The following is a 71,472-nucleotide window of genomic DNA, read 5'->3' on the forward strand; positions in this document are numbered from 1 at the left end:
AGACTAGATGTCATTTTTTTAAAAAAGATTTTATTTATTTGATAGAGAAAGAGAGACAGCGAGAGAGGGAACACAAGCAGGGGGAGGGGTAGAGGGAGAAGCAGGCTCCCCGCAGAGCAGGGAGCCCAATGCAGGGCTCGATCCCAGGACCCCGGGATCATGACCTGAGCCGAAGGCAGGCACTTAATGATTGAGCCACCCAGGCGCCCCAAGACTAGATGTTTTAAATAAACAGTCTCTTAAGTGCAGAGCAGAGAACTGATGGAAGAGATAGTTGCTTGGAGAAGTGACTTTTTCCTTAGAGTTCCCATTCCCTTGACATTTCTTCCCTTTCCTACAACGATGGCCATTTTGCTCCAATCTTAGATGCTTGATCTCTCTTAAGGGAAAAAAAATGAAGCCTTTAATCTTGATGGATTTTTTGGAATCTGTTTATTTAAGAGATGTGTCCTTTACAGAAACATGGTCAAGAATTTGAAGAGGTGCATGAGGAATTAATATTAGCTCTGCAAACAAAACAGCCTTTGCTGTGGTTCGGGTTCTATTCTGTTTTTGGTGACTAAGAACTGTAACTAATATATGGCCTCTTTCAAATGCTTCCCTTTTAAGATCCTGCTTGATGGTTATCACAGCTTTCCTCCTTCATTCATTCATTAGTTATCTCAAAGTCCTTTTAAGTTTATTCTTGAAATTTCTATCTCTTCTTGGAACTTGAAAACATTGTGCTTAAAACCAGACATTTGAGAACCATGTGGAAATTGTGTTTTGTGACTTAAGCTTTCCAGAAATCATTATGCTAAGACACTAAGATATAATTAAACTCACACAGATTGGAAAATGGTGAATTTCTCTTTCAAGAAACCCTGAAGGACTTGAATATTCTATAATTTAGGAAATTGGAAAATGAGAAGGTGGAAGGAGAACTAGAAGGTCATAAGCTGATGACAGTTCTAAAACTGTAGCCCTTAGTAAACTGCCATTTTAACACTTGGTCTGGCTTCCATAATTATATCCAGCCTTAACCTCACTGGCTACCATTCTTTCCCAAACACCAGCTCTCCCCAAGGGAGTAGTGACTCTTTGACCCTTAGCCCTCACCTTACAAATCAACATCACATTATTGGCCAGTACCATTCTTACGTTTCACAATCATGTAAATACCTTCCCACAAACTACCTGCCTGCTGTGAACACCCAATATTTCCACTTGTTGACTGTGGAATTCTTCCCTTCTCCAGGCCTGGCATATCATTTGCGGTGTTAAAGGAAAAGAGCATGTGGAGTGACCAGAATGAGTCAATCCAAGAGAAGCTGCAGGTCTGAGGAGTTAAATCACAAGTAATTATTTCCTATCTTCATTCTGTGGCATGTTTGCCCAAGTGTGGTGGAGTGAGGGTTATTCATTCTGTGGCATGTTTGCCCAAGTGTGGTGGAACATCCTTTGGGACCAGTGAGATTCTCATGATCCTGATGTAGAGTGTAGAGATTTCAGGACAGGGCCATGACTTTCGATATACTGTTCCATGTATACCACTTCCTTCCAGAAACTTCCTTCCCTGACCATACTATACTCCTCTGTGCTCAGCCCTGTTACATAACTCAACCTGCTTCAACGTCTGCCCCATGTGGTGACCTGGAGCAACATCCTAGGATGAGGTGAAGATGGAGGAAGAAGTAGAGACAGAGGCCATGAGTTGGTAGGAAAGTAATAAAGGATGGACCACAGGGTGGTAATTACTAGCAAGAGGGTTGATGTGCCAGAGGGAGGGAGGAGCAGGAAGTGGAGATAACAGGATAAGGGTAAAAAGGCCTGGCCCCCATTCTCCAATCTGGGACAACTCTGCAAGGACATCCCAGCACTAAATATCCCCATGGGGTAATCTGAGTCCTCGTTGTGACCATGTCATAGCCCAACTTCTCCTTCTGCCCAATCCTACTTTCCTCATTTCCCCACATGTCCCATGAGTACTCTCCAATAAACTTCTGGCAGGGAAATTTAGTCTTAGAGTCTTCTTCTGGGGAAACATAACCTCTGACACAACATGTTTGTGAATTTTAAAATTCTTACTTCACCACGGTTAGAATTGTGTCAGATCTTGTCTATTTTTAATTCCTCAAACCTAGGCTAACACCGTGTTCCCATATTAAGACCAGTGGGCCTAATGTAGAAATTGAATCCTGCTATTAAGACTTGAGTGCAACCCAAATAACAAGTGTTGGCAAGGATATAGAGAAAAGGGAACCTTCGTGCACTGCTGGTGGGAATGTAAGCTGGTGCAGCCACTCTGGAAAACAGCATGGAGGTTCCTCAAAAAATGAAAAATAGAATTGCCCTACAATCTGGCAATTCTACTTCTAGGTATTAATCCGAAGAAAACAAAAGCACTAATTTGAAAAGACATATGCACCCCTATATTCACTGCAATGTTATTTGCAAAAGCCAAGATATGGAAGCAGCTCAGGTGTCCATAGATAGATCAATGTATAAAGAAGATGTGGTGTATATATATATATATATATAATGGAATATTACTCAACCATTAAAAAAGAATGAAATCTTGCCATTTACCATATCATGTGTAGACCTGATGGGTATTGTATAAGTGAAATAAGTCAGGCAGAGAGAAACAAATACCATTCAATTTCATTTCTCTAAATCTGAAGGATGGAGTAGATTGGGAAGATAGACAAGATAGGTGGCAGGCGAGAATTCTACCACTGAACCACCAATGCTAGACAAGATAGGTGAAGGGGATTACAAGGTACAATCTTCCAGTTAGAAAATAAATAAGACATGGGATGTAAGGTACAGCATAGGGAATACAGTTAATAATATTGTAATAACTCTGTATGGTGACAGATGGTAAGTAGACTTATCATGGTGACCATTTGATAAGTTGGATAAATATCAAATTATTATCTTGTATGCCTGAAACTGATACAATATTGTATGTCAATTATTCTTCAATTTTAAAAAAAGACTAATGTAACTATTTGGACGATGAAACATTAATATCTGGATTTCACACTTTTCATAACCTATAGAAGTAACTTAACCCCCTTGCCCTCACTCTCACCTCCTTACCTTTACTCCTGATATAACTCAGACCTTTCATTGTCAAATCCATGCGAGCAATGACAGAATGGAAAGAAAAGAAGGACACACTGGCCTCTTGTGGAAATGATTTGAAAGAGGGGGATTCGCCTTCAAACTTACAGGAGTAGGACTTTAAAATTCATTTGTTTGTTTGATTTCTAGAGTACCTGTTCTCCAAAGGTTCCAACTGAAAAGAAGTTTTTAACTTCCTCTTTTTTCTTTTCTCTAGAAATGTGAAAGTGCTGTAATTAGGAGCGTGGGTCTGATACATCCCACTCCCTGTCTTATTTTTCTTTGCTTAGAAAACCAGATATTTTCAGAATGGTAAAATAAATAGGGCTGGTTCCAAACTCATTGTGAAATAGTTTGTCCATGATGAGCCTCTTCCCCTTTGCACTAGACTATTTTTCCTTGTGGCTACTCCTTCCCTAACTTTGAGACTTCTTTGGTTTATTTCCAGCCTCCTGTCCATCCCTCTCCACAGCAGCCCTCTTCTCCTCCATCCCGCTTTCCTGTTCTGTAGTTCTCTGTCCATGACACACAGGCAGTCTGATGGCTTCCAGGCTGTCCCATGTTGTCACTATAACTGAAATGTCCCCTTTCTACAGCTCCTCATCCAAGGCTAACTTTGCTCTTTTAGGAGGCAATTTTGTTTGGCACACTTATAATTGATTAGTAAGTATTTAAATAAATGGATGAGAATACGAATCAATAAACTGGTCCCTCATAATACACCACTTAGCACCTGCTCTGCCCCCACCCACCCAAGGTAAACGTGTATTAAGAGGGGCCTGAAAAAAACAGCATGCCTTCCTTTGTAGCAGGACCAAATTAGGTTGAGTCGGGAGAGGAGTCCCATGACAGACTGGGTGTAGAGTATTTTGTTAACCCTGTGTTTCTGGTGCCTTGACATCTGGGGCCTTGCTGATCCTGGAGAGATTGCTCTTCCTAAGGCTGGCCAATTCCAACCAAGCCAGAGCCCACATCCCAAAAACCTTCTTTAAGTTCTCACTGGGCTCTCATATTCTGAGCCACTATCCACCTGCTCTAAACGCCCCAGGGCCAGGGTCCAGACAGCTAGGGACAGCTCCTATGCCCCAGAGCCTGCTGATATTCAAAGCAGCCAATCTTAAGCCGGTTTACCTGGTTTTGCCTGTTCCTTCCCACAGAAAGCACAATAAAGCCTCTCGCTTGTATTTTCCCCTTGCTCCTTTTGCCTCTTGACCAATCCTGGTGTTTCCCTAAGGTATGACATGTTCCGTCCTCTTGGAAACTATAACAAACTATTTTTTCAATGTCAGTTGCCTCCCGGTTCTGTTGGCTGCACCATGTTTGAGTAATAATAAAACCTACATGTTAAAATAGTTATTTCAAATACTTCTCTAATCCCAAGTATGAGGCTTCCTATGCTGACTCTTTTAGTACTGAGGGAAAAGCTCTCTTTTTCTAAAAGTTCTGACAATCTGGAGAAATAACTATGACCCAGAGAAGGCAATGTAGTATTAAGTTAAAAAAATAAAACTAATGACAGGCTTTATTTCATATGTATTATCAACCTGGGATCTTAAAAAATCCTGTTAATTATTTTACTATCCTCAATGAACTGAAATTTAAAGATAGTGTTTTCCAAGGTCACAAAGCCACATACACAGAAGAGATGAGACTCAAACACAAATTTTCCTGGCATTCCTCTGAATCATGTCCTGTTTCTATTCCTTCTACCAAAGTCTTCTAAATCCTCCAATATCTTCTACACAGTTCTGTTGTAGAACATCACTGCTTCCTTCACACTTTAAAGAAAAGTATGGCAATTTCTTCATACTTTAAAAAATGAGTCCATAATGGAAAATAGCTAAGGTATTTCAACAATAACATGGCCTTGGGGAAATGAAGGTAACATCTTAGGCAGATATTACCCAAAGATAGAGAAGATCTAGAAATTAAAAAACTTTACAATCCTAAGTCTGATATTTAGTGAATGAATGAGAAACTTAGAATCTCTTCTTTCTGAAAGAGTTCCACTCTTTGGTCATGAGTCATCAGAGCTACAAAAAACAGATAGGCTGTGAAGAAGACAGGCAAAACTATCTTGCAGTTTTGGGGAACCATAAACTGAAGGAATAATTCAATTCAATACAATAAAGGTAAAAAAGCATAAAAAGGTAATATGTAATAAAATTGCTGTCAAATGTCATCAAGCAGCAAAATGCACCATAAAGATCTGGTCAGTGTTGACCGGAGCTATGGGGGGAAATACTTCAAGTAAAATATTTGACAAATTAACCCAACGTGGAACAAAATACAGCTCATGAGGATTTGTCTTTTAACATTTGCCAGATTCCTGCAGTGGTTTGGAATCCTCGATTTTAAGCAGAAAAAAAAAAAAAAAAAGAGGGAAAGTTGAGTAAGAGGGAAGAGAGAAAAATAAGAAAGCTAATCAAATGACTTGGAAATAAAACAAATTGGCTGAAGAGTTGGACTGTAGGTATGGAGCAAAGAAGACCGGATTAAGAGGTCAAGAACAACCAGCAAGCATTGGAGGTGCCACTTGGAGATGGTGGGGATTGGCAACTGTTACGAATTTCCATGGACTGCAGGTAAGAAGAAACGAGTTCTGTGGCCAGAGGACCTCAGCGGGGTATCAGGAAGAATTTCCTGACTGTGAATGTCAAGAGCTCGGCTTTATAGGATCAAAGGGAGGCTTCTGGGATGTGCCTATCCTAGGACTATTTTGTAGCCTCAGGCGAGGGGCTGGGTGGTTTCCTGCAGCCCCGAGGATGGGCTGGATGGCCTCCCCACAATCCGTCGGTCTCATGGTGCGGAGAGGTGTGCCCTACACACTGCTGCTTTCATACCCTCCTTGCTGGCCGCCGACTCCCAGCTCAGAGGCTGTGGAGTTTTCCCTGCAGAAAGAAACAACTAAGTCTTTCACTCCCTGTTCCTCGCTTGGGCCAGTCCTTAGGTGTAGGCTGTGGTTGTTTTTAGCTCTTCAGCACTTAGGCCCTTGGGAGCCAAGGGCCTCCTGGGAACAATGTAGCATCTGTGTGTTGACAGTAACAGCCTGCAGACCAGAGACTCTCCGCCAAACTCTCCCTCTGCTTCACATAGGCGGCATTGCACACCCCACCTGCAACAATCCACCCTTAGTCAGCCCCAGCCGGCCCCAGCACCAAGTGGCCCCCTCCCTACCTATTCCCCGACCTTTTACCTAATTCGATTCCTAGCTCTTTCACCACATTTACACCGATCCTCATGCAGGATGGTCTCTACCCACCTCCCATCCCACCCACAGAGTTAACAATAACACATTAGTGGTTCGTGGCCGGACGCTAAACAGTGGGCACCGAAGGGGGAGGTACCTACTGCTTAACTGGGCCGCTGGGTATTTACAAAAGGATCGGCCTGCAAAGAGATGCCAGTCTTTTCCTATAACGTTATTGCTTTTTATTTACTGTGCGCTTGTTGATTTACATGGGAGTTAGGAACACTAAACCAGCATAGGATTTTTACATGGTTTGTTTCTGCTGAGTTTAGAGACTTGGAAGCATCATTTGACTCTGGCAAAAAGACAATTCCAGAAAAGTGTTTAAGACCTTCCTTTTGTTCCTGGCCCTGAGTTAGAGAGGGACATGTGCTTATAAAGAAAGTAGAGTTTCAACCCCTTGGTAACCATAAAAGAACAGAAACTATGGTGCACGTGTAAGTCCTGTGCCGTGTACAGATTCACTAGAAAATGACAAATCAGAACAACCTCCCTCCAGGAATGTCTCCACTTCCAAGAGATATCACAGGAGTTCTCTTAAAGGCGCCATTCAGTGACATGTGTTGTGGGTGTATGGGACTACACGGTATGAACGTGTAGAAGAAGATTGGATGGGTAGTGAGAGAGTGTAGACAATTTAAAAGAAAGGATAAGGAGAGTAAATGAGATTTCAAGGAACAAAATGGAGAGGTGTGTGTGTGTGTGTGTGTGCGTGTGTGTAAGTCCTGGCGATCCTGTTATTTGGTGTCTCTGAGGTTTGAGTTGCCCTTTTTTTATTTCATGTAAATACTTAGTAGTATGCAGAAGTATCAGGGAGAGATCAGAGTTCCACCTTTGGAGTCTTTTCTTCTGATTCATGATTTTCTCTCTGAAAAACATCATGACACTGTTATTTAGATTTGAAGCCCACGCTTGGTTTTGAGCTCTGAGATTAGCAAACTGAACTATTTAATGCCTCCTGGAAGTCCTAAATCCATCCTTAATTTTTATCTCATGAACTCTTATATATAGGAATTTGGGTTTTTTCCCATTAATAATGTCAACAGAACAGTAAAGCCCCAAATTCAGCTCCTTTGAATATGCAAGATGTTTCCAAAGATGCATGTGTAGTTCTATTCTCACGACTCTACCCTAGCAAGCATCCCGATCCTCTCCACCTTTTATCTTCATGTACTTTTGCTCTTAATCAAATCCAGTAGAGCTCAAAGAATTTTTATTCAACAGGAAGTAAGAGGACACAGAGAGGAAAACTCAACTTGCTATACCTGGAATCTCCCACTTACCAGCCGTTTTCCTTTGAGGAATCCGTCACAAAAGTTTTGCACATGCTCCACAGAAACTTCTGCGATGGCCAGTGTATCCCACGCCTCATCTAGAGTCCGGTAAATTGCCAAAGCCGGCAGTTGAGACTCCTTTAGTTTGAAAAATGAGATCACCTTCCCATTGGCCTTCACACCACTGTCCACCAGAATAAAAAGAATCTGCAGTTGGAGAGGTTTGAGAGGGAAAAAAAAAATCTATCTGAAGACCACAGGAGGAAGAGACACCTCATGATTGTTGCAGTTTACACTGATTGAACTTGCGGTCTGTACCCTATAATTTAATGAATTTCTTCTTATTTTTCTCGGCTTTGGTATTTTATCCCTTTGATCAGGTTTATTTAATTTTAAGAACACAGAATTGGAAGCAGCTTTAGTGATTAGCTAAATACTTAAGTGTAGCCTAATGGTTAAAAGCAGATAATACATTTTAAATTTTGTTTCTGGTACTCTCTAGTTGTGTGCCTTTGGCACATTACTTAGCCTCTCTGAGACTCAGTATTCTCACTGGCAAAATAGGCTTTTGTTGGGGGAGATTAAATGAGACGATCCATTTAATATGTCCAGTATGGTTTTTAGCATATGGTAGGTGCTTGATAAATGTCATCTATTTGATATTATTAAATCAAACCTTCTACCCAAAGTAGAAACCTTTAGAATGTTCTTGTTAGAGGATCATTTACATTCAGAAACACTGAAAACTTCCAGTGTTAGGGAAACAGCCACCAGAAAGCCAGCTTATGTTACCACCAGACAGTTGTCAACATTGGAAAGGTATAGTTTAGGGACGCCTGGGTGGCTGGCTCAGTCGGTTAAGCGTCTGCCGTCTGCTCAGGTCATGATCCCAGAGTCCTGGGATCGAGTCCTGCATCGGGCTCCCTGCTCAGTGGGGAGCCTGCTTCTCCCTCTTCCTGTCATTCCCCCTGCTTGTGCTTTGTTCTCTCTCTCTGACAAATAAATAAATAAAATCTTTAAAAAAAAAACGAAAAGAGAAAAGGTCTAGCTTAATGCAGTAGCCTTGAAGTGGTTGAAGATTTATTATTTCAGTGATACCAAACAGAGCTGCACAAGGTAGAGAAGGAACAGAAATATTTATTAGACATCTAGTAGGCACCAGGTACGTGATAGGTGCTTTATATGAGCAATAAGTCCTGAGTCTAAAACTTTAAGAGGTTATGGCAAAGAATAAATACATTGTGACTAATAGGGGAGTTTTACTTTCAGCATCTTTGGGTCTCCATTTTTCTCTCCACTTCTCAATGCAGGAACAAAAAAATAGACTCCCCGCCAAGGGAAAATATGGTTATATAGGTCTTTAACACTATAAAATAGATCTTTAATTTTAAATCAGAGTAATGTGACTCATTATGTCCCAGTTCTCACTTTGTTATCTCTTAACCATACCCACTTTCCTTATTTATCTAATCTCTCTGGACCCATCTCCCCTTTTTTAGTGCCCTCTGTCCTGGTACTGAGTAGTCAGAAGGGTATCTCCCATTACAGACTTACCTTTCCCTGGAAGAGCTTGGCTGCCTTCCGGTATCTGTGCAGGCTTCCTTCATACTCTGGGGAGGCCTTGTTCATCATCAGTAGAAGATGAACCTGGATCACACTATTAAATAGGCCAATCGCTTTCTGGCAAATTGAAGTGTATTATAGTAGAATGAAAGAGACAAGGAAAAAAAAAAAAAAAGAAACATTAGTGGCAACCCAGTAAATAAGTAGGCTGAAATATAAATGAGAGCTGTCCATCCATAACACAAATGGTAACTAGTATCCGTAACAACTGGGATATTGCAGAAATGATGGAGCGTGACTTCCAAGGTTACCTCATCTATGACATGGTGGCTTCTACCTTGTTCTCTCTTCTCTCACTCACTCTAGGGAAAGCCAGTCCCAGTGTAGGACATCAAGCAGCCTTACGAAGAGATTTACACAGCACAATGCCGGCATTAACTTACCAGCTATGTGAAGTGGATCCTCTAGCTCCAGTCAAACCTGCAGATGACTGCCTCTCTGACCAAGGATGGCAAGAGCCTCCAGATCAGAAGCCCCTAGCCTAGCCACTCCCAAATTGTTAGCCCACAGAAACTGGGGGAGAGAATCAATTTTTACTGTTCTAAGCTGATACATTTGGGGCAATCTGTTATATACCGATGGACAATGAATACACCATGTAACATATCAGTTACTTTTTTCAGTTCCTCTTCCTGTCCCAAGAGCAGTCAGATACACTTTTGAATGCTTATCATGTACGGGGCACTGTTTCCAGGTCTTTACATATAATTAATTGAAGCCTCAAAGTTTCAGTTTTATCAATGAGGAAACTGAGGCACAAACTCTCCCAAAGTCACGTAAGGGGCAGACTGGGAGTCACACCAGGCAGTCAGGCTCCAGGGTCCAGACTCTCAACCATCACGAGGTACTGCTGGATGCATAGCTCATCGCAAAGCCCCATCTAAACGGACTCTGCCGGAAGCTGTCTACCTCAAACCTCGGCAATAAGATAAGCTCTTCAGGAGACCAGAAGCATGGGCTCTTTATTTGCTGATGAGAGAGGGTGATTTCCCATGAAGTTGTCGGTGATGGAGGGGAGTGGGACAGCCGTGAGCCAGGGTGAGGAGAGGAGAGAGCGTGAGACTATGGTACTGGTTCAATTCATTTCCTTTTCCTGAAAGAGTGCTCTAAGTGTCTCTGTTTTAAACAAATCCCATTCCTTTTCACTTCTCCCTCCTAAATACAGAAAGCGCTGCTGTAAAACTAGCATGTGTGTAGGAAGAGAAGAGTACAGAGGTTTAATGAACCATCAAGGCAGAGTCCCAGGATGGTGGGAAGGGCAGCAGCTAGGTAGACTTCTGGAAGCTACACACTTCTCTGGAGAGATTCTCCAGCTCTATCGGCCAACACATTGGCAATGAGGGTTCAATGAGTTCTTTCCCAAGACTTTCTCCCTGGAGTTTAAAGCCAGCTCTTGGATTTTAAATTTGGGAGATTGGATGTTCAACAACCATCTCTTGTTTTACTAAATCCTGCTACTTAAATGTAAAGCATGCATCCATCTTCCCATAGCAGAGATGGAGAATGATTTTTGGGAAGTCAAGAAATCAAAGCTAAGGAGTCAAAAGGTACAGCTGTCTTAGCAGAAGGGATTGGACATATCAGAAGTGATTAATTTAATCTTAATAGACACAGCCTGATTTTTCACCTTGAAGCCAAATATTAAGTGTGTGTGTTAAAACTATACAGTCGAGGGGGGGTGGTGCTTGGGTGGTGCAGTCAGTTGAGTTTTTGGCTTTTCGTTTTAACTCAGGTCATGATCTCAGGGCTGTGAGATCAAGCAAGCCCTGCATCGGGCTCCGTGCTCAGCGCAGAGTCTGCTTAAGACTCTCTCTCCCTCTCTCTTTGCTTCTGCTTCCCTGTAAAATAAATAAATAAATCTTTAAAAAAATAGTATAACCTGACCTAATATGTGGTTGTGGGTTTCTGCCTCCTCGTTGTCACTGTGCAAGCTTCTGCGTCAACAGCAGGTGAGAAATATCTACAATAGTGGGTGGGGGCCGGTCTCCAAATGCGAAAAATATCACTTTGGGGAAATGAAAAAGGCTGCAATAAAAGTTGGACTTGCTTCTCTAAAGAAATTCTTACCTAATTTCTTCTTGATGTGATTTGCCTTCACTACTAATGTGGAACTTAAAAACAGTGTCAGTATTTTGTAAGAAAAGAGACTAAGAACTCAGGAAGACCAGTCCTTGCCCCTACCTTCGTTCGCCTGCAGAACTCCAGGATCCCGGGGCCATTAACCCAGGGACCCTCAGATCATCGTTTCTGCTCCCACATGCACTCCTGACCTCTACAGACATAATCATGAGAAGGATGACAGTCTAGGAGAAAAAAATGCCTGTTTGAGTATTGCTGCCAACACCCCTGGGGTGCATGTGTTTGGAATCTTAGCAAAAGTTGAAATGGAGTCACCACTCCATGAAGACAAACGCGGTGTGAGAGGTGGACAGGAATTTAGTCAACAGGAAAAGAGGTGTTTCCTATTGAAGGCTGTGTGGGGCTATGGAAAAACCACCGGATTCAGTCAGACAGACAAGTCATAAAAAAAAAAACAAAAAACAGGGACAAGTGCAAAGGGCTGTGCCTGGAGCTCAAATTGCTAGTCCTATGGCCTTGAGGAAGTTAGTCCACTTTTCTGAACTCTCTTTTCTTCTCCTGCAAAATGGAAATAGACAATATGAACTAATGTATCAGCAGTTAAACTTCCTGCCTTCCACTATGCCTTTCCTGCTTACTATGGGATCCCGAATAAGTCACTTGGATCTTAAATGTACTCCTCTATAAAATGGGCATGATAATTTTCTCTCTCCTACCTCAAAATATCAGTGTGAAGATTAAAAGAGAAAATGGGTGTGAAGTGGCTTTGTGAATTCTAAAAATTGAGATGTGCATCTCAAGTCGTATTATTAGAGAATGGTACAGCATTTCTGAACTGAGGAAGTCCCTGGAAATTAATACTCTATCACTTTACGATCTGCATCAGCGAAAATAAAAGAAAGGGCATAGAAGGTACTTGTAGAAGCTGTAGAGTGTTAGAAGGACAGAAGATTATCAGAATAGTTGGATCATCACCTTCACCTGAAGACAAACCTAGAAAGAAAGCTGACCACCGTGAGAGTCTAGGGATGAGGAGGGGGTGCCGGACCAGGAATTGTTAGTTACTGGTCCACAAGGAGGTAGGGAGAGGTTTTAAAAGCTTGTATAGAAATTTTACATTGCTGTAACATCCAAATATGTGATCAGTGGGCCTTATTTTTTAATATTCCATTTGTCTATTATTTACTTTCATTGTATTTTGCAAAAGTATTGGTCATGAATGCTTTTGGAAAAAAATGGACCTTCAGCAGAGATTGCGATTTTGTTTGAAAAGTGTGGTCTAGAGGGTTGCTCAGATCAGTTGCCTTTAGTGAACCCTCTCAGGCAGCAAAACTCAGAAGTTTTTGATTCAGTCATCTTGACTTTGCATTCAGGCTCTCTTTCTTACTAGTCGTCTGATGGGTATTTAAGTTTTCTCTTTCTTTCTTTCTTTCTTTCTTTCTTTCTTTCTTTCTTTCTTTCTTTCTTTCTTTTTTCTTTCTTTCTTTCTTTCTTTTTCTTTCTTCTTTCTTTCTTTCTTAAAAAAGATTTATTTATTTATTTGAGAGAGAGAGAAAGCACAAGTGGGAGGGGCAGAGAGAGAGGGAGAGAGAATCCCGAGTAGACTCCATGCTGAGTGCAGAGCTGGATGTGGGGCACAATCCCATAACCCATGAGATCACAACCAAGAGCAGGATACTCAACGGACTGAGCCATCCAGGCGCCCCCTGGTGGTGTTTAAGTTTTATAACTCGGTTTCTTTGTTGAATAGGGACAAGTCTATCAAATGTAAAGGGTTGTAGTAAGGATAGCAACATAAACAACAATAATGACAGCTACTGTTATTACTGGTCAAAGGATTAGAACTTCTAGAGGAAGAAATCTCTGCTATGGAGACAAGTACCCTCTCTGACACAGGAACTTAAAAGGGTCTAGAGACAAGGGCTATTGTTTACCACAGGGTTGTACTCTGTCACCAAGTGGAGGCTGTTGATCTCAATGAAACGGCTTAATTTGGTGGCATCAATGCTTTCAGTGTCTTTGCTCTCTAAATCCAGTTTTTCGTTATCCACCTGGGTAACACAAAAAGGATAGAGTTGTCACTGTTCTGTTTTTATTTATTCATTGGTAAATGTTTCTGGACTATCTACCACATGTCAGGCGCTGACTAAAGCTCAAAAGACATAAAGGTAAATAGGAAATATTCTCTGCTTTCAAAGAACACTGTCCTGTGGGATACAAAAAAGGGAACAGAAATGTCATCACAGGGGAATCATAGGCCCATATGTCACCTAAAGGAAGAACAGAAATCTTCCAGGAAGAAGCAACACTTAAAAAGTAGCTAAAACTAGGTCCGGTGAATGAGGGTGGGGAGGGAGTTGTAAATTAAAAAACAGTATTTGCAAAAGGCAAAAAGATGTGAGATGCCATGTTCTGGAAGCTGCAGTTAGTTTGCTATGACCGTAACAGTAGAGGTTAAGTGTGAGTAGGAGAGAGACAAGGTTAGTGGCGTAGGCTGGGGCAAACTTCCAAAGGGCCTTGAAGCCGAGGTAAATAGATTAAAGTCTAACCTGAAGGCAAGAGGATCATTTGCATAATCAGATTTATGTATGTATGTACCCTTTTAACGGGAAATAATACGCACATATGGAGAAAAGCACGAAATGGAAAATGTAAAACTCAGTTTTTAAAAATTATTACAGGGCAAACAACCTGGTGGAACCACCGTTTGCGTAAAGACAGAATATTGCCAGAACCCTGGAGGCCCTCTGTCTTCCCTTCTAAGCCATAATCTGTTTTGTTTTTTTTTTTTTCTGGCCAAAGGTGACCATTTCCTGACTTTTATGGTGAACATTTTCAATCCTTCCTTTATAGCTTTGCCACTTACGGATGCATCTTTTGATCCTGTGGTTCAGTTTTCTTTCTTAAAACTTGATATAAGTGGAAACCAACAGTGTATTTTTGGTATGTGTATCTCATTTTGTTTAGGAGTCATCTGTGTTCCTGCATGCCCCTGAGGTTTTTCATCTTCTTTGCTATATAATGTTCCATTGTATAAATATGCAACATGTATTTATTCACTTACTACTGATGGATATTAGGCTGTTTCCAGTTTCTGATTATTAAAATAATACTTCAGTGAACACTCTTGTTCATGGTAACTATCTGTTGACTATATACCTTGGATTGGGATTTTTGATTAGAGAGCATTCGTGTTTTCAACTAACAAAAAATGCCAAGCTATTTTCTAAAGTAGATAATAATTTATGCTTGCACCCATATTGTTTGAAAGCCCCGTTGCTCCACATCCTTGCCAACACTTGCTATTAATCAGCCTTTCTAATTGTATTCATTTTGGTGAATATGGGGTGGTGTCTTACTGTGTGTGTTTTTAAAAGATTTTATTTATTTATTTGAGAGAGAGAGCAAGCGAGCGAGAGAAAGCGTGAGTAGGGGGAAGGGGCAGAGGCAGAGGGAGAAGCAGACTCCTGGCTGAGCAGGCAGCCCAACTCGACGCTCGATCCCAGGACCCTTGAGATCATGACCGGAGCCAAAGTAGACACTTTACTGACTGAGCCACCCAGGCGCCCCTTATTGTGGTTTACATTGCATTTCCCTGAGTAACCACTTGTATGTCCTCTTCATTTGCCTATTTTTCTATTGAGTGTCTATCTTTTTCTTGCTGGTTTGAAGATACTTTTTATATCTTCTATATACGGGTCCTTTGTTGCTTCTATATTGCCTTATCTTCCCTCACTGGGACCTTCCCTTTTATTGGTTATTGCTCATAAACAGAAGGTGATTTCAATGTAGTTGAGGTTATCAATCATTTCCCTTATAGCTGGTGTGTGTTTTTGTTTTGTTTTATTTAAAAATCTTTGACTACCCAAGGTCATGAAGATATTCTCTTATATTATCTTCTAGAAACATTACTATTCTATTTTTCACAATAGATTGGAAATCTACCTGGAACTCATTTTTCTCACTTTAAAATGGATGCTTAGATCTTGATTTTTATCCTTTTCTAAAATATACATTAAGATCTACACATTTCCCCCTTACAGGGCTATAAATGCATCCATAAATTTTATGTGTAGATTTTTTATCATTCAGTCCAAAATGTTTTCCAATTTCTGTTCTTATTTCTTCTCTAACCTATTGGCTATTTAGAAGTGTGTTTCTTAATTTAATCTTGTTATTAATTTCTAGCTTAATTTCTACATTTTATTTATATCACTTGTCAACTTCTAGATATGTTATATGTGTCCTTAAAATTATGTATATTCAGCAGTTTTCAAATACAGTATTCTGTATATACTAACAGCTCACTTGGTTAATTTCATAGTTCGAATTTTCTATATTCTTATTGATTTATTTAACCAGTTTATTCTATCAAGGGAGTAGTACTAAAATCTCCCACCGTGATTGTGAATTTAACCATTTTTTTCTTACAATTCTGTCAGTTTCTGCTTACATGTTCTCAGGCCATTTATTAGATGAATGCAAATTTAGAATTGTTACATCTTCTGGCCAAATTGAAATATGTATCATTATAAAGCATCATTCTTTATCTCTTGTTGCCTAAAAGACTACTTTGTCTGACATCAATATGCTTATATCAGCTTTCTTTTGGAAGTATTTGCATGGTATAGCTCTATCCTTTTATTTCTTTTTCTTTAGGTAGGAATTCCTTTTTTTAAAAAAATTTTATTTAAATTTTAGTTAGTTAATATACAGTGCAATATTGGTTTCAGGAGTAGAATTCAGTGATTCATCAGTTACATACAATATCCAGAGCTCATCACAAGTCCCTCCTTAATACCCATCACCCATTTAGCCCATCTCCCACCTCCCTCCCTCCATCAACCCTCAGTTTGTTCTCTATCATTAAAAGGCTCTTATGGTTTGTTTTCCTCTCTCTCTCTCTTTTTTTTCCCTTCCCCCCTTCCCATATGTTCATCCGTTTTATTTCTTAAATTCCACATGAGTGTAATCATATGGTTTGTCTTTCTCTGACTGACTTACTTCGCTTAGCATAATACACTCTAGCTCCATCCATGTCATTGCAAATGGCAAGATCTCATTCTTTTTGTTTTAACATTTTACTTATTGATTTGTCAGAGGGAGAGAGAGGGAGAGAGAGAGAGAGAACATACAAGCAGGGGGAGTGGCAGGCAGAGGGAGAAGCAGGCTTCCTGCTGAGCAAGGAGCTCGATTTGGGACTCAATCCCAGGACCCTGGGATCATGGCCTGTGCTGAAGGCAGACGCTTAACCGACTGAGCCACCCAGGCATCCTAAGATTTCATTCTTTTTGATAGCTGAGTAATATTCCATTGTATATATACACCACTTCTTCTTTATCCAGTCATCAGCCCATGGACATTGGGGCTCTCTCCATAGTTTGGCTATTGTTGACAATGCTGCTATAAACATCAGGGTGCATGTGCCCCTTCAAGTCTGTAGTTTTGCATCTTTTGGGTAAATACCTATTAGCGCAATTGCTGGATCATGGGGTTTATCCCTTTATTTTTAACCTATCTTTATATTTTACATGTGTCCCTGTGTTTTAAAATGATCAGGAAACAAACTGAGGGTTGCTGGAGTGGTGGGGGGTGGGAGGGATGGGATGACTGGGTGATAGACATTGGGGAGGGTATGTGCTATGGTGAGCACTGTGAATTGTGTAAGACTGCTGAATCACAGACCTGCACTCCTGAAACAAATAATACATTATAGTTAAAAAAAAAAAAAAGAAGACAGTAGGAAGGGAAAAATGAAGGGGGGGACTCGGAGGGGGAGATGAACCATGAGAGACTCTGGACTCTGAGAAACAAACTGAGGGTTCTAGAGGGGAGGTGGGTGGAGGGATGGGTTAGCCTGGTGATGGGTATTAAAGAGGGCACTGGGTGTTATACACAATGAATCATGGAACACTCCCTCAAAAACTAATGATGTAATGTATGGTGATTAACATAACATAATAAAATAAAATTTTAAAAAATGATATGTCTTTTGTAAAAAGCACAGAGTTGTATTTTTTAATCCAGTCCTTTCTCTTTGTCTTTTTTTTTTTTTTGCTCTCTTTGTCTTTTGATTGCATTATTTTATATAATGTAACCATGAATACATTTAATCCCATATGCATTTCCTATTGGTTCTGCCTGTTCCAAATATCCACTTTCTTTCATTTCTGGACTACTTTGAATTGATTGAGCACTTTATATTATTCCTTCTTCCCCTTGATTGGCTTAGAAGTTACATGTGCTATAGTCATTCTCTTGAGGAGTACCAGCATGCATTATACAACATGCATTCTTTAGTCATCCGAATCTAATTTTAACTGTCAATTTTGTCTCTTCTTGGACTATGCAGACATTAGAACATTCTAGTAGTTTTCCTCCTTCCGACTCCATTCCCTTACCCCACAGTGAAGACTTACAAAGGTGATTATTATTGTGTATTTTAATTCTAAATCTCACAAAGTGTTATTATTATTGTCATATAGTCAATATACATTTACACTTCCGCACATTCTCATATTTTATTTTCTTTTTGTTTCTTCCTGTACTTTTGAGCTTCCATCTGCGATGTTTTGCCTTCTGCCTAGAGAACAACTTTTAGTGTGAGTAAGATCTGTTGGGTGCCATGCTTAAAATATCGTCATTTCTGCTTTATTTTTGAAGGCTATTTTTGTTGGAGGTAGAATTCTAAGTTGACAGTTAATTTTCTTTCAGTTTTTGCAAGATATAATTCTTCATATGTGGTATTCTTTCTACTGAGAAGTCATCTGTGAAACTTAGTATTACCCCTTTGAGATTACTTTGAGGGTAATCTCTTTTCTCTGATTTAAAATTTTCCTCTTTTTCTCTGAGTTTCAGCTATTATAATATGGCATGGCTAAGGGTAGATTATATATATGATACATATATATATATAATTATGTATGTGTAGAGGTATATGTGTGTCTGCATATATGCATGGACATTATATATATAATATATAATTTATATATTCATATATGACCATCTTAATCCAGTTTCAGTGATTAAGATGATTTAAATGTGTTGCAGCTTAGGGTACTGCTTTTTAGGGTCCAAAGTGGGGCAAAGGGTGTTTTACTAAATCTACCTCCTACTTCTGTTTCTGGGCCCTGAATTTCAACATTTACTTTTCTGGCTCCTTGAGGGTCTTAAAAAAGCTAGTAAACTTCTTAGCCTCTTGACTGCTTCAAGAACTGGCAGGAAAAGCTTCCCAGACAAAGAACAGTCCCAATGCAGCATTTTCTTTCTGGGTTTTCATCTTTTCTAGATCTTAGTCTAGACATTTCTCCTTCTTCTTCTTGTTCTCCAAAGCCTCCCTGCCCCTTTTTCTGCTTGCCTGGCTTTTAAAATAAGTTGGTTTTGGTGGAAGGGTTATCTAGTTACCTAGTCCATTATACCACATTTGCATTTTAGAACTACCTTTCCACCATACTCAGATATATTAGAGCATAAGACTTCATACTGTCCATCATTGTTCCAGAGTTTTCCATTCCTCTCCCCCAATCTATTCATGCCCATAAAGGCACCAGATCATGCTTCTATCACCCATAGCAACTATGCCTACAGACAAATGTTAGCTCCTGAGGAGTTCTGTTTCCTAAAATAGTTTGAGATCCTTGGGCCACCAACCTGTGGACATCTCAACCTCTTCCCTTATATCTGCTATCTCATATAGGTCCTACCCATTGCGCTGGATCAGAACCATCATTTTGGCCCCAAGATACTTTCTCCCAGTCTACCCAGCAAAGTCAGAGGTAAGTCTCATTTTAGTTTATGCAGGAGGGAATTCAGGCAAAGATAAATTGAAGTCACTAAACTACAGGAATCCGAGATTGTTCGTTATTGTCATTCCCATGATGAGTCCCGTTGCCTATTTTTCTCCTCTTTTGTTCAAGGTGGTCTCCCATCGGGTTAGTTAAAAGCAATATGCACCTTTAAGAAGCCCAATGCACTCGATGGTTAATAATATTAATTCTGGGTATACCCAGTCATTCTCTTATAGTACCTTTGCGAATGAATTATTTGAGCGCCTGCTGTGTGTGAGGCACTGAGGTACAGCGGGGCTTGACATTCGCTCAGATAGCAAGTCAATCACTTTATGACTGTTCTTCACAACTCAAATTTATAAAACAAATAAATGCTGAGGTGCAAAAAAATGTATTTCAAAATAAGAATTTTGGGAAAAAAATCGTCAAAACCATAGGATATTTTAAAAAATGTGAACTCCCTTCGTATACTTAATTGTTTTAATATTCACAAAGTTCTGAGCAGAAGGCTTGGGGCAGAAATAGCAAAGCAAGAGAAAAAGTCTTCCTAGGGGGGAGTCCTGGCCCGGCCCCTCCTATCCTCCTGCAGGGGTCAGTAAGAGTCCCCAGAGAAAGAGAAGGAGCACACAGTCTCTTTGCGGCTGCTTTGCCAGATGGCATGTCTCCTTCACACTTAAGGCTTTGCTAATTGCAAACATCAAAATCATCATTATTATAATCACAACCGGGGCCCTTTTAATATTTCATGTGTCTAAATACTTCACGATTATTTGGCTAGGAACCGGCAGGCCTGGTGGCGTGCCTCAGCTAACAGAGCTGTGCTGTGGCCAGGAACCCCTCCCTCCCTGCTCTTTTCCAGGCAGTCCCTCACCACTTCCCAGAACAGGGAGAACAGGAAGCGCCCGTTCCTCCAGGTGTTTCTGGACTTCAGGAATGCACTATATTGGAGGCAGAGGATGTTAAGGGGTGATAACATTCTCTAAGTAGCAAAGAGTTTTAATAAAAACCGCTCTCCTGAAGTCTTTCCAGTTTGTAGTGCTGCTTCTTTTTTTTTTTTTTTTTTTTTTTTGGAGAAAATCACTTTATTCTAATTAACTCACAAATGAGAACTTCTTTTAACGCAACATGGCAGATTAGTTCCGCGGGTCTTAAACGAATAAGCTCTGGAACATTCATGTGTTCAAACAACATTTGAACGGGAAATCTCCCTTCTTTCGGGAATTATTTGCATAATGCACTGGACAGAAAATCCGACCCTGAAACCAAGAGTTGGGGAAAAATTGTTTTTATATATTTTCCAGTTTTTGGAAAGAATTTTACTTGAGATATCATATTCTTTTTCTCCCCAAGAAAAGAGGCACCAGAAGGAAAAGAGAAACAGTAAACCAGAAGGGTTGCCACCTTAAAATATAATTTTGAGCCTTCCCAAGGGTATTTGAAGTGGATTTTTTTATGTTTTAGACACTGTGCCATACCAACAGATTAGTTTTTTCCTGTTCATTAGTAATTCAGCAATATTCTTCTGAATTCTTATGTGTTTCTCTAATTAAGAACCAAGTTTTTTATGAAATGTATTAAAGTTGTCCTGGTTTACACCACAGTTATAGTATTAAATGTCTTGAATAGCACTGAGAAATCATCTGTGAAACAAAAACCCTCATGTTCCTGCGTTTGTTTTTATAAACCTCTTAGCTCGCCATATATTTGGTAAATACATACTTTAGAAAAAAATACTTAATAATTGGACAGATCTCACTTCTTGCATTTATTAGCTTATTTTTATGCACTAGTTCCTTTTGATTCTCTTTGTTTGGCAAGGTGCATTTCTTATAATAAGAATCCAGCACATAACTGTCCAAAGAATGAAAGAATGCCTTCACTGTGTTTCCATTACTATCCCGCTGGGTCAAAATTAGGCTAATTATATTTCTTAAAATAGAGGTGATTGAGGAAACCCAAAGCAGGATAAACATTCAAATAATATCTGAAATTCCATTTTAGAACAGGCTCATGGTTTATTCAACCCAGGATTACATCTCCATTAGGGCAACAGCGGGAATGTTGTCAGAGAGGGTGGAGGGTCTGCCTGCAAGTCACACTCACAAAAGACAAGCTGTCACACACACCAAACAGGTTGTCATACACAACTTATTATTGTTTCACTGACTTAAGTTCTTTCTGATCACATTTATAGAGTTGGCCTGCACTCTTTCTGGAGAGTGCTGTGTTCCATGAATATAGCACTTGCTGGCTTCGTATTGCTCTAACATTTTAAAGCATCTAGTAATGTCAACTCATTACAGTCTTACTGTTTTTCCACTTACCACTATTCCAGCTTGTCTCTAAATATGTTCTTACAATTGAAAATTCTCTATGTCTACATTCTGAGATTTCTTTGCCAAAATATGTAATGCCTAGATTAAATCTTGAGAAGTAATCCTAGGGGTTAAGTAGTTCCAGGGGGATAGAGAAATGATTTAGGAGAAGGTTTAATTTTAAGTGGGCTTGAGGATGAGGAGCCTGATAGAATCTAGGAGTAAAAACAAAGGTTTTCGTCAGGCTTAAGTACTTCAGAAAGTCACTATAGTATCATAGAAATGGCATGTTTTGGAGACAGCAATTCTGGGTATGAATCAGATGTCTGTTTATTCCACAGTTGTGAGACTATATAGAGTAGGGAGCTTTAGTGTCCTTATTGATAATGCAGGGATAATAATAATAATAATTATTTCATCAGATTCTCTTGAGAATTAGATGGTAGAACCCTGAGAAACACCTAGCGTAACATCTATCATAACACAAAACAAACAGAATGGGCTATACATTTAAGATGAAGGTAGGTACCCAAAATTTCACAACAGGTTCACTTTTCCCAATTTAAAAAAGAATAGTCTTGGTTGATGTTCTTCTAAAAAAAAAAAAAAAAGTCATCCCAAACTCCTAAATAATAATTCTATTAAAATATGGACTAAACTTTTGAAAGTAGAAACTGAGACAAATATGTTTATCTCAAAGCTGGTGCAGCATAGGTTGAACCTCTCCCAGACCTGCCCATGGAGCAGGGCAGGAACCGGTATGTTTGTTTTTGGTATGGTACATCAATAATCTCATCCGCAAGGTTCCCAGGAGTTCATTTAGAGTAGGTCTTGCCACTGTGGTAAACAAAAAACAGATGCTAAAGAAGCGTGAACAGCCCTGGCAAGTCATCAACAGGGCTTTATAAAGAATACACTGTAAGCCAGGCTCATGCACCCATTAGAGGTCAGAAAGCCTGTAGACACATTGGAAGGAACAGCTCTAGTTTTTCTTCCCCACGTGTGTATCTTGGTAGACTTATTTATTTGTTTGTTTGTTTATTTAATTTATAAAATTTTTTTAGTACTAAGACTTTTAAATCAGGCCTTTGTGAGATTTATAAACACCGAACTGGGAAAAGAAGGACTTGTGGACGTGTAGCTGATTAGCATTTTTTCTATGGAAGGGTTACTCCCAGTGGTTCAGCAGTCACGTGAAAGGCATTAGAATAACCTTCCATACCTGTCTTACCAAAGCTTTTCACAGAAGAGCTCGGTTTAATCCTATTTCACGATGGTGACAATAACAACCTGCAGCTGCTGTCCAGGTGGGCAAAGGATTAGGGACTCAGATGTACTCTGGGACGTGAGTCAATTTCTCAAGCACTTCTGAGTGTCTTAGTGACCAGAGGCATATTGTGGAGCTTTGGAATACAAACGTGCGTAAGTCGTGGTTCCTGCCCTTGAATAGCTCATGGTCTAATGTCATATTAGGTGAGACAGACACAGAGATATATGACACGCACTATAAAGTGGTAAATGTAAATAGAGATATGGAAGTACAGAGGCATAGGTAGGCCAGTTTGAAGATTCCATGGAGGCTTTGTGAAGGATACAGTGCCTCAACTGACTCACTGGGATAGGAGGAGGTCGCTGGGTGAGGCTAAGTGACAGGGGCCATTGAAGGTGGTGGCATTCTAGGCAGGGGCCTGTGTGAAGTCATGGAATTGTATTATCACACTGTGTAGCAAGAGAGTAAAGCCTACCGTGGGAATGTGCTAGAAAAGGGACTAGAGAAGCAGGTAGTGGCCAGGCCATAAAAGACTATATGTACCATTAAATACCTTGGTTTTTATCTTGTAAGAAAAGGAGAATATTGAGGTGTTTTTAAGAAGGGAACATCATGGTCAACTTTCCATTTTAAATACATCATTGTGATAACAATCTAGAATTTGGATATGAAGTAGCAAAGGGAGACTAATTAAGAAGCTATTGAAATGGTTTATGCCAAAGATGCTAAGGGCCTAAATGAGGAATGAAGTCGAAAGAGTGAAGGGGAATATAGATTCAATCAGATCTGAGGTAGAATTGGCAAAAATTAGACTAAATGAACAGAGCCATTCAATAAAAGTGTTTTAGAGGAAAGAGTATAATTTAGCAGGTGCAGATGATAAATTCAGCTTTGAACATGTGAGGACTGTAACGCTTAATGAAACTATCCCAAATAATTATATACAGCAAGCATTTGAATCATGAGAGAGGTCCAGGCTAGAGATAAAACATTTCAGATCCTCAGTGGACACATAATAGTCAAACAAAAAGAATTGTATTACCTGAGGAAAACACATTCATTCATTCATTGATTCACTCAACAAACACTTAATGACACTTTTTTAGGCTCTGTAATTGAAGGAGTGAACAAAATAGTCTCTGCTTCTATGGAACGCAAATTCTATAACCCAGATTGGGAAGAGCATTGGGGTCAGGAAACAGTGTACATGGAGGCAGAAAACATCTCAAGGAGACTAAGAAAAGAAGAAGACCAGAAGTAGGCTCTTAGGAGTTAAGGAAAGAAAGAATCCTAAAGAGACCGTCAACAAAGTCAAATATGGCAGACATGTTCACTTAAATAAGACCTAAAGTGTGTTCACTGGGTTTGGAAATGTGGAAGCCAGGCTGACCTGCAGGAAAGCAGTTTTAATGGAGTGTGGGGCATAGATTAGATAACAGGGTATTTAAGAGCTTGAAGAAAATTGGAGGCACTGAATATAAAATACATTTAAAAGAGATTTGGGTGAGAAGTGAAATATATAGGATGGAGGCTAGAGGGGGAAGGACATTTAGTGCAGAAATCTTGAAAACTTATCTTTTGTCCCGATTTTGCATTTCCAATAGATTCTATAACATCTTTATCTTGATATTCCACAAATAATACAAACTTAACAACTAACTAAAGCATCAGAAATCCCTATTTTTGTATATGCCCTCACTATTCGTTCATACCCTGGCTTTAAACTTTGCCTACTTTCCAGAAATTTTATGTTTAGTCGTCAGCAGGACCTGCCTTTTCTTCGCTTTCTTTCTTTTTTTATAATTTTTTTTAAAAAAGATTTTATTTATTTATTTGAAAGAGAAAGAGTGTGTGCATGAGCGGGGGAAGGTGGGAGGAGGAGGGAGAGGAAGAGAAGGGTGGAAGAGGGAGGAGGAGGGGGAAGAGAAGGAGGGAGGAGGAGGGAGGGACAGAGGGAGAGGGAGATGCTGACTTCCCACTGAGCAGGGAGCCTGATGCAGGACGTGATCCCAGGGCCCCGAGATCATGACCTGAGCCTAAGGCAGGCGTTTAACCGACTGAGCCACCCAGGCGCCCCTTTTCTTCACTTTCTTTTATCCCCTCTCTATTGCAGACCCCTCTCTGCTACAGACCCTTAGTACATGGTTGATTTTGTCAGCCTAACAAAAGTGCTCTCTACTCTTGTGTTTTTGCTTAACAATCCACCCTAGTCATCACTGCCAAAATCATCTTGCTAAAACACATTCCTATTCATGTTACTCCCGGATCTAAAGGCTTTAAGGGCTTTGCAGTGCCAACCAAGTTAAATGCAAACCCACTAACCTGGTATTCAAATTTCTCCATAATGTGGTTTTAAGCAAACTTCTCTTATAGTTATTTTCTCTAAACATGTACCCTGAGATCCAGTCAAATTGGATTGATCACTGTTTCCTAAGTTTGATATTATTCCCATCTTGGACATGAATTCTCCTCTACTTTGTCCAAATTTTCTCTCTCCTTTAAATCCCAGTTCAGTTGTCTCCTTCATCATTTTTTTTTTTTTCCAGAATCCCTACATTGCATTTATCCTTTTAATGACTATCATACTTTATCTATAGTGACGCTCTTTGCATTGTAGATACTTATAAACTATATTTACATCCTTGACTATATTTTAAGACCTATGAGAGCAGAGAACATATTTAACATGTTTTTATTATCAGTATCTTGCAGAGGGCACAGTGGTTGTTTAATACATGTTTGGTAAATGTAAGTGAACTCCCAAGGATATAAAAATATAAAATTTTGGAGCTCAAAATGACCTTAGCGATGATACGGTCAAATTCTTTTATTTTACAGATGAAGGAATTGAAGCTAAAAAATGTCCAGGGACTTGCACAACTCACGTGGCTGGTCAGTGACAAAGCTGTGCTGCAATCCTACCTCTTGATGCTCAGTCCAATTCTCTCTCCATCTCATGACAGCACCTGTTTGGGAAGCTTGAGCGGAGCCACCATCTTTGTCATCATTGTCCCTGACTCCTCTGTCCCTGGCACCATCATTAGTGTTAAAGGCATAGAGCCCTTTCCAGGCTCACAAGTTCATGAATCTATAACCTAAGGAAAAACTGGAAGAAGGCTCGAGAAGCCCACCCAACTTACCAGGCGAAAGAGGGAAATGGTATTCCCAGTGATATTGTAGTGCGCCAGAACCTCAGAATCAGTGCTGATTCCAAATGACACATCTTGGAATTTTTGCACCATACTATGGAATAGGGACACTGCTGGTATTTCTAAATCCTGAAAACAAGAGGAGAAAAAAAAATCCACAGGGATTATGTTAGAGAGGAGAAACATAGACAGAGAATAGGGAATAGAAATGTGCTCACTCATATAAAAAAAATCATAGACTTGATTTATTGTCAGGTGAAACAACATTTACCTCTAAGAATGCAGGCTAAATTTGCGGTGGGATTGTTGAATTTTCCAGGCGGGGTGGGCTAATAGGTAACTACAGAATTGTAGCTCAGCCTGAAACTCCTGTCTGGCCTTATCATAAAGCTTGTAGTTTATTAGCAGAGAGGGGCCTCCAAATCAGAGAGGCCTGCAGAGTTGGGCTGCACTGTCACCGATCCACCCGAAGAGGCAAATGTTTTGGGAACAATTTGTGGAGGAAAGAAGAAATGCAAAAATAAGAAATAGGTGCTGTCCAAGAGCCAAAGAGGAAAAAAAAAAAAAAAAAGAATAAAGGAAATTAAAATGGAAGCTTAGAAGTTTTATGAGCAAAGGTTTGTGCAGGATGTGGAAGAACGGTCTTCTTTTCCTGCATTAAACCTGAGGTATTGCCCGTGAAGATACTGTTCCTGTGTTGTTCCAACTCTAGAACCCAGGCCTGCAGGAGGGGGCAGGGAAGCCACGTCTAAATTAAGATTCCAGTCCTTCCATAACAAGCTGCCATCATTTTCCCTGCTGTCACAGGACCTTTGCCCAGAGCAGCTCCAGGCAATAAACAGGAGGGAGCATGGCCTTTTCTGACATCTTTCTGGGCCGGAGGGGGAGAAGTGCAAAAAGAAAAGAAACTGACTAGCCTTGCCTCTGGGGTCAAGCAGAGGGAGTGGGTATCTTGCTCCTTGGAAAGGGTGTGTGGAGTTCATTCGGAGCTAAGAACAATTGCTAATCTAGGCTTCCCCCTTTTTGATTCTCCTTAGCGTGGAATTACTCATGGATCAAATGATGGACGGCATCTGGTGGCTGCTTGAGTTATTGCAAATGCCTCCATTCCCACTTTCATTGCCTTCCTGAGGGTGGCTGTTGCGGTCTCCAGCTCAGATTTCTCATCACGGAGAAATGGGCTCCCCTGTCTTCCTTCCCCACTTGCATCTCATTGCAGCCATTTCCAGCTGTGTACACAGAATCGCCAGGGTGGTGGCGAGTAGTAACTAATTAATGGAAATGGATAAGAAGGTCTGCAATAAGAGCAGGGGCTTGATCTGTGAGAATAATCAGATGTTACCTTCAAAGAAAGAAAAAATGCTGGAGTGGTGCCCTTTCATGTATGATTGCTTTCATTAGCCAGGCAGCCAATCTGGAAGATGGCAGCTAACACCTTCAATGTTCAAAAGGTCATCCTTTTTCAACATTTCAGAACAAATGAAGAGCTAGAAGGATGAGGGACTACCTATTTGGTAAGGCTTTAGACCGAGATTAGCCATTGGCTACTGTGTTTCCTGGATGATAGAAGTTGAGTTTATTCTGGCCCCTGCCTCCGCAGTCCCGATATGGACTTAAGATTCAAAGCATTCCTAGATGAGGAGCCTCAGAACTCTTGAAGCAAGTGTGAGAAAGATATAATTCAGAGACTGGGAATGTCTTGAAATTGAGAGGTCTCGACTGAGAAGCTGAAAGCAGACTCTGTGCCCTTTGACTTCTAGTGCAGTATCATCTGGCCAGCAGGTGACTGTCATGGCTGCTCTGAGCTAAGATGTTCCTGGTTCTTTGGGGGAACAGAAACGGGGTACCTGGACAAACCTGGAAGAAACCTATGACAGCCACCTCAGCAGCAGCAATGAATTCCACGGTCGCTGGGACATCTGTGAGTGACACAGTTTTCTGGGAAGCAGCAGAACCATCTAGAGAGTGAGAGAGAGAGAAAGAAGGAGAAAATGTTGGGGTATAAAGTGGAGGGGAGGAGTTCTAAATGCTGAGGGCCTCTCTACTTTTTCTCTATATACTATGGCCAAAGAGATCACGGTCTCTAGGGGCACTGTCATCATCCCAAGGCCTTATTATTTTACTAACATATGGAGGGTGACTCCACCTTATGGTTTCACTCTGAAGGACGACGCTAGACTTCTCTTTTCTCCACTGGGCAACTCAGGTCTTTATCCATTTTCCATTTCCTGAAAATGTTCTCTGTTTGGAGGAAAAGTACTTAGAGCATTCCCATGTTCCCTTCCCTTCCCCTAACAACAATGGTCACCCAAGTGCTTTTTTCTTTTACCTGATGATTCCTGAACTTCTGCAGCAACTTCTGGGGACAGTCGCCATGTGAAAAGAAATAATAGAAACAGGAGTCTGGATTGGTCAGCTTCCATTGTTCTTTTCCTGCTCCTTCTCCAAGCCCTGGACTTTGTGTTTTGGGAGACCGAGTCAGGGCAGCCCGCTCCTGGTAAATGGCTGTGGTGTTGTTAGTGTTCTGGGAACTGGGCAGCTGGCTCTATGGGAACCTTCAACTTCTGAGATAAGAGACCACATTCCATGACAGGATCTCAGAACATAACCAACCAGAAGAAAGTGGAGGCTGTTCATTTGGATTAAAAAAAAAAAAAAAAAAAAAAAAGGAAATATTCTTTGCAGGTATTGATCTAAGCACTAGGGATGCAAAAGGTAAGTATGATCTGATCCAGCCTTCCCCAGCTTGGATTGTTAGTGTGAGATGGACAAATAGGTCATTTAAATATAAAACAGGACGTGATAAAAAATTGAGACACTCATAGGGTACTATGAGAATACAGACTTAAGGACATTTAGGACAGTGGTAGGGTTCAGTGAAGGTTTTCTTCCTGCAGCAGATGCCTAAGCAGAATCCTCTGTAAATAGGATGTCATCAGGTAACAAAGGTGGAAAGGGAGTTTCATACAAAGAGCGAAACACGGAGATGCAAATGTAATGTGTGAGAGAATTATTAGTAATTGAAATTAGGCCAGATTGTAAGGGGCATTATACAATAAGTGTAGGATCTTATTCTCTAGGTGATGGGATTACATTGAAAAATCATAAGCAGGTAAGAGGCAGTGTCTGATTTGGCCCACAGGTGCCCTCAGAAATCCAAGACGGGGGGCGCCTGGGTGGCTCAGTCGTTAAGCGTCTGCCTTCGGCTCAGGTCATGGTCTCAGGGTCCTGGGATCCAGCCCCGCATCGGGCTCCCTGCTCTGCGGAAAGCCTGCTTCTCCCTCTCCCACTCCCCCTGCTTGTGTTCCCTCTCTCGCTGTGTCTCTCTCTGTCAAATAAATAAATAAAATCTTTAAAAAAAAAAAAAAAGAAATCCAAGACAGGATTCCCATAGGCAGTGAAATATAGAGGTCTCCAGCTCAGGAGAAAGTTCCATGTGGTACTACTATAAAGTAAAATAACTCAAGATTTCTAATACTCATATTCTGAATATCCGTTGCTCATTGCCCTGGAACAGGGAGACCAAACTCTTCCTGGTGATGTAAATACCTGTTCTACTGTGTCCAGCCCACATGCCCTCTGAGGAAACTAACAAATGTAAACAATTTAGTTATCATATTTGTGTGAAGGAAGAAAGCAGGGAAATGAGGGTCTCAGTCGGATCATTTAATTGTTTTATTTACTCTCTTGTGCTGTTTACAGTCTCCCAGAAAAGAAGAACCTCAACTGGTAGGGAATGTGATTAGGGACCTTCACTGAGCCAGCAGCAACCACAGAAGAACCCAGGGATGGGAATGAGCTACTGGAACCCAAGGCAAAAGGACTGTTAGTGGTGGTTTGCCAATTCCCTGGCCTCTAGTTGCTCAAATGGGAAACATAGAAGGAAACATTAAATGACTGGGTATTGAAATGAAGAATTTTGAAGTTCTGGCCATGATGGGGGACCAGAAGAAATGGGCTGGATTAAAGCCTGGGTTTTAAGCATGTCGTGCTTAGGGAACACTTTGAGAGACATTGTGGGATAAGATGTGTGGATAACAGAATGTGGGGAGCATTGGGGAAGGGATCCAGCTGTGAACATGGAGGAGAGACAAGGTGGTGAACATGACTGAGAGGGTACTTCTGGGTGGCAAGGTAGGGAAAGGGATGGGCAGATGCACTCATTCTGTCCACTCCTTCTTAATGGACAGGTTCCACTCCCAGGTAAGGTGGTCGTGCTTGTCATCGTCAGTGAAGAAGGACTTGTTGTGGTAAGTGCCTCGGGCCAGCATGCCCTTGGGAGCCTCCTCAGTTGGAGTCAGGAACTCATACTCCTCTGGCCGAGGCCCATAGCTGCCAACCATAAACGTTGCTTTGTCCACTAGGAAGAACGACAAGGTCATTAGGGTAAGCATCTGACAGAGGAAAAGCAAAGACAGAAAACTGGAAAATTTGGAGCACAGCCTACAGTGACCAAAACCAAGAGCCATAGTTTCCAAGCCTGGGTAAACATCAGATTTACCTAGGCATCTTTTTTTTTTTTTTTTAACCTTTAAAATATATATATTTTTAATTGGAGTGCCTTTTAATAATACAGTTTCACTATCAGAGACTATGGATCAGTAATCTGCTATGGGCAGTGTCAAGAATCAGTGTTTTTATTTTATTTTATTATTTATTTATTTAAGATTTTTATTTATTTATTTGAAAGAGTGTGAGCAAGAAAGACCGCAAGCAGGGGGAGGGTCAGAGGGAGAGGGAGAAGCAGACTCCTCACTGAGCAGGGAGCCGGATACAGGGGTTTGATCCTAGGACTCCGGGGATCATGACCTGAGCTGAAGGCAGGAGCTTAACCAACTGGGCCACCCAGGCACCCCAAGAATCAATGCTTTTAAAAAACCTCACAGCTGATGCTATCAGGAAAGTTGGGAAATCAGCACCTTAAATCTACGGGGATCAAGACTCTTCTTTTATAGAGATGTAGCAGGTTATACCATTAAAAAAATCCTTCATTAATTGAGACCCGAGTTCTGGTCTTGGCTCTGCAACCACTTACGTCATATGACATTTCTGGGCCTCTGTTTCTTTCTTTATATAATGAACTTCAAGGATTTTCTATCTACAAACTATTATCCTATGAACATATCCATTGTGGGAGGTCAGGTAACAACAGCTGGTGATCAGAATGAACAGAACTCATGGATGGAAGACTTGGATGGAAAGGGAAAACCAATACTTTGGTAAAAAAAAAAAAAAATAAAAGTGAAGAACTGGAACAAATGTTGAAAATAGCCAACCAAAATTATTAATAGGTGAATAACTGGGACATATATTAAGAAAAAGAGGGCATTAGAAAGTATAACTAAAGGTAGGCAGGCAGATAGGTAGGCAATGTGTAGTTAGCTGTTAAGTGTTATGAGTAAGTTTGCAGAAACAGCTACAGACATATCATCGTCCTCTTGCCTAAGGGAGGCAACATAGACTCTAGACCCAAAGGAAAATAGGAAGTTGAACTATTTTTTTTCATGAGACTTGGTCCTGGAAAGACCAGTTAAGATCTTCCAGGTCAACAACCTTCTGTGGGCTCTGAGTAGTTGAATGGTCGTCCAAGTCATGCAAATTTGTCAAAATTTCCCCTCGAATCCTTTGTTTATTAATTTGGGGGAACTGACCTGTGCCTTACTGTTTCCCACCCCTGGAAGAAGAGAGCCCCCGAGGCAAAAGGGAACTGTACAAGCATTTCCATCACCTTTCCAATTTTCATTTCTCTCTGCCCATAATAATGGAAGGAAACTGAAGGCAGTTCCCCAAGGCACATACAGTTTAGGTACAACTTGTCAAGAGCAACGGCAGCTCAAATAGTGTTGTATTATGTCTCAATCATAGCTTTTCCCAATTCTAGAAAGAATTCCATTTCTTTGTTTTAAAAATTAAGGGGGGGCTTCTTCCCCATCCCCACTCCACACCTGCCCACACGCTACTTACAACTCCCATTCCCAAAAAAACCACACTTGCCGCTGGATAGAACCTTCCAGTCTTGGATTTCTCTGACACTTAAGTTTATACCTCTGAAGTGCTTTTTTTTTTTTTCACTCTTGAGAGTATTTTAATAGACTCCGTTTTTATTCAAACTTATCTTTTTTTTTTTTTAAAGATTTTATTTATTTATTTGACACAGAGAGAGAAAGAGACAGCTAGGGAGGGAACACAAGCAGGGGGAGTGGGAGAGGGAGAAGCAGGCTCCTGGCCGAGCAGGGAGCCCGATGCGGGGCTCAATCCCAGGACCCTGGGATCATGACCCAAGCCGAAGGCAGACGCTTAATGACTGAGCCACCCAGGTGCCCCATATTCAAACTTATCTTGGTTACTCTTCCCCTTTGTGAATAATAAACTTAAATCACAGAAGCCAAATGCTGAAGGTTAGTCGTTGACCTAGTCTAAACTAGATCTCTGAATGTAGGCCTTGCCATTAATGTCTAGGTCAGACGTGTATGTGTGCTCTTTCCTAGGGAGAGTGTCCACAGCTTTTTGTCAGATTCTTAAATGAGTCTATGACTAAAATTGTTGATAAGCAGAAGTTCAAGTATCAGTGGGGAGCAGAGTTTGGGACAGTGTGAAGTGTGGGTCCCTTACCTTTCACCCCAGTCCGGTAGGTATGCTGAACGTATTTCAGGCCCGACACAATATCCCTGTTCACCTGTAGGTGGGAAGGATCCAAGCAATTCAGATTAAAAGCAGTCTTTCATTTTCCCTTATCTTTCATGCTTATCCTACCTAGCTGAGTCTTCTTTGAGTTCTTCTTTGAGGATGAAAGAAGGTTAAGATTTAGTTCAGAATAAGTATTATCATTTAGTGTGGGTGGCGAGACAGAGATTAGAAAGAGGAGATCACAAGATTCAACATTGCCAACCTGGTTTTAATCAACGAATACTGTGCTGTTTGGTGGGAGGGGTGCTACTTAAGTAAAACATTGTCTCAATGTTCTTCATTACATTTCTCCTTCCTCTAAAGGTCCAAGGAATGGTCTTGAGCTCCCCCTGCCTGAAACTATTGGCCAGAAGACAGTCCTTGTCTTAGAAAAGGCTACAAAGGTACCAATGGAAATTGTTATGTGAGGACCTGAAAACCCTAACCTCAGAAATGATCCACCTAGCATGAAAAACAAACAACAAGCAGAAGAGCTGTCATGGAAAATCAATCAGGTCTAGAAGAGGGTTGTGCCCGTAATGTCGCTGAGATTGGAGTCTAAAGATGAGGAGTTTCTGCCCCACAGAAACATCCTCCCCGCATAAAAATAATGGGCGAAATCCACTTGTGTCTGGCAAGCACTGTGGCTGTCTCTTCTTCTCAGATGTTGTCTGAGATGTCACCACTTCCCCAAGCCTTTCAAAGAAAGGTCACTAAAGCGGGATGAAAATATACACAGCCCAAGCACTTTGTTTTTCCATGATTCATTTTGCCTAGGCCTGACCTGGGTTGTCCATTAGTTTTATACAGGGCTCGTGTTTATACAAACAAAGCGAACGTTGCATCAGTAGTTGGACAGCCTGCTGAATTGTTCGCCAAGATGAAGAATGAAAGCATCTTCACGTAATTTCGCCCCATGGTAATTATGGCTGCCTTTTTGTTTTGGACAGAGTGATTAAACCCATTTATCAGTGCGACATCCTGCTGCGTGGGCGACGAGGAGTCACAGCTGTGAACACCACCAGCTTAGGTTTTAGACTGTCACTCAGTAACATCTATGGTATGGATCTATCAAAAGCAGACAGAATGAAAACAGCCTCATTGAAGAAATTGTGCTAAAATGACACCCGAACTTTCTGATTACTCTGCCAGATGTGGCTCATGCAAGTAGAAAAAAGTGAATGCCTTTTTCTGGAAGTCTCCAAGCTCGTCCTTTGGGCCTCGTGGGAGATGTGGTCTGGTGGCAAAAAGTCTGAAAAACGGGAATGGTGAGTGCTGCTCAGCAATAAGGACTTCAAATCAGAGTCCCTTGTTTTTTCTACTGCTCCATAGAGGGTTCATTTTATTTATTTATTTATTTTTTAGAGAAGGGGGAGGGGCCGAGGGAGAGGGAGAGAAGCTTAAGCATGCTCCATGCCCAGCCTGGGGCCCAACGTGGGGCTCGACCTCAGGACCCTGAGATCCTGACCTGAGCTGAAATCAAGAGTGGGATGCTTAACCAACTGAGCCACCCGGTGCCCTGAGGGTTCATTTAATATAAATATGTTTGAGATGGGTAAGAGAAAAATATGAATATTCATCATATTCTCTTCCTCCATCTGCATGCTTCTCCCCATCACTCCCCCTCACCCCAGGAGGAAAAAACCTGGGTGACATGCGAGCTGTGAAAGTCAAAGATACTACATTTCCTTGGGAGGCAGAAGGAAAAGGCGAAGAAACTAAAAGAACCATCCCAAACCAGGTTTTGGAGAGAGCCATGACGCTCTCTCCAAAAGCGGGGTGGGGGGGGTGGGGGGGGGTGTTGGAGAAAGAGAAGAACACGGAGTGCAATTAAGAGAGAGATAACACAAGAGGATTTTAGGATCTGTTGCTGGTGTTATAAATGCAAACTTTCTTGGGTATTTTTCAACAGATGTCAGTAAAGATTTAAATTGCTTCTCAGTTATTTACAGTTTTGAGCTGGTGCTTCTTCTGATGGTAGCTCCATGCTGGGACAGGTTGGTTAAACTTTGTGTGGGTTATATAGAGAGAGTGGTTTTTCTCTTATTTGAGAAAATGCTAAGTCTCTGCAGCAGATGGGACTTGAAAACCCCTTTCTGTGCCCCCGTCCTCCAGCACCCTAACGTGTAACACTGACCGCTTGCTACATTCTCTTTGGCCTTCCCACCCATAGCTGAAGCCCATGCCCCAGACCTTTCCTTCTGATCTTATTCCCATCAATATTTACCTGTCCTGTTTCATTTGGTTTCAACCGGCTTACTAAATTGATAAATCAAGGTAGTAGTTTTAATGATTAAAAATTAAGCCAGTGTGTAACCCATTCTAAGCATATTGGGATACAATGCCTTGGATATAATTCTAGGCATATTCGGATGTGATATCAAACTCTCAGGTGCTTCAATAATAAATAATACTATAGGAAATAAGCAAGTGAGCCATAGCTCAGTGCGTATTATAGAGTAGGCATCAACAACTATTTTCAGAATGAAATTATTTTGAGGCATATTTATATGTGGAACACAGGGATTGTTCCTAGACCCTGAATTCATCCTGCACCGGGGCATAAGAAGAGCTCAGTGTGCAAACACAGAGGGCAGATGGGGTCTTCCTTGGTGGCCCTGAAGGGCCCTGCCCTGCAGGATATGGCTGAGAAGGGCAACCAAAGCAAATATAAGCAATTAAGAGCAAACAGTACATTTCTGACTTATTTGGTTTCAGCCAAGATTATTTTTCTTTTTGCTTTTGGCCGATCATTGGTGTATGTGTCTATTCATTATATGTCAATTTATCTCCTGTTTAGTTTTGCTCTTTCATATTTGCTTGCTCCACAACTATAATTGTAATTTCCAGTTATTTACCAAGGTCCACACTCCCTGGATTTATATAATCATTGAGCAATTAGAACTGAGGCTCTCTCTGTTCCATTTTTTACTATTAATTGATTCATTCATGTATCGATTTCTCAATATATATTCACTAAATATCATTTACAAAGTTTTGTGTAAAATGTTGGAAAGAAGAGATATATAATCTCTCCCTTTCTCAGGGTGCTTGGACTGGACAGGGAAGAAATGGCAAAACTGGTCCAATATAAAGCAGGGTGTGCTTCATGGCTGGGAGCATTCGGAGTTCACAGAGAGAGGGGTCCTGTTGGTTAAGTGATCGACGGAGAGTTCAGGGAAAGGGTCCTGGTAGGGAAAAGGCGGGAAGCAGGGGTGGGCCTCAACAGGTAGAGCTCAGAGTTGGGGAGAGACAGTCCAGATCCAGGGGGAAAAAAAAAGAACCAAAAAACTATGACAACATGGTAATGCAAGATGATTTTTTTCTTTCTCTGATTATAGGAAGAATGTAGACTTTATGAAAACATACAGGGCAAGATACTTACTTTGAAGTGAATTTTGACTCTGTATTCAACACCTTCCTTTAGCACAAAAGTTTCTTTTTTGAGGGCTTCAAGATCCCCTGTAGAAGTGGATTTAGAGAGAGTTTATTCTCCTCAGAAGGAGAAATACAAGGAGATGAATGGAGTTTAAACTCCAGAGCTGTTTGCTGGGCCCGTCAGAATAACATGGTCCACATGGCCTTCAGTTCGAAGAATATTTGAGATCACACACACACACACACACACACACACACACACACACACACACTTGAAATGCCTGAAATCTTACAGCTAGATATGAGAATAATGTGATAGTGCTTTCTCCCCCAAATTTGATGACATCCCTAAAATATACAAGGTATTATCAGCAATGAACTATGTATGACAATGCCTTTTTTTTTTTTTTTAAGTAGGCTCCATGCCCAAAGTGGGGCTTGAACTCATGACCTCATGATCGAGGGATGCATGCTCTACCACTGAGCCAACCAGCTGCCCCGACGATGTCTTTTCTAATTGTTAATAATAAAAACAAGTTTTAATTAGCCATCCTAGAGGAAAATCTGAATTATCTTTCTATTTTCTCTACTGAAAATGATATTACATAAGTGGCCAAACAAAAAGATGATTAAAGAATGTGTCCTTACCCCTCAAATAAATTAATAAGAAAAATATTATGTAAGAGCACCAGCTATTTGTTTTTGTAGATTTGGTGATGTTTGTGACATTTTCTAGCTTTAAAAAATTTACTTGTTTTGGCTCCCTTTTATCATTCTAGATATATATTCACATATTCACTTTTGTACTTACTTTTGCATTTGCATTTGTAATCTCATATTAGTTTTCTTAAGGAAAGTCACTTAAGTGATAAAAGCTTGGGGCCCCATAAAACCAGGATCTGACTCTAATTCCTGTACTCTGGTTAAAGAGGTAATCGCTCTCTGTTCTTTTCCCAGTGTGGTCCTGTATCATTTGACATTCAGGGGTAAATGTATGTGTATGTATGTCTATGTGTGTATGTGTGTGTTTTGTATATCATATCATATATGGGCATGTGCTTCATATCATATATATATGTATGCAAGTATATATATATACGTGCACACACTATGTGTATGTAGTATGTATATAATATATTTTGTATATATACTATATATTATGTGTATTATATACCTATATTACTTGTATATAATACATATACTATATATTTTGTATATAACTATATGTGTATTATATGTGTATATAATGTATAGATATGTATATATACACACTACATGCATATAGTATGTGCGTATATTATACATATATAATATATACTATATATTTTGTATACATACTATCTATATTATGTGTATTATATGTGTGTGTGTGTGTGTGTACTGGGATTCACCTCAGTAGCTTCTTGAAAACCAAATTTGGGCATTCCGATGCTGTGAAAGTGAAAGAGACTGAGTTTTCCCTGCGATGTGGTCAGGCCCTTAGATTTCCTTAGTGCTAATTCAGACCTCATCTCACAAACTGACGGTCGTACCGGCTAGCATTACACAATTTCACACAGGAAGAGGCCTGAGTCCTGGTGAGAAAAAGAAAGAGAGAAAGGGAGAGAGAGATTCTCCTAGAGAGGTGCTAGAATGTGGAGGTAGGTGAATTTGTGTCTGCTGTAATGGTTTCAGTTGAAGGGGATGTGTGTCTTCTCAGCCTCGGATTTCCTCCTTCAGACAAATAAGGCCATATAAGGTAAAGAGTGGATATGTACTGTGAGAGAGGAATCACCTAGCTGCTGAGCCTACTGTTCTGGAGTCAGGCTTTGCTCTGTCTCACGAGTCCACCTTTTGAATCTGGGAATAATTTTTTTCCCTGAAGATCTGCCTCGGATGCCCCCAGCCTCCCGGCTCCGTGGCCCTTCCCTCATTCCTCTCAGATGCACATTTCTCCCATAATACCCACCTTCTCAGCCTCTCTCTATCTCCTCAAGATTTAAGTGTCAGGAAAGGACTTGGCCATTGTCACAATAAGAGGAAAGGAAATAACATCTTAATTTGTATGTCTCTAGTGGGGGAAGTCGCTTATACAAGAATCAAGAGCTTTAAGCTAAAATAGTACGTATTTAACAGTGGCATTCCCAGCACTAATTAAAAGATTTTAGATGGCTTCTTGCCTTCATGGAAGTTCTCTAGTTGATATACGGTCAATATTCTCTGATGTTTAGATTGTATAAAGATTACATGTTAGAAGCATTCAGCTTGCTTTGTAATATTTCCATCATCAGTCTTTTTATTTTTTAAAAGATTTTATTTACTTGAGAGAGAGAGAGCATGAAAGGAGGTAGGGTCAGAGGGAGAAGCAGGCTCCCCGCTGAGCAGGGAGCCCGATGCGGGACTCAATCCTGGGGCTCCAGGATCATGACCTGAGCCGAAAGCAGACGCTTAACCAATTGAGCCACCCACATGCCCCCATCATGTCTTTTCACATGAATAGTAATTCCCTTGCTGCTGTGTGAAGATAAAAATCTGAAGTAAATATGACGATACAAGTAAATAGATCCAATACTTAGGACTGCACCGTCTTCAATTAAACAGAGACAGAGATTGGGCTTTTCACTGAGCGACTGTGTATCCTGAGAGCAACGATTTGTGAACTGGTCCCAGCATACACGTGTCTGGGATTCACCTTACTGGCGCTTCCTTTTGCTGGGAGAGGGGACAGAGACTAAGTTTTCCCCGTGATATCACTAGGTCCCTTGGGACAGATGTGTCCACTTACCAGTGAGGTCCATGGTGATTGGTCCTGGGGCACTCTCACACACCAGGGTAAGCCGGGTGACCGTGACATTGGGGGCTGTCGGGTCTGCAGGATTCAAAAGAGAACGTAAGCCTAGGGCAGAGACACGTGTGTGCAGTGTGTGTACATTTCAAGTCAGAGAGAGGGAACATAAGAAGAGTGGCAATAGAAAGGCAAGTGGCAGGTTCCCCATGTTGGGCTCAGTGGCCTTATAAATTAGAGCGGTGCTATTTCTGCTTCAGGCACTTGGAGGTCCACCTTAGTTGTCAACAGCAAACATTTCCTGGGTGGCTGTGGGCAAGTTCCTCTGCTAGATGGGCACTGTCCCTGTCTACCTTCTTCTGCCGTTGTGTCTGTGGAAGAGATGGAGTATTAGGTAAGGAAGGAGTGAGAAAGAGAAAGAGGAGAAGGAGAGAAAATGTGAGAGATGGAGAGAATACAGTTCTAAGTGGTAGTCGGGGGTTCTTTCTAATTCCTCCGCATGTGTACTTTTTGCCTATTTCAATGCTGACTTGCACTTTATCTCCAAAGAAGACTTCATCCTACGGTCCTTAACTTTAGGCGGCACATGTAGACTGTGCCTCCCTCGCTTAGCTCTGACAACACGTGGTCTCTTTCTTCTGCACCTGCCCCCCATCCCGCTCCACATGCACACCTGCCACCACAGGGCCGTCCCCCAGGAGTGTTTTCTTGTACTTGATCAGACTTTCGTCATCTTTGTCCATCTCCTGTAGCTCTTTCAGGGACTTCTGGGGTGGAGGCTTGTAATTGAGCTTGCTGTCCAGCTCATCGACATCCTCTTCCAGGTGTGTTTCTGGGTCCTTTTCAGTCATTTTGATCTATTCCAGAGAGAGGGAGAGAGAATGATAGTCCAATAGCCAAAAGTCAATGGATATGAACAAGTTTGCGGGGCTGCTGGTAACACCATCCTTGCCCTCATGGACTTCTGTAATCATCAGTGATTTTCCAGGATATTTTTTCCTAATCTCATCTCATTATTTTTTTTATGCAATAAGCAGAGAATGCCTTTGGTCTTTTCTCTGACCTTCTTGAATTTCTCTGTACCGTGGCAAATGTCCCCTATTCACCGAATAAAGCTGACCAGAGAGAAATAGCTGATTTGTGAATAATGTCCAAGTGAAACAACATAACACAAGCAGTCCCAAATAATGAGCAGATAGCCCCAGTTCAAACAATTATAGGAATAACTGCAGTCCTCTTAATCCAGCCACTCCTCTAGTGTCCAAGCTCTTAGCATTGTACAATCCCAGTTGTGATGGTTTCAAAACACAGGGGGTCAAAGAAACGGTTGGCTTCTTCCCATTAATTGAATCTTTCCCTGAAATCCTGCGATACCTCAAAGGTAAGTCATGCAACATTGTAACACCTGCCTGAGGTGTCTGAATGGTTCCCATCCAGCACTGCTAATAACTCCCTGAGGGCAGCAAGTACCAGGTTCTGTGCTTCTCTTGAATCTCCCATGATAATGGAATAGTTTAAGCATTTTATAAACCCCCCTGGTTTGACTTATTTGGCTCTGTATCTAAAGATCTTTTGAAATGGCATAAAATAACAAAAGACTCTTTAAATTCCTCCAGAAAAAATGGGAAGGATTAGCATGTCTTTATTTTACCTTTACCTTCCATTGATCTCCCTTTTCTGGATCCCCTTCCCTTTTAGTGTCTTCCTCCTCTTGCCAGATGACTAGTGATGTTATTCTCTAAGGCCTCACCTCGGCATACCCGGGAGTCTGTCTTCTTCCCTCATCATCTACATTTACTTGTTATGTGTTAAAATATGGAGGGGAGATTCTAATAAAATGATTCGCACTTAATTGTTAGTGACTGAATAATAGATTGAAAAAATTATTTGTTTTAAGCCGTGTATAGTCAGAGATTTTCAGAGCAGAAAGGAGCCCTAGAGGTGAGATATTCCAACCTGTCATGTAATCATTGAGAAAATTGAAACTCAACAGTTAAGAGAAATGCCCAAATTTCCATAGCTGGATGAACTTCAGTGTCCTTTAATAAATAGGAAGAAGTCTCTACTGGAAGAATTTCGGCCCGTGGCTGGCAGCAATGGAGCTATTTGGGGAAATATGGGAGGTATTTGGGCAAGCAGATAATTTCCTGATTTCCTGCAGTCCTCCCTTGAGAGTGTCCTCCCTGCCTGTGGTTAAAGACTACATTGTTCCTAGGTGGTACAGCTCTAGACAATATCTAGCACATCTCATCCTGAGTGAGTCTGCAAACCTCTGTCAAGTTCCCCAGGGGGTGAAGCTATCTCTGGCCAAAATCAGCTGTGGTTTTGAGTTTCAATGTCTCCCTCCCTGGCATCAGAAAGGAAGATAATTTGGAAGGGAAGCCAAACAAAAACAACTTTAACAGAAAAAGAAGGAAAAAACAGAGAATAACAAGAAATGATATCCCTTGGCTCATCGATCCTCTTCTAACAAAATAAGAAGCCAAACACCATGAGCTTGATCAAGTCTGCAAACAGCATTGCAATGCCCAGGTCCACTTCCTGTGCAGGAAGGAAGCATGCAGGCTTGTTCCTATGGCAACTCTTTCCTCAGCTGAAGACTCAGCACCACTCATAGCTGAGCCTCTCGAGACAGCATAATAAATACGGTGACCAGCTCAACTCGTATTCCAAATAACACTCAGGGAAAGTGAATGAACTGGTTGGAAAAATAATGAAGGATGCAGTGGTTGGAGATTGTAGGTTGTGGGTAGCTTGAGGACAATCATTAAGGGGCAGATGAAGAGCAACCCAGATGAGATTAATCAGAAGAGAGAGGTTCTCCTCTGGTGACACCCAGGAACCGGTGTGCCTGGGTGACTTGGTCAGTTAAGTGTCTGATTCTTGGTTTTGGCTCAGGTCATGATCTCAGGGTCCTGGGATCGAGCCCTGCATCCAGCTCCACACTCAGTGCAGAGTCTTCATCTCCTTGTCTTTCTCCCTCTTCTGTTCCTCCTCCCACTCTCTCTCTCTCAAATAAATAAATAAAATCTTAAAAAAACCAAAAACCATACATCAGGAAGCCTATCTACAGATAAGGATGTCTTGGCCCTCTTGGACAGGACTCTCTGGAATATATCGCTTTGTTCTAACAAGTCATCTGCTTGAAGTCTGACCATCAGAAGATAACACCACACCTACCCACTACCTAGCTCAAGGTGATTTCCATACCTGCAGGGAATTGTTATTCTGCACCCTGAGATCTCAATTTTGAAAGGAGAATGAGAGAAAGAGAGAGAGAAAGGGAGAGAAAAAGACAAAGACATGATCTAGGACAGGATTCAATAACATCTGTGTGATCATTGGCAAGTCAATTTCTCAGTCATCTAGATCTTGATATTCTTATTAATAAATCTGAGACTAATCAGCTGTCACGCCATGAGCAAATGGTTCACCCACTGTGGATCTTATTCTCCTTCTCTTGAGGTTTGGGGGGTTGGAGCAGACCACCTCTAGGTGCTTTCCCTGTCTAAGTTCTCCATCTGTAGATTTGTCTTGCCCTGAGGTCGTGTGTCAGCTGAGTTGCAGGCATTCGGTTACCTTGTTTCACTTGTGTACAGAAGAGACGTATCCAATCTCTGTTTTATTATCTCAAATTTGTGTGAAGTCCCCAAAGAAACAGCCTTTTTAATTTCACAGTTCATTTCTGGGGAACCTCAGATTCTGCCAAAGCCTCAGCCATCATGGCTTATAGAGTTTGATAATGATTTCCCAAACTCTACGTGTGTACATATTTAACCGCACCTTATTAGTCCTCTCTCTTTATCCCCCCATTTTACAGTGGGATATGCCTGCGAAAGGGAGAACCGGCATTTTATGGAAATTCTACAGACTACCTTCGAGTATCATCTAAAGAACAACTGGCTTTATTATTGATGATGATAATTATAATAGTTACCATACATAATGCTAAATTCTGTTGTGAGGGTTAGCTCATCAGTCCTCACTACAGCCTAGGGGCAGGCATGGTCATCGTTCTCTTCTATAGGTTACGAAACTGAAGCTCAGACAAGTAGCTTGCCGAGGACGACCTATTGTGTAAGGGGCAGAATTACTGTCTGGGCCAGCTCGTCTGGCTCACAGGCATGATGCTCTGTTGCTCTAGCTGTCTTTAGTAAGAAGTAAAAATGAAATTATAGAACCCATTAGTTATCTTGGAAATCTATCCGGAGGGTGCACAGGCAGCAGGAAATGTGCTGTTTGGCAAAACTCTGCCGGCTTTAGTGAGGCAGGGAAGTGTCACATAAAGAGGGTTTCAGGGCCACTCTGCCCCGTGTCCCCTTCACAAGTCCCTGACCCTTTCTGCGCTCCAGTTTTGTCCTCGGCAAAATGAAATCATTGCCTTAGAAGGACCTCTGAGGCCTCTTCCTAATTCAATGACTCGAACGCTCCTTAACTTAAAGAAGCCTCTGAAACAAGAAAAGAGGAAGTGGAGGTGGGGTTGGGGAAGACCCAGGCCATCTGTGTAGAACATTCTGGCTGGCCTTTTCTCACCTTCCTCTGCAGCTCACCCACTGTTCCACAAAAAGCAGAGTTGTTTCATTTGCTTGGAGGTCATTTTGACGTTGGTTTTTTTACACAGTAAAAGTGAAATGGAGAACGAAGAATTACATGTTTAACAAGGTTAGTGTGCACCCCATCAGGACCCAAAGCACATAGTGGTTTTGTGTGTGTGTGTGTGTGTATGCGTGTGCGTGCGTGTGCTTACTGCTCATTATCTTTATCTTCTGCTTCACAGATGCCTCCACAGATGACTTTTCACAGTGAGCCCCTCACACCCTCATGTTTGCTATGCAGCAAAGCAGTGTAAGCTTGGGGTATGCTGAGATAGAAACTTAATTCTCTCAGGCTCAATTAAAACGCCATGTTAAATTAGAACGGTCACTCATGGTGTGACTGCCATAGCACAAATTGGTGGTTTTGCTTGCAAATCCAGTGCATTGTCCAAGATACTGAAAGTGAAATACACTTAAGAATTTGCACCAATCTCAGGATAGAGCCCCCTTGTCTGGTTCATTGATGCAGTTCCAAAGCAGCGGGGGGCAAGGAAAGGTGAAACTCTTGAGTTCAGATGAAACAGATCACCTGGTTAATTCAAAGAAAGGTGATCTTTAAGGCCTACTAGTCAAAGGACTTTGAGTCCGGTGGGCCAGAGATTCAAAATGTGGTTCTGCGTTGCCTTATTGCAGGACCTAACTAAGCAAATGATCAGCCTCGCTCATCCCCAGATTTTCCACCAGTAGCGTGGAAATAATGCTCTTTCTTTATGGGGTTGAAGAGTTGGCAAAAACACATGAAAAGCTCTCAGACGATCCTGGCCGATAGTAGGTGTTCAATAAACTACCCGTTCTCTTCCTCCGAACCCTGCCCTGCGGGGCTGTCATGAGGCACAGCCTCTGTGAAGTGAGGTAGCTGGCTGCTGAGGCACCAAACGCTTTCCCTCGTCTCTGCGGTGTTGACAATGTCCACTCCTTCCATCTTAAAAATAGATTTTGTTTCTTTGAGGAGTACGGAAGACACAAGAAGTTCTGGGAATTGCGAGAACTGTTTATTAACTGAATCAAGCTTAAAATGGGAATGTCACTATTATATTTCTTTAAAAAGCTCCCTCACGAACAATTTAATTTTAGATTCTATTTATTGCTCCCTTTCCTCATTGAAGCCGAGTTCACTCCGCGAATGATGAGAAATGACAAAAGACAACAGGCACAACCAGTGGAGAGAATTCCCTTTGGCTCTGGAGCAAAATACTGTGGAGACTGAACTCATGTTCCAAAGTTGCCAGATCATGCCTTTAGATGCACAGGTCATGAATATGAGATAGAAGAGGTGGAGATGACAGAGGGACAGAGAAATATGGAAGCGCCAGAAGTAGGGGGATTTCCATCAGAGAAGCTGATGCAAGCATTAGCTTTCTCTGTCACCCTGTCATATCCTCTCCCTGCTGACCAGGATACGTGGAGAGTTGGGTCATCCCTGAAGGACGGCCGACATGTCAGAGCCAGTGAAGGATTTGGGTCTGCTTTGCTGCCTGCCTGGTGACTGGGCTTATTTGGGGAATCCGAGTTGATCCCTCGGGACACCAGAAGCTGTCTTGGCTCTGGAGTCCTCTGTGGTTTCTCAGGCTTCCTTAGCAACATGGAGGGATTAGTGTCTCCTGGGCTCCTCAGGGCAGCTCTCCACCATCTTAGCTCTGTGAAGAACATCTGAAATTGCAAAGCTGGATGAGGAGAACCAACTCAGTGCCTGAGAGGACAGTGTCTTGTTAGATACAATAAATACTAAAATCAGTCCAGAGAAGGATACAGATGCCCAGAAGCAGAATTCTTTAACACTTGCCTGGGTGAGAGAAACCATACATTCTTTCTTCCCTGTGTAGTCACAGTATATTCTTCTAACCCAGATTCCTGTGCAAAAGGAGAGAGAACTCGGCGGGGCCATTCATCTCTGCTGAGTGGCTGCCCTGTGAAGTTACCACGCTCGGTATTTCCACAGGTATTTATTTTAAATAATCCTCGACAAAAACTGCATCAAGGAAGTCATTATTAAGCAAAACACTAGACTGCCATAACTCGATACAGTCACAGAAGTTTTAAATTCAGCACGAAGAGAAGCAAAGACACGATCTGTAACCACGGGTGCTGAGAATATCAGCCCCTTTAAGAAAGATCAGGTGCCTTCGTACCAGCTCTGGCTCTGGACACCAGAGTGTGACACGGCCCAGAGCGATTTGGGAAGTGCTCACAGAAGTGATAAACATTGAAGTTGCAGGAACAACATGAGAGCCGTCCCTGGGTATGCCAGTGTGGACTTTCATCCAGGGCCTCGGACAGCATAACACTGCCTACGAATAAGGACACCCAGATTGTGGGATTAGAGAAAATTTCCCCCACGGGACATTTCCTAAAATGTCCTTCTAAGGCATTGTAGCTGCTGGTTCTTTTTTTTTTTTTGGTGAGTTTGAAAGTTTCTACCACCAGGCTTCACCTATTGAAGGCACTCAACAGATGTTGGTTCTCTCTCCCTATCGGCTTTGTTTCTAGTCCCTGGGGCTTCTCGCTTCCTGCTAGCAGAAATTTGTACTATATTTTGCTCCCATTAATTGGCCCAGGCCGATCTTCCCGTCACAATGGCTTTGCTGTGCTGAGCTTCCACTAACAACAGAACCTCAATGTTGCTCCCAGCCTACTTCCCTAGGGACAAATTCATGCTCTCCCAAGCAAGGAAGGACTAAATCCCCATCCCTGGAACGTGCCGGTCGGCTTTGGTTCGGCTGTAACACAGTCATTCCACACATGCCGGGTCTGTGCATCCTGAATGGAGAAGGAACTCTTCTCTCACAACTCTGCACATCTCACACAAGAGTAAGATGATCTTATTACTATGCTTGCATCATATCTGGATTTGGGAGGGATGTTTTCTTGTACACTTAACAAAACAAAGCAATGGCAAAGATCCGTGATGTCTCCCTGCGGCCAAACCTCCTGGGCAAGCACAGACCTCTCGCTTTCCCTTGCTTAATCATTCCTGCAGGGAGGCGCCAAGATGCTAATCCTGATTTCAGTGGCTCTCCATGTGAAGGGGTGACTATGGGAAGGGCCTCTCAGGGAGAGCAGTCTGCCTTCCTGGACCTTGCATGGAAGAATAGCCAGGGCTTGATCAGACCCAGGCCACAAGTAACCCTAAGTCTAGAGTTTAATAACAGACTAGGTTTATAAAACATGCTGACTGGAGCATCCTCTAAAGGGAAGAATTTCAGATCATGCCTAAAGCACTTCTAAGGGTCGCCAAATTCAGTCCTTGGCATTTTGAAGGCTTGCGAGGCAGGTATCCTAGCGGGGCTAATTGGATTTTTGTAGAACCTCTCTTAATAAATTATTTGGTGCCTTCCCTGTTTGCTTTTAGTCCTCTCAGATGTAAAGAGCTATTTTTAGCAACAACAGCAATGATCTTTCTGCCCATCTGAATGCAGGAATTATATATATATATATATATATATATATATATATATATATATATATATTTAAGATTTTTATTTATTTTTCAGAGAAAGAGAGACAGAGAGAGAGAGAGAGCACAAGCAGGGAGATCAGCAGGCAGAGGGAGAAGCAGACTCCCCACTGAGCAAGGAGCCTGATGTGGGGCTCCAACCCAGGGCCCTGAGATCATGACCTGAGCCAAAGGCAGACACTTAACCGACTGAGCCACCCAGGCATTCCTGACTGCAGGAATTTAATAAGTGGTCTTTGCTAGTGGCAGAAATCGATCCCTCTGTGACTGATGAGTAAATAACAATATGTTCTACCACACCTCCCCCTTGATGGTTAAATCCCATAGTACTTGAAGGGAGGTTTTCATTATGCATTTCTCTTATACCACCAGAAAAATTCTTTAGGGGAAAACAGTTTAATGTTTGACAGCTTTGAGTCTTTATCTTTTTTCTTTTCCATCAGTCTCTTTACATCTACTTAAAAACAGGAAACCACATATCTCCACCCCAGCAGCAACCCCTCATCTACTAGCATGTTCCACACCAGTTTGGGTCCACAGGCTTTTTGCTTCTAAACTTGGCTGGATGCCCACCTCTACCTTGTAGGAAACCCCTCTGCGCACTCCCCAGGAGTTACACTCATAGCCCTTTTCCCAGACACTCAGGATCTCATGGGCTGCAGGGCACACCCACCCCTCCCTCCCTGAGCTCTCTCCCCTGAGTCATTGCTAAGATTCCCTGCTCTGACTTCCCCTTCTCTGCAAACGGTTGCTACTGCCTCCTTAGTACTTTCTTATCTGTTTCAAAGATAATCTAAAAAAAAAATAAACTGGAGAGGGTCCTCGCCTAGTTGAGATATCGCCTACATTTCCCTGTGCCCACCTACAGCCTCCCCCCCGCCCCCGGAGGCATTTCAACTTACATTCAGTGGCTCACGGCTCTCTGGGGTGCCTCTGTCTCTCACTCTGACTTCTGAGTACTGGCAGTTAGAACAGGAAGGAAGTTAGTGAGGAAAAAAAAAAATGTTTTAAACCTACTAGAAGAGGAAACCCTGGGCTGTCTCAAATCCTGTTCCTTTGCGCTGCATATCTCTTGATCAGTCAACTGAACAGTGTTCTTGTCAATTAATGGCACAGGTGGGAGCATGACTGCCCGTGTGAGTGTGAACATGGATGTGCACGAGTGTTCGTGCAAGGGCCTCGAGGCCATAGCCTTTGAGTGTTATGGATCACTGTGTGGGTGTGTCTAAAAAATCAAGCCCTTGCAGTGCATAAGCTTACTGAGGCAAGGAGCTGAAAACCAGTAGCAATAAATTCGCATCAGCTTTACTTCGTATCACTGACTTCTGCTCCTCTGGGGTCTCTGCCAGCTTTCTTATCCGCCAGATACCTTGAAAGTTTGCTGGCCGCGAATGCAGAGTGCTAAGGAATTATAAATGTTAACTGCATATACTTGGCCCTAAACTTAAAAGATTTGCCCTCAAACAGGTTTTTGGAGTTTTGTTGGTTATAATTTCAAACTGTAGCTTTGCACCACAGCACAATCAAATGTCACTTGTTATAGTTTTCACTGATTGTTTTAATTTAAAAAAAAAGTGAAGCACTGCTTTCGATTAAAGCTAGGAATGAGGATTATAAAATAGCGTGCAACGTCGTTAATTCACAGTCTTGTAACTCAGAGTTTGTGGTAATTTAACAAGTACTAAAGCGGACTTCTTCCCATATTTAAGGAAATGGTTTGTGAAGTAATTTAAATGGGAACAAATGGCAGAGGCCATATTTAAACCCTTTAAAGGAACAAACAGTTTTTAAGCAGTCAAGCCACATTGTTCCATACACTTCCATAGCTGCTGTCGATAAAAAATGCTTATTTATACTAACATTTCAATATTCAGCATTTACATTGTTTCAGTATGTGTAGAGCTGACTACTTAAGCAAATATACTTGGAGAAACTGACATTTGTTTTGCTGTCATTTAAACGTGCTGCATCTTGTTCCCCTTTTTGTAAACTGATGCCTCCAAATACATCTTATCTTTAGTCACTGGAACTGAAGTAGTTGAGATGATGGTTATTTGGTGGGAGAAAAGAGATTAATCGAGGAAAATATAAAAAGGAAAACAGTATATAATTACAATTAGCAAAAGTTCTGAACACCAAATACAGACTTAGTCTGTAAATTTCAAAATGATATAGATAGAAGATAGCCCTTGAAAGCAACTGGCTGTATTATAAATCGAAGCAAATATTAACCCACATGGAAGAGAGTAAATTTTGTAGCTCAGTACTCGCAAGAGGGGACACATTTCTTCTGTCAGTAACATCTGTGGAGCGCCTTTATTTTTCCAGCTACTGTCCTAGGCCCCAGTGAAACAGCAGTAAACAACAGACAAACTCTCTGCTCTCTTGTGGAAATTATGTTCTGGGCGGGGACAGACAATGAAAAAATAACATAGGTAAAAATAAATTACTTAGAACAAGGAGGATTTAAAAATTGGGAATGGTAGATTCAGAGTCCACATGCCACTCCCCATTTCTCATGCTATTAGGGAAAACCTCACTAGTCAAACAGGGCTTTTTTTTTTTTTTTTTCCCCCTGTCAAGCCCAATGTGTCTCCACAATTTTTCTTAATGCACTGCATTGGGTATGGACATTTTTTTTTTAAAGATTTTATTTATTTATTTGACAGAGAGAGACACAGCGAGAGAGGGAACACAAGCAGGGGGAGTGAGAGAGGGAGAAGCAGGCTTCCCACGGAGCAGGGAGCCTGATGTGGGGCTCGATCCCAGGACCCAGGGATCATGACCTGAGCCGAAGGCAGACAGACGCTTAACCACTAGACCACCCAGGAGCCCCTGGGTATGGACATTGGAAGGTAGGGGAGCCAGTTAAAAGTGTCTGTAACATCACTATGTATGTGTGCAGTGTGTGTGTATTTATTAGGGGAGGAGAGAGCATTAATAACTTTCAGCAAATTCTCAAAGGAGTCCATGACCTCAAAAGGATGCTCATATAAAGCCTCTTCTTGATGACACAGCCATGGGAGGACACAGTCAGTTGGAGGACAAATGCCATGTTCTCCTAAAATACCTCCTGACATCACAGTCAGGGCAGGGATCTCACCAAAATTCCCATTTCTCATTTCTCCTCCATCACCATTCACTGTTCACCTGTATTTATCAGCTGGGAAAACAGACAAAGAGACTCTTTGGAGAGGCCTACAAGGGCAGACACTCTGCTTCTAGCCCATGCTGACAAAGATGTGTTACGCACCCAGACTCCCTTCCCCATATCTAAGCTTCTTCAGATGTAGGACAATGCCTGTCATTGCAGTAAGGATGATCTTACTCCAAGGACCCTAGCCCTGTGTTGCCAAGTGAAGTCAACAGAACTTGGAAACCTACATGAGAGTTTCCAGAACAAGGATCAAACCTTTGAAGTTGTTTCCAGCTTTTCTTTGTTGGTACAAGCACACGACTGAAAGGTAAATTCTAGACAGCTCCTCCATGGGGCAACGCCTTCACCATGAACCTCAAAAAGCGACAAGAGACTGCGGCAGACGATTAGACTTCCCCTTTTGGCACAGATGTATTTCTTTGAGGCTACAAGTGGAGACAATAAACTCTCAGAGAAGACTTTCAACTCTGAAAGCTGTCCATTCTGAAATGTGTCCACGAGGCACCAATAGCCGGCTTGGGGGGGAGGCCTACACTTAGACAGATGTCCTGGCTCTGTGTCTTCCTATCAGTGTATCCCCGGGCCATGGCTTCATTTCTCTGAGGCTCAGTTTGCCCATCTATAAAAGAGGAATGATATCAACCTTCAGCCTCGCTGGAAGGGTTGGAAATAATGTGTGAGAAAGCATCCAGCAGAGTGCTCAATACTCAATAAACGATCCAGGCTAAGAAAATCATCGCCATCATCAATTCCACAGGACATTTTGATGCTTATTGCAGACCACATATGAGATTGACTAGGAGAGAGTCATTTTCATCTAAGTGCTTACAATCAGCCCACACACATCTCAAATATATATATATATATGTGTGTGTGTGTATATATATATCTTATATATTACCTCCTCCTTTTTAAAAGATTTTATTTATTTATTTGACAGAGAGAGAGCGCGAGCAAGCACAAGCAGGGGGAGTGGCATGCAGAGGGAGAGGGAAAAGCAGGCTCCCTGTAGAGCAGGGACCCCGATACAGGGTTCGATCCCAGGATCCTGGGATCATGACCTGAGCCCAAAGGCAGACGCTTAAACCACTGAGCCACCCAGGTGCCTACCTTCTTCTTTGAAGCTTTCCAGCATTGATCCAGGACAAGTGTGTTATATTTTTTTTCTGAACTAGATCGTGCACTGTTTATAGAATATAATTTAGGACTTTAGTAGGCACTGTTTTGTGTTACATGATTATTTTCTGAATAGTAGAGTTATTTCTCCATCCAAATATAAAATGTGTGAGGAAAGGGCTGTGTCTTACATGCCTTGTATTCCTTGAAGCAGCTAGCACAATACTTAACTGAATCATGCAAGAAATTGAGTAAAGTTCTTTAGTAGATAGGTATCTGTCTAAATCAGAAAGAAATGCCTACATTCTGCACCCCCACTCCATCTCTTTCCTCTGGTTAGTGTGTTGTCTTAGAGAAAAATGAATACGAATATGAGTATAATTGTGTGTCCATAGGGGTCACTAAGACCAATTTTTCTGTTTCTTCCTTTCTTATATATATGTATATATGACATATTGAAGTACATTCTGAAGGGGTTCATAGCCTTGACATAAAGGTTCATTTCCAAGTTCAACAAGCCCTTAAGAATTCCCAGCTATATTCCAGGACCTGTGCACAAGGCCAGAGATAAGCCCACTTCTAAGGCACTGTCCTAGATCTCATGTTGCTACCAATGTAATGAGGAAGACAGAAAGAAACAAATTAAATTTTTTATGTGTGCTTAAGAAATGTACAGGAGGTATTATGAGAGAAGTTAGTAAGGACATCAAGAAAGGCTTCTTGGAGGAAGTGATTACAGCGCTAAGTCTATAAAGGAGAGTAGACGTTGGCTACCTGACATGGGAAGGGTTGGAAATGGAGGCATTTGAGGAAAGGGAAACCATGAGCAAAGGCGTGGCATCCTAAAATGGTGTGGTATGTGCAGGGAATTATAAAGAAGCTGCTCAAGGTTGCTGGACTTCAAAGTGAACATTATATAAGGATAATAAATGTGCCTGGAGCGGGGCAGGCACAGGGTCCTCATCACAGCAGACCTCTCATGCTATGCTAATAAGGAACTTGGTCTTGATCCTGTCAGCGATGGAGAGCCATTGAAAGTAAAGGAGGCTCATGAACAGTTTTGTGTTTTACTCTATAGTTTACTCTGGTATCTGTGTTGATGGGTTTGTTGGGAACAAAACCAGTTTGGAGACGGTGTAGGCCTGAACTAAAGCACTCATGGGAGGGATAGACAGAGGTTAGCAGCTGAAGAAATACTTAGGTGAAGTTGGCATGACTTGGTGATTGGAGGGATGTGAAGGATGAAGGTGAGGAGGAGTGAGGACTTACAGGTTTTTTGCAAGAATGACAGGGTCCTTGGTGGTATCAATTGATATAGAAAATACAAAAGAAAAGAGATATCTTGGGGGAAGTTATGGCTTGAGTTTGGACATGTTGAGTTTGAAAACAACTGTGCCATTTCTAGGAGGTGATTTTTGACAGAAAGATATATAAGCCTGGATTTCAACTCTAAACTAATGATTTATACTTCATCAGGCTATAGATAATAGTTTCAACCAGGTTACCAAAACTGTGGTCTGTGCATCTGCAGATGGGCATCACCCAGGAATTTGTTAGAAATGCAAATTATCAAGCCAACTCCAGACCCATGATATCAGAATCTCTAGGACTGGAGTCAGGAATCTGTTTTAAAACACTCTGCAGGTAAGTTGTGACGTTTGAGAAACATTGGTTTAACCCATATAAATGGATGAGACCACCCTGAGAGAGTATAAAAAGAGAACTTGGCCACATCTAGGAAAATCCTGTTTTACGCAAGCTCTACTTTCAATATATAACATGCTGACTACTTCTCATCTCCTCTGCTAGCAGCCTAACCCTACCATCACCATGCCTCTAGAGACTTTTATAACAGCTCCTTTGTATATTTTCCACTTCCATAATAGCCTCACGCTTTATTCTCCTCAGAGTAGTCAGAGTAAGAAGCACACTCATGACCAGATCATTCCTTCCATCTGAAACTTCTAAGGACCTTTTACCCATTTATAATAAAATGGAAGCATTTGCCATGGGCTGCAGGTGTTCTCATTGTGGTAGCCAACCTCCAAGATGGCCCCAGTGTGTATCAGGCTTGGTCTGTGGGACCAATAGAGCATGGCAGAAGTGATGCTATGTCAGTTCTGAGGCTGTGTTATAAAAGACATCGTGCCTTCTCTCTTGATCTCTTGGATCAATTGTTCTGTGGAAAGCTAGGTGCCATGTCATAAGGACACTGAGGTGACATATAAGCAACATTGGTCTACATGGTGAGAAATGAGGATTTCTGCTAACAGCCGTGTGAGTGAGTTATTTCCTACAGGAAATGAATCCTCCAGCTCCAGATGACTGTAGTCCCAGCAGCCTATCACCTCATGAAAGACGGAGCAGGAACCACACAGCTACACTACTCCTGAATAGACCCTCAGAAACTGTGGGATATAACAGATGTTTACTGTTAGGAGCTGCCAATTTTGAGGTAATTTTTATGTTATTCAATAACTGGTGCACTCATAATCTGGCCCCTTGCACCACTCCAGACTCCTCTCCCTACTCTTTTGTTCTCTCCATTCTAGTCCCCTGCTCCCCTGCTAATCCTTACAGGAGAAGTAGGTTCCCATTTCAGGAGGTATTGTCTCTGCAGGAATGCTCTCCTCCCAAAGAGCCATACTTGATTCATTTCCTCATTGTGGTTTTAGTTTGTGTTTCCCTAATGGAGGATTATGGCGAAATCTATTTATGTGCTTATTGCCATCTGTATATTCTCTTCAGCGAAATGTTTATTTGTATTTTTGGTCCATTTTCTAATTGACATGTTTGCCTTTTGAGTATTGAGTTTTGAGAGTTCTTTGTATATTCTAGAGGGAAATCTCTTATTGGGTGTGTAATTTGCAAATATTTGCTCCCCACTTGTAGTTGGTCTTTTTATGCTCTTAACAGGGTTTTACACAGAGCAAAAGTTTTAATTTTGATGAGGTCAAATATATCAAATTTCCCTGTTAAGAACTTTTGCTGGCAAGTCTAAGACCTCTTTGCTTAGTCCAAGGCCTTGAAGAGTTTCTCCTCTTTTTTTCCTAAATCTTTATAGATTTATGTTGTACACTTAAGTCTGTGATACACATTAAGCTAGTTTTCATACAAGCTGTGGCGGTTAGTGTGGAATTTTAGGTGCATAAAGTGTGAGATTTAAGATTCACTCTTTTTTTAAATTTTTTTATTGTTATGTTAATCCCCATACATTACATCATTAGTTTTAGATGTAGTGTTCCATGATTCATTGTTTGTGCGCAACACCCAGTGCTCCATGCAGAACGTGCCCTCCTCAATACACATCACCAGGCTAACCCATCGTCCCACCCCCCTCCCCTCTAGAACCCTCAGTTTGTTTTTCAGAGTCCATCATCTCTCATGGTGCGTCTACCCCTCCGATTTCCCCCCCTTCATTCTTCCCCCCCTGCTATCTTCTTCTTTTTTTTTTTTTTTCCTTAACATATATTGCATTATTTGTTTCAGAGGTACAGATCTGAGATTCAACAGTCTTGCACAATTCACAGCGCTTACTAGAGCACATACCCTCCCCAGTGTCTATCACCCAGTCACCCCATCCCTCCCACCCCACCCCCCACTCCAGCAACCCTCAGTTTGTTTCCTGAGATTAAGAATTCCTCATATCAGTGAGGTCATATGATACATGTCTTTCTCTGTTTGACTTATTTCGCTCAGCATAATACCCTCCAGTTCCATCCACGTCGTTGCAAATGGCAAGATCTCATTCCTTTTGATGGCTGCATAATATTCCATTGTATATATATACCACATCTTCTTTATCCATTCATCTGTCGATGGACATCTTGGCTCTTTCCACAGTTTGGCTATTGTGGACATTGCTGCTATAAACATCGGGGTGCACGTACCCTTTCGGATCCCTACATTTGTATCTTTGGGGTAAATACCCAGTAGCGGAATTGCTGGATCGTATGGTAGCTCTATTTTCAACTTTTTGAGGAACCTCCATAGTGTTTTCCAGAGTGGCTGCACCAGCTTGCATTCCCACCAACAGTGTAGGAGGGTTCCCCTTTCTCCGCATCCCCGCCAACATAAGATTCACTTTTTTTTATTTTGTTTTTTTATGATGTCCATGGACAAAATGTCAATGCTCAGCACCATTTGTCCAGGCTTTAGATGTTCATTCTCCAGCACCTTTTGTTGAACAGGCTATCCCCCCTCCATTTAATTGCTTTTGCACCTTTGTCAAAAGTTAATTGGGCATATTTGTGTGGGTCTACACTTGGCTTCTTTACTTTGTTTCACTGATCTGTGTGTCTATCACTCTGTCCATACTGCACTGTCTTGACTACTGTCGCTATACAGTAAGCTTTAACATTAGGAAGAGTGATTCCTTCCCACCCTACTTTTTTCTTTTTCAAAATTTGTTTTGGATATGCATTTTAGAATAAACTTATCTATGTCTACAGAAAACCTTGCTGGAATTTTGATAGGAATTGCAGTAAACATCCATCAATTTAGTGAGAATTGACATCTTTATTATGTTGAGTCTTCTACTCCATAGCATGGTATGTTTTTTCAACTATTTAGGTCTGCTTTGATTTCTTTTAAATTAGATTTTGTAGGGCGCCTGGGTGGATCAGTCAGTTAAGTGTCTGCCTTTGGCTCAGGTCATGATCCCAGGGTCCTGGGATCGAGTCCTGCATCAGCCTCCTTGTTCAACGGGGAGCCTGCTTCTTCCTTTGCCTCCACTCCCCCTGCTCGTGCTTGCTCTCTCTCTCTCTTTTAAAATCTTTTTAAAAAATTAGACTTTTTAGTTTTTAATCATACAAATCTTGTGCATGCTTTGTTAGATTTACACCTAAGTATTTCATTTTCTTTAGAGCAATTATGAATGATGTTACTTTTTAAGTTTCAGTTTCCATTTATTCATTGTTATGTATAAATGCAATTGATTTTTCTGTATTAGTCTAGCATGCTTCAACCTTGCTGAACTCACTTATTAGTTATAGAATAGTTTTAAAATGCAGATTCCTTAGGATTTTTCTATGTAGACAATCATGTCATCTGTTAATAGAAACAGCTCCATTTCTTCATTTCCAAACTATATGCTTTCTATTTTTTTCATGTCTGATTGCATTGGCCAGAACTTTCAGTACCATGTTGAATAAGAGTGATGAGAGCACACATCCTTGACTTGTCCCTGATCTTAGAGAAAAACCATTCAGTCTTTCACAATTAAGTATGAGGTTAACTGTCGGGTTTTCTTTGTTTATTTGTTTGGCTGTTTTTTTGTGTGTTTTTTTTTGAAGATGCTCTTTATAAGTTCCCCTCTATTTCTAGTTTGCTGAGAGTTATCATAAATGGGCACTGGGTTTTGCCAAATGCATTTTCTGTGCATTTCTATGTCAATTGATATGATCATATGATTTTTCTTTTTAGGCTGTTGATATAGTGCATTATGTTAATTGATTAGGCTTTAAATAGTCTTGCGTACGTGGAATAAATCTCACTTGATCATGGTGTATTATTATTTTTATATATTCCCGTATTTGAGTTGCTAATATTTTGTTAAGGATTTTTACATCTAAATTTATGAGACAGATTGGTCAGTATTTTTCCTTTTTACTGTCTTTGGTTTTAGTGTTAAAAAATTTTATGAGGGTAAAACTGGCCTAATGAAACGAGTTGAGAACTGTTCCCTCTTCCCTATTTTCTGAAAGGGAGTATTGTATTTTTAATTAATAAGTTATTTTTTTCAAGATTAACAATGTTGTTCTGGAAAATGCATAAATATCATGGGATAGTAGGAGAAGGGGGAGACAGCTTTGTACCTTCCTTCTTCACATTTAGGGTGTTCCTCTCTGGAGTCCGCTGTGTATTAATCAGAGTGGGAATCTCAGTCTAGGAGAATCCAAATGTAGAGGAAATGTGTCTTTGATGTGTGTCTTCCTACTCAAAGGTATTTTAAGAAACACTAAAGAAGGATTAGAGATTAGCACTTGTGTAAGGAGCTTATAGGACAGCTAAAATTTTAATTACTTTCTAATTACTTAGTACCTGCCCTTTAACTCTCTTTCTGTATGTGATTAATACTTTCCCATCTTTCAGCAAGTATCAAGAACCAAGAATTATAGAACTATGAAACATAATTTTTAAAAGGAGTTTTATGGTATTTCGTTTTTAAATTTGCATACAGTAAAACTCATTCTCTGTGTGTTTTGACCAATGCATGGAGTTGTAGATCCACCACTACAATCAAGATACCAAATAATTCCATCACCCTTTAAAATCCTTTGCGTTGTCCCTTTACATGCAGTGACTTCTCTCAACTCCTGGCCGCTACTGATTTGCGTTGTCCCTTTACATGCAGTGACTTCTCTCAACTCCTGGCCGCTCCAACCTCATAGTTTTGTCTTTTGTGAATGTCATTAATGAAATCAGATACTATCAGAGCCTTTCAACTCTGGATTCTTTCACTGAGGAAAATGTGCTTCATATTCATTGATGTCATTACATATACCAATAATTCTTGTTCTTTTCCCAGCAAGGTTTCTGCTGGCTTTATTTCTTATGTCTTTGAAATCTTAGTGTGTCCAGCACAACCAAGGTTCATCCAGAGAAACGTCTTGGTCATTAATCACCTTGTTTAGAGCCATGTGACTCCATTACCTGGTTGATGAGATCGGAGATAGACAACTGATCAAAAGTCAGCCCTGATGAGGCTAGCCAATGACCAGTTAAGTAACCTGGTAGACTCGTTCTGTCTCACTGAGGCAGTGTGTACTTACTGCTGCTGATGAGCCAGGCAACTCAAATCCTCTAAGACTCAGTGGCAGCAGGAGTAGTAGAGGAACAGCTGGAAAGAACAGTCACTTGGAACAAGGAATAATGGATACAGTCCCTGAAGATACAAACTGACCAGATCTTTAGAACGTCACAGTGTCTTGAACCATGTTTAAGTCTCCACAAGCCCTGCTGAATGTGGTTGAGTTTTCTGTCTTCCACACATCCCCTTGTATCCCACACTTTCTCTTTTTTTGGTGTTTTTTCTTTCTAGATGTTCAAAAATTTCTTTTTTTCATTATCATTTCCTTTCTGTTTTAAGAACTTCCTTTGTCATTCTTTTAATGTAGGTCTTCTGGTGATAGATTGTCTTAGTCTTCCTTTATTAGGATGTCTTTATTTCCCTTCCTTCTTGAAGGATAAATTCACAGACAGAGGTGACAATTCTATTTTTATCAGGACTTGAAAAATGTTGTGTTACTTTCTTCTGGCCCTGTGGTTTCTGATGAGAAATCCTCCATCATTCCATTTTTCCACCTCTAGGTAAGGTGGTATATATATATATATATATATATATATATATATATATATTTAAATTGATTTCAAAATTTGTTTTGTCTTTAGTTTTGTCATTTGATTATGATGTGCTTTGGCATAGATTTCTTTGGGTTTATCCCATTGGAGTTTGATAGCTTCTTGATTCCATAGGCTTATGTCTTTCAACAAATTTAGGAAATTTTCAGTCACTATTTTTTCAAGTACTTGTTTTAGCCTCATCCTTTTCTTCTCTCCTGGAACTCTGATGACATGAATGTTAGATCTTTCAATTTCTGAGGTCTCTGAGGTGGTGGTGGTGGTGGTTGCTGTTGTTGTTGTTGTTGTTCTTCTTCTCCCTCCTCCACCTCCTTCTTCTTTTCTATTTATTTTCTCTCTTTTGATCAGATTGGGTAATTTCTGTTGTTCTAGTTTCAGGTTCACTGATTCTTTCTTTTGTCTTTTTTCTGTTGTCAAGCCTCCATTGAATTTTTTATGCTGGTTATTGTATTTTTCAGTTCTAAAATTTTCATTTTATTCTTCTTTAGGGACCTTGTTATTGCTGAATAGTGGTGAAAATTCCCCACTTGGCCTCCTCTGACACCATTCTGGTAGGAAGGAAGAGGGTACCTCATTATCACTGGTTGGAGATGAAGGTCTAAGATCCCCATGTGACCTTCTCTGATACTACTCAGGTGGGGGTGGGGTAGGGCTACCTAATTATAGCTGGGCCAGGATGGAAGTCTGGTTACTCAACTTGTGCTGATGGGGTTGATATTGGCGTCCCCCCACCCCCACCATGATGTTGGATTTGTTGATGTTGGATTTGTTTCCATGGCATAGGGTGATTTTTGTCTAATTATTTCTGCCTTACTAGATTACATCTTCTCTGGTCATTTGTCTAGAAAGAGTAGGCTTTTTGAGAGGATTTTTTTTTTTTTTTTTTATCTGCTTCTGTTTGTGTTTCTGGGTTGCTGCCTCTCTTGCCTCTAGTTCAGGATATACAAAACTAACAGAGAACTCAAGGAATTTACTGCCACATTGTTCCTAGGGCACTAAATTCCCTATTTGGTCTCTCTTCTTCTCTTGACCTTTTAAAATAGTCTTATGTTTGTTCTATATATAATATCTAGGAATTTTAGCTATACTTAGTAGAGGAATGGGGAGAAGTATATTTATTCCATCTTGGTCCAGAACTGGATAGAAAATAAATTTTTAAGTCCTTAAAGCAATTTAAGAATTTTCTAATCATAAATCCTTGAGAGCTAAATTAGATTCACTTTAGAAGAGTTTTTCAAACTATATACTTGGTCATACATCTCACTCCTCACATTCCATTCTTCTGGCTCTCCCTGGGAAGGAGAAGAGTCATGGTACAACACCCTCCCTCTTCCTCCAACACTGAGAATCACCGGTTACAAATCCTGTTACTGATCAATGTGGTTTATCTTTCTCAAATGTGTTGGGATGGAAAAAATTGAGAAGCTTGGCGCATTATGTCATATGGCATGAGGAAACTGAGACTTGAAGAGGTGGCAATCTTGTCACATAGCAGAGATGTGAAATCAAGCCTGTACATGGGTCTACAATAGTACTATGCAAATAAATCACCTTGATACCTTGTTAAAACACAGCTTCTGGTTTAGTAAGTCTGGAGCAGGGCCTGAGGTCCTGCATCTCTAACAAATGCTCAAGTGGTGCAGATGCTGTTACACTTTGAGTAACAACACTCTAGAACATTCAGCTTATTGCTCTTTTTACTGTCTGTATGAGTTGCAGTTCTTCAACAAAGAAATAGAGAATGGGTGAGGGTTTCACAGATAAGAATCTCAATATCTATGTGCCTGGTGTATAAGAGTAGAGGAAGGTCTGAATGGTAATGGAGACACAGAGGTGAGAGTGGAAAGACTCATCCAGACACCAAACACTCTGCTGGCTCTGCAATGCATTTGCTGCTTCAAAACTCCTCTAATTTTGGTGAAGACCAAAGGAAAGCTTATCAAAAAAACCGCATAAGCTGTTTAGCTGCCCATGTAATCTGCTTGGGACTGTCAGTTAGAATCTTTCCCCTCCTGGGAAGGATAAATTGACCTTCTTTCTCTATAATCTTATGGAGTGCAATTCTCTAACAAGTAACAATCTAGGGAAGGCACATTACAATTCATGGTAAGGCCTGAGAGACACCAACAACACATGCACCTTGGTCTATTCTGCTTTGCTATAGTATAATAGAAAGATAGCAGAATATGCAAGGTGTTCCCAGATTTGGGCCTTGATCCTGGCTGCATTACTAACTTTATATGCAGTCTTGAATAAACCACTTTATTTCTCTATGATAAATTTTTCAAAAGAGCTTAATGATACTAGCATATGGACTAAGGTCTATATAAAGTGATGTACAAATTAATACTAGTGGCTCAGTGTAATCGAAAGACTGAAGCCAAGTGTACCAATGAATTGAATTGTAGCCTGAGCCTTATACCCTGAAGTCTTTGATATGGAAGATCCAGCAATCAATTTTCAAATAAATGCCATCAGTTAACAGTTATCAGCTATAAGTTGGGCTCTTTCTCTGTCAAGTATCACTGAGTTTTGTGTCATTTTTGATTTGTGGTTCCATCTTACTGAGGAAATATATACAGAACCTATTAGGGACAGATATTTTATACTTTTCAATGTCATTGCTCACACAATCACCATCCCAGTGTCCCCACCGAAGCAGGGGACACTATGATTCACTCTCCTCTTTCCCATAAGAATTATGACATGATGTGTTTGCGGTGGGGATTGACTTATGATTGGGGTGTCAGGGAAAGGGATGGAATGGGAGATAGCAAGGACTAATGGTGGGAATGAAGGAAGACAAGAGATATTGAATCACAAACTACAAATATACCCCTGGATATCAACACTTTGTGTGCATTTGTGGTTTCAATACCTATTTACTGACAAAGGAGAGCCCAAGTCAGTTTTGTGAGAGTAGTCAATTATCAGAAAACTCCTAAGCCTGTCCCAGTCTCACCCCTTGTTCTTCTAACTTCTTTGCACCTGGGTTGGTACTCTAAGCTCATAACAGTGGGATTACGAAGCATGTGAGTATTACAGGGAGATAAATCAGGATGCAAAGATCCTTTATTCATCTACTTTGAAGAAGGCAACTGGGCAGTTTATGGGAGCAACATTCAACTCTGTGAGTATTTCTCAACTTCTGGTGTTGAAGTAGGTTGTAATTGCAAGGCTTTGTGGGTGGTGGAGGGTTGATCTGGCTCTAAAATAAAGAAATGGAAGAAAACACACTGAACCAGTGGGCCTGGACTGGGGCCAGGAATGAAACTAGGAGAAAACATGAAGGAAATACATCCAAATTGTCTTATAATGTCATGCAGCCAGCTAATAAGTAAAATTTGATTATTACAAGGTCACTGCAAAACTTGATTACTAAACTCATTTTGAAAGAACCCTAAACTGACTCCTTTTTTGTGGCTTCCAGTTTTCTGGGAAAGGAGGGATCTGGGGTACTAAATGACCACAGAACAAACAGTTCTTTACTCCCAGGGTGTGCTTGAAAAAGACCAAAATACAAGAGGGGGGACATGAGAGTGTGAGGATAAGGAGAAAGAGAGTCAAGAGCAGCTGGAATGACCCCAGTGCAGTGTGGGTGGCTTAGCCTTCTTCCTCGGAGGTCAAAGTGTTTGTTTGTTCCAGTATGAAAGAAGGTACTAGCTGGACTTTTGTTTTTGTCTTTTCATGGCTTTGGTTTAGGTCTTTCTTGGCTTTCCAAATTATTTGATTCTCTCTGCCACAGCAGGATTCTGGTGACAGTTATGGGCCCAACCCCATCAGCACAGGGAAACCACTCCTGCACCTATCTCCTCCTCACCCCCTCTCTTAGCCCTTCAACAATAGAATTGTCTATTTGCTTATATCTTTGCTGAGAAGGAGAGACCTGGAAGTCTGGGGTGATAATAGCAGCATCAGAAATCCTGACTCCGGACCTTCTGAAACTGCTCTTCCTTAGCTGGGATTTATGGATGATCATCCTCCGTAGCTTCTTACAGCTGAGCTCTGCTGCCTTGGGTCCAGGGTGACATGAACCCTGGTTCCCTACAAAACCATGCTTTGACATATTACTTTGCTGCATCCACTTCCTTCTGCAGAACAACAGTTCATACTCTTCAAAAGGGGAAGGGCTAACATTGCTTTAAAAACAGAAAGCCATTCTGTCTCACAAAGGAATGAATTACTTGACACTTTGGGGAGGAAAAATGTGAAACACCTTCTTACAGCTAAAAGCAAGTCTGACATCAGATTGAGGATTACTTAGCATGGGGATGCCCTTTTAATTCCTGGGAAAGCATGGGCAGAGTAAGTTTAACCTCTGGTGATATGTGTAGTGGACAAGACTAACTTCCAAGGCAGGAAAGGGTCATATTTGTTCTGCTTCTCCCAAAGGTTTTACAGGGAGAACTGGAGGGCACATCCATGACAGAAACACTCTGTGAGTTAGTTGATTGTCCTACATACTCAAAAACGAAATATTATACATGAAATGCACAATAAACATAAAATTCTTACCTATAGTGCAAACCCTGAGTATCATGAGGATCCAGGCATTAACCAGGCAACTGTTATATAACTCTTTCTGAAGAGAATCCCTTTACATAATACATCACACCTAGACAGGAACGGGAACTCCATCTGAGCCTAGAGGTGCAACTTCAAAATTATATATGTAAATATGCAAAAGAAATTTACAAGAAAAAAGGGGAAGTATAATCAAGGAAAGATGGAAATCAAGTGTGAGTTTTAAGTTCTTTGGGGCTGCTTTTGGGGATGTCAAAGGAATCCAAGGAAAGCTTAAGGCAGAATTTCAAGACCAGACATTAATTAATAGGATGTTGAAGGGATACAGAAGATTACCCAGCAAGTGCTGATGACAGTCACCTCTCTGGTACATGACAAGGGCTCTTCAACAGTTGGCCCAGGAGAAAGGGTGTAGGGAGGGCAGGTGAACCTGTGTCTCCCATCATAAATTTGTTTGCTTGGCTTCCTTGACTCCTATAAGGTCTATTACATAGTTACTGTTTTTTTTTTTGAGCACCTTGCACCAAACACTTATTCACATTATGCCCTTTACTTTTCCCCATAACTCTAAAAAGAAGGTATATTTAATTTTATAGATGGAATGAGGTCCAGACAAGTTATGCAATTTATCCAAGGTCACATAGACAGATTTTGTGGAGCAGGGATTTGAAACTATGTCTATTTGATTCTAAAGCACATAGTCTTTACATTGCATTGCCCCCAAAGGGTAATTTGACTGATTAGTTTACCTTAGGCCCTCATATTATAGACTCTGGATCTAACACAGTGGGATCCTAGATAGAACAGCTAGATAAAAAAAATAGAAGATACCCAGTAAAATTATAATTTCAGATAAACAACAAATAATTTTTTTGGTATAAGTATGTACCATGAAATATTTGGGATATACTTATAATAAAAACTCCATTTGTTATTTATCTGAAATTCAAATTTAACTGGGTGTCCTGCATTCTTATTTGCTAAATCTGGTAATCCTAATCCTAGTAAGCTCTCCAGATGAGAGAAAGGAAAATTTGTGCTTTCTTACTATTTTGAAAGAATTGAGAAGTCCAAAAATCTTGATCTGAGAGAAATTCTCTAATTTTCCTCTGTGGCTTTGTCAGAGCTGGGATGTGTCAGTTACTGATAGTAAACTCTGAGAATAATGCTGCTCTTGGCTGCCCACCAGCAGTTTCTATGGTTCCAACCACACGTGGAAGAGACACAAACTTTGCCTGTTTATCAGGGCAAAAGAGGGTCCACAGCACAAGAACTGGATTCAGTGAACAGATGAGCTGGCAGCCCATTTCCTAAAGCCACTGAGAGCTTTGTGAGATGAAGACCAACTGATGCCTTCTCTATGGTTTGGTGGAGGAGTCACAGGGTCAGGATCTCATGACCCAAAGTTCAAGGTATTAGTTCAACTTCTCCATTTATTTATTCACCCATTCGACAAATATATGTGGCATATCTGCTATATGCCAGACACTGTTCTAGGTTTTGAGGCCACAGAAATGAACAAAAATGGAAAAAGAAGCCCACTGGAGCACAATCCAGTGGAGAATTAATACAAGATCTATGGCATGAGAAAGTGATCAAGAACCTTGGCCAGGTTCACCATCCCTGGTGATTAGTCACAGATTAGTCAATGTGTTTCTGTGGAAGAAGTTGAGAACTAGCAGGAGAAAATGAAAATAGTAATTGAGGAAAAGAAGATAAGGAAAAAAATATCCTTTAGGCAAGGATAATAATTTAAACTCATTTTGAAAGTAATAAGAAAAAGTCGATGAACTCGAAGTCATACAATATAACATTTGAGGCATGTTCAGTGTGGTGGAGAAAGAGAAAGATGGTTAGCATGGGCCAAAGATGGTCAGGGAGAGCTGAAGCTAAGAATATTAGCATAAATCTATAATTGGTAGATTATATAAATAAATAAATCTTCCAGGTAGCAGAGCATGGAAGGGTTTAGCTCAGGGTAAGAGATTAAGGCTACTTAGAAGTTCTTTGGAATTTTTTTAGAATCTTCCTTCCCAGGAAAAGTGTTATCAACTTTTGTGATAGAAAAGGAGAAAGAAGAAAAGTCATCCTTTAGCTTAACATATTTACTTTTAAAATTTATCTTGTTAATGCATCTCTATTTGTACTTGAAGAATGACAATGTACATTTCTATAGCTAAAATCAAAGTCTGTGAAAATCATATTGGATAAGTCCATGATTTGGATAGGAGAAAATGTAGAACATTTCAGAGAAATGGGTGGCTAAAAAACCTCATGTCTGGATATGGAGTTAAAGCATAAACTTACTACTTAATCACCTTCCGTTGATTTTCCTTTGTGTGTGTGTGTGTGTGTGTGTACTGGGATGTATCACATACTACATGGGGGTTAGGTGTTTCTGGCTCAGAGCTCCCCTGTCCAGATGACTACTTTGTTATTCCCGAGAACTAGGAAAGAAGTATCTTGATTACATGAGGTTTAAACAAAGTTAAGGACTGTAAAGTAAAAAGCCCATAAAATATGAGGAAATAAACATTAAGAGTCAGGTTATTGTGTAGTTGGGTGGAAAAATATATAAAGCTTAAAGAATGTATCAGTGCTGTAAAGACTATAGATAGCATTTAGTCCATTTCCCTCTCTTCACAGATGGTGGAAGTGGTGATCACAGAGGGGCAGTACATATCATAATAAATTCACAGAGGAAGCTAGTGATGATTTATTGACACAACACATCTGCCTAGATTTTTGGTTTGTAAAAATCTATCTGTTGTCAGTCTACATCCAACTACATTGAGTGCCTCCATTGATTTATACCATATTTTCTTGAAAATCTCTTTAAAAGTTGGTAAGTTCTTCCCTTTTGTGCACACAAAGTCCTGAGCTTTTCCGGCATTTCCAGTGAGGATCTAAGAAGCAATGGTCCCTGTACCCTGAAGGGCCTTTTTTTTTTTCCTCTCACCATCTAAGGAACCTGAAAGAGAACCATCAGACACCCAGGGACATCAGAATGAGTGACAACGCTACTTTGGTTCCTCCAGCTTCAAACCAGGGTCCCACTACCCCACGCAAGGGGCCCCCCAAGTTCAAGCAGAGACAGACTCGCCAATTCAAGAGCAAGCCTCCTAAGAAAGGTGTGAAAGGGTAAGACCAAAATGAAAAAGAAGACTTTCTATTTTTTTGAGAAATTAATGCTCCCAATATTAAATAGACTTACAAAGATTTCCACCCCATCCTCTATTTTCCTCTCTACCACAATCTTTGCTGAATCACGTTGTTAGCCCTGGAAGGCTTTCTCTCTCACCCCTCAGGTCTGCGGTCACATTTAACATGGCAAATGGAGCCTGTCACAGCAACCTTTGACTTGACCTTCCAGACTTTTCTTGACCACTCCTCTTCACCAGTACACCTTGTGGTTTAATTTGGAGTACTAAAACACTTTCCATTTCCAGAGCATAGAGTTTATTTTTATGGCTTCAAATGTTAAGTCTTCAGTTCTTTATTTTTCTCTTTCTCTTCTTGGCAAAATCCTACTTATTTAACATACTCTCATATGTTAATTTCTCTTTTGAAGCCATGACTGACTCTCTTAGACAAATGTGATCATGGCTTCCATGTTTGCATTTTGTACATTCAGCTGTCATAACTTGTATTGTTTTACATTACATTTGTTTATTTACATCTGTTCTCTGAAACTGAAGTTCCTCAGAGAAAATTAGTTTTTTCCTCAATTCCCTATGCTTAATACAATGCCTGCCACATAGTAAATGCTTGATAAATGCTTTTGGGTAGCTAACCAAATGGATGAATTAATCATTTAAATGTCTTTCGTACTGTGTTTTCATTCCAATTTTTTTTTCTTTTTTAAGATTTTATTTATTTATTTATTTGACAGCGCAAGAGAGCACAAGCAGGGGGAGAAGCGGAGGGAGAGGGAGAAGCAGACTCCCCGCTGAGAAGGGAGCTTGATGTGAGGCTGGATCCCAGGAGCCTGGGATCATGACCTGAGCCGAAGGCAGACACCCAACCAACTGAGTCACCCAGGCGACCCTCATTCCAATTTCTATTTTTAAAAGTGGAGCTTGACTAAATTGCCCCAGGGATAGTTCTATTTGGCTCTCAGTTGTCTTAGGCTAAATTTTTAGGAGGGGAAAATCTCTCCACAGGGACACACTGTCTGAAACCAGCCTGAGTGACTTTATCTTTTCCCCAGGTCAATGCAAATAAAAGATATTTCTCAAAGACAAAAAGTTAAACCTCTTCTTTCCCCCTTAGTCAGGAAGCTCTTGGTATGAGATCCTTTCACTCTGATGTCAGCTAATTTTTCTTTTTTTCCCATAGGTTTGGAGATGACATTCCAGGCATGGAGGGGCTAGGAACAGGTGAGCCACCCAAGGCCATGGACTTTCACTTGGAACTTCACCACTATCCATACTTTAGGCTTCAAAGGGCCATGAAAAATTACAAGAAATAGCTAAGGCAGCAGATCCTTGAAGACATAGAAGTGTGGGGCTTAGTTTAATCTCCTAAGCAAGTACACATGTTCCCAGAGGCAAAAACTCTAACAGAGAGCAAGCTAAGGTCCAAAGATACTAAATCCTCTTGTTCTGTTAAACAACACTTGAGGACATCTAATGGTGAGTTGTAGACTTTCATGGTAGAAAGATTCTCAGGGTTCATCTATCCCAACTTCATCCTTTCTTCAGAAGAGAAATCTGAGACAGAGAGGAATGAAGTGACAACCTGAGGCCACAGAGTGAGGTACTGGAAACAAGGGAGGGGCCTGGAGAACTTTTTCACTTTACCAGACAAACCACTCCCTAACCAACTTCCTCTTTTTACATATCCTCTGGCACTCCAATACAATATTTTTTAGTCAGCTAGTATAATTTGATTTGTTGGATATGAATGAAAACAACTGGATCTTCCTTTTAAAAACACTGAACTTTATTTTTTAGAGCTGTTTTAGGTTTACAGAAAACTTAAGCAGAAAGTATGGAGCTCCTCCATACACCTGTACATAGTTTCCCCTATTATTAGCATCTTGCATTAGTGTGGTACATTTGTTACAAATGATGAACCAGTATTGGTAACATTATTATTAACTAACATTCATAGCTTATATTAGGATTCATTCTTTGTGTTGTCCAGGTTTTGACAAAGGCACAATGTTGTGTATCCATCACTACAGGTATATACAGAATAGATGCCCTTAAAATCCCCTGTGCTCCACCTGTTCATCCCTTCTCCCACCCTCCACAAACTCATGACAACCACGAATCTTTTTACTCTCAAAAGTTTTGCCTTTTCCAGATTGTCATATAGTTAGAATCATACAGTATATAGATTTTCCAGCCTGGCTTCTTTCACTTAGCAATATTTACTCATTTAAAGTTCCTCCATGTCCTATATGGCTTGACAGTTCATTTTTTTACCACAGAATAATATTTCATTCTATGGCTGTATCACAATTTGCTTATCCTATTAAAAGATATTTTGTTGCTTCCAAATTTTCACAATTATGAATAATACTGCTATGAACACCATTGTGCAGGGTTTTTTTTTTTTAAGATTTTTATTTATTTATTTGAGAGAGAGAGAAATAGCGAGAGAGAGAGCAAGAGAGGGGGTGGGAAGAGGGAGAAGCAGGCTCCCTGACAAGCAAGGATCCCGATAGGGAACTCCATCTCAGGATCCTGGGATCATGACCTGAGCCGACGGCAGACGCTTAACAGACTGAGCCACCCAGGTGCCCCATTGTGCAGGTTGTTGAGTGGACATGTTTTCAACTCATCCAGTACACTTTTGATAAATGGTGTAATCAGTAATCAGTGTCCTTACCAGGCAATTCTCATTGTATTTGCTTTTAACATATTTGGAATACTAGAAAGAGCTTTATACTGAGGGGAGATCTGAGATCTTTGACTTGGTTTTAGTCCCATCTCTATAACTCTGATTTTTCTGTAGGTATTTAATCTCTTTGTGTTCCAGTCAGCTTCTCTGTAATTCAGGGATAATAATATTTTATTGCTTGAAGCAAAAAATTGGATTAGCAGATGCCTTGAGATTACTTCTTAGTATGTGACTGGATATAGTAGACATTTCAAAATGTAAAGGACCTAAAAAGTGAGTCAGAGAAGAATGCATCTGAATGGGTAGGGAGTAAGAAGGCAGTGGATTTCCAGATCATGGGAATTTAAAATGCTTCTATTTCTCATTTTAAGCCTTGGCCTGACTAGAATTCCACTTGTGTTCCTTCCATAGTGGTTGTGTTTTGAGGAGGCCCAGTTTGATCAGTGACCTGCAACCCTCAATGCCCCCAGGCTAGCTCCAGTCAAAAATCTTGGGTCATCTCTCCAAAGAGGTATAGAATGAAACCAATGAAGATGCCTACCTAGGGGGGCCTGTTCTGGGGGCATCAGAACCCTGCAAGGGATTAATTAAGCAATCAGTCAAATTCTTCCTGGGTGGCAGGGCCATTCTAGATAACTTCCTGGTTACTGAGACAATGAATAGGAGAGAGGAGTGAGGTGTCTCTGCCCGAAGGATGTCTTCTTGAGCAAAAGAAGTCTTCTTGAGGCTCTGAGGGGCAGGGGGAGAGGTTGGCTTACAAGTTCTTCTTCCCTCTCTTGCAGATATCACGGTGATTTGTCCCTGGGAGGCATTCAGCCACCTGGAATTGCATGAGCTTGCTCAATTTGGGATCATCTGATGCACCAGAGGTTCTGTCATCAACAGCATCTGCTGGAGTTTTGATTACTTTTGCCCTATTGATCTGCCAGAGTCTTGAAATTCAGCACCGTTCGGTAGTGGTTTCTTCAGCTTACAGTTTCTTCAGCTTACACAGTCATTTCCCTAAATTGCTACGAAGAGTTCTCTTAGTGTCAGACTCTCTCTTGCCATATAGTTCAGCTTGGAATAGTGGATGCAAATTGACTTTTGTTAGGGCATTTCAAACTTGACCACCTTTCCCTATCAGCTGGTTAGAATTCATTGATAGTTCTCTGAATTTTATTTGTTAAGTCCTTCAAATCTGTTTGTAGTAAGCATTCCCTGTAATTAGTAGTAGCTTTTTAAGATGACATTTATGTCACTCCCTTCCCTTTCTCATTTAATAAAGGAGATACTTATCTTGAATCTAATGATGCAGTTGTATTAAATGCTATATGCAAATATCTGATGCCCTGTTCTGAGAGCCAGTTAAACAAAGAAGGCACAGTCCTCCAGGAAACAAGCACAGTGCATATGAAAGAGCACAGGAATAAGAGTCAAGCCTGATTCTGCTTTGTAAGTTAGTAAATTTTGCACATTCTTGGTCTAAATTTTATTGAACTGGATTATCCCTGAGGTCCTATGCAGTTTGTACAAATTGGACAGCCTTATGTTGATGGAAGACTGGCGATTTAAACTCGGGAATCTGATAATGTGAGCCTTCCTTTTAGTGCCTTGGCTCAGTTAATTGACAAGATTTAAATGCTATAAAGTTTAGATTCAGATGCAAAGACAGGTAGTTGAACCCTCTAAATAAAATGATGGGTTGCTTCACCCTTGAGGTTGTGTCAAATGTAATGTGCACATAGCTCTTTCCCCAGTACTTTCAAGGCAATTGTGCAATTCAAAGGCTGCCTCTGTCTGACTTGGTTGCTTTGGGTACTAGCTGTATTAATTTCTTCATTTCAGTTTTGTAATCTGTGGTAAAAGAATAGAGTAAATTAACTCAAGAGAGAGGCGGGATTATAGAGAGGAAAGAGATCTGGGTTCTAATCCTGGCTTGACCAGTAAATTAGTCTGTAATTTAGGACAAAGATTTCTCACTTTGGATCCTCTAGGTCGCCTGAATCAGGTAATGTAAGGTTCACGGCAGTGATAATTCCATGACATTGAGGTCTGCAGAGTCTAAGAATGAGAATTCAAGGAGCTCAGCACTCTAGAAAATGTCTTGTGCTGCAGGCTCTGTACCATTTTGCACAAATGACCTACTGACCTCTGGCCAGAAGACTGGAAGCCCAAGGAAGGCATCTGGATTGGTAGGGGGTAAGGAGATTGTGGATTTCCAGACCATGGGAATTTAAAGCACTCCTATTTTTTTTTTTAATTTTAATTCTTAGCCTGACTAGAATTCCATTTCTGTTCCCCCCTTAGTAGAAACAAAAAAGTACAGAAGAAAAAGTAAAGCATAAATTCAAGAGTGGAACCGTGACATGCCAAATGTTAGTGGGGACGTGTGCCTCCCCCTTAGCAGGGACTCCACCTATGGACCTCTTTTCCATCTAGGCTCCATTTGATAGCCAGAGCCTCGGGCTGCACCCGTTTATTCCCCTATGCCTCTCGGTTACGGAGGTCTGGGTTCTTTTCCAGCTAGGTGAGACTCTGGTCCACATTTGGCTTACTTTGCAAATGTTTCTCTAGACTTTTTAAGAATGCACCCAGAGGTCCATACTCAATGGCCAGGCTGGAGAAAGATCTAGAAACCATGCTACATGAAGAACTGTCAAAGGAATTGAATTGATAATATTTAGCCTAGAGGGGAAAAATGATAATTGCCAGCAAATATTTGAGAAGTTGTAATGAACCGGATGAAGCAGATCTATTTTATGAAGTATT

General features: G+C 41.0%; 3 protein-coding genes across 3 annotated transcripts; 1 reads left to right on the forward strand and 2 right to left on the reverse strand.

Moving 5' to 3' along the window:
- Nucleotides 1-7,178: 7,178 nt before the first annotated feature.
- On the reverse strand, nt 7,179-28,278 carry ERP27 (endoplasmic reticulum protein 27). The gene is made up of 7 exons (XM_032391700.1): nt 28,185-28,278; nt 27,713-27,813; nt 25,847-25,984; nt 13,269-13,385; nt 9,187-9,312; nt 7,642-7,839; nt 7,179-7,226 (listed from the first exon to the last, which is right to left on the reverse strand). Exons 1-7 carry the CDS (start codon nt 28,276-28,278, stop codon nt 7,179-7,181), a joined length of 822 nt encoding a protein of 273 aa, XP_032247591.1.
- A 1,237-nt stretch (nt 28,279-29,515) lies between these two features.
- ARHGDIB (Rho GDP dissociation inhibitor beta) lies at nt 29,516-47,679 on the reverse strand. Its single transcript, XM_032391781.1, has 6 exons — nt 47,615-47,679; nt 39,337-39,520; nt 38,664-38,747; nt 35,907-35,983; nt 32,468-32,531; nt 29,516-30,215 (listed from the first exon to the last, which is right to left on the reverse strand). The coding sequence occupies exons 2-6, from the start codon at nt 39,512-39,514 to the stop codon at nt 30,016-30,018; spliced, it is 603 nt and encodes a 200-aa protein (XP_032247672.1). The 5' UTR covers nt 39,515-39,520; nt 47,615-47,679; the 3' UTR covers nt 29,516-30,015.
- An 18,199-nt stretch (nt 47,680-65,878) lies between these two features.
- Nucleotides 65,879-69,580, forward strand: PDE6H (phosphodiesterase 6H). The gene is made up of 3 exons (XM_032391834.1): nt 65,879-66,012; nt 67,210-67,250; nt 69,504-69,580. The coding sequence occupies exons 1-3, from the start codon at nt 65,879-65,881 to the stop codon at nt 69,578-69,580; spliced, it is 252 nt and encodes an 83-aa protein (XP_032247725.1).
- Nucleotides 69,581-71,472: the final 1,892 nt, after the last annotated feature.

This window comes from Phoca vitulina, unplaced genomic scaffold, assembly GCF_004348235.1.
Source record: "Phoca vitulina isolate PV1807 unplaced genomic scaffold, GSC_HSeal_1.0 scaffold64, whole genome shotgun sequence".
NCBI classification, from domain to species: Eukaryota; Metazoa; Chordata; class Mammalia; order Carnivora; family Phocidae; genus Phoca; species Phoca vitulina.

Bases quoted from the DNA above. Each gene is read 5' to 3' on its own strand.
- ERP27 (XM_032391700.1), bottom strand. From the start codon at position 28,278: ATGGAAGCTGACCAATCCAGACTCCTGTTTCTATTATTTCTTTTCACA. The intron at 27,814-28,184 runs GTAAAAGAAAAA...CTCACTCTCTAG, and splicing joins AGAAGTTCAGGAATCATCAG to ATGGTTCTGCTGCTTCCCAG. The intron at 13,386-25,846 runs GTAAGTTGGGTG...TGTGTTACCCAG, and splicing joins CCATTTCCCTCTTTCGCCTG to GTGGATAACGAAAAACTGGA.
- ARHGDIB (XM_032391781.1), bottom strand. From the start codon at position 39,514: ATGACTGAAAAGGACCCAGAAACACACCTGGAAGAGGATGTCGATGAG. The intron at 35,984-38,663 runs GTAAGTGGACAC...CCACTTCTACAG, and splicing joins AATCACCATGGACCTCACTG to GGGATCTTGAAGCCCTCAAA. The intron at 32,532-35,906 runs GTAAGTATCTTG...TCCCACCTACAG, and splicing joins GAGTCAAAATTCACTTCAAA to GTGAACAGGGATATTGTGTC.
- PDE6H (XM_032391834.1), top strand. From the start codon at position 65,879: ATGAGTGACAACGCTACTTTGGTTCCTCCAGCTTCAAACCAGGGTCCC. The intron at 66,013-67,209 runs GTAAGACCAAAA...TTTTTCCCATAG, and splicing joins CCTAAGAAAGGTGTGAAAGG to GTTTGGAGATGACATTCCAG. The intron at 67,251-69,503 runs GTGAGCCACCCA...CCTCTCTTGCAG, and splicing joins CATGGAGGGGCTAGGAACAG to ATATCACGGTGATTTGTCCC.